The 71049-nt window shown below is 47.5% G+C and overlaps 6 protein-coding genes across 6 annotated transcripts; 1 reads left to right on the top strand and 5 right to left on the bottom strand.

Moving 5' to 3' along the window:
* Window positions 1-23033: 23033 nt before the first annotated feature.
* LOC125533923 (UPF0481 protein At3g47200-like) lies at window positions 23034-24803 on the top strand. The gene has a single exon (XM_048697248.1). It carries the CDS (start codon window positions 23181-23183, stop codon window positions 24672-24674), a length of 1494 nt encoding a protein of 497 aa, XP_048553205.1. The 5' UTR covers window positions 23034-23180; the 3' UTR covers window positions 24675-24803.
* A 3913-nt stretch (window positions 24804-28716) lies between these two features.
* Window positions 28717-30574, bottom strand: LOC125537715 (cytosolic sulfotransferase 8-like). The gene is made up of 2 exons (XM_048701038.1): window positions 30033-30574; window positions 28717-29434 (listed from the first exon to the last, which is right to left on the bottom strand). The coding sequence occupies exons 1-2, from the start codon at window positions 30572-30574 to the stop codon at window positions 28915-28917; spliced, it is 1062 nt and encodes a 353-aa protein (XP_048556995.1). The 3' UTR covers window positions 28717-28914.
* Window positions 30575-34575: 4001 nt separating this feature from the next.
* Window positions 34576-36344, bottom strand: LOC125533922 (UPF0481 protein At3g47200-like). The gene has a single exon (XM_048697247.1). The coding sequence runs from the start codon at window positions 36212-36214 to the stop codon at window positions 34727-34729; it is 1488 nt and encodes a 495-aa protein (XP_048553204.1). The 5' UTR covers window positions 36215-36344; the 3' UTR covers window positions 34576-34726.
* A 4322-nt stretch (window positions 36345-40666) lies between these two features.
* LOC125533920 lies at window positions 40667-41123 on the bottom strand. The gene has a single exon (XM_048697246.1). It carries the CDS (start codon window positions 41032-41034, stop codon window positions 40825-40827), a length of 210 nt encoding a protein of 69 aa, XP_048553203.1. The 5' UTR covers window positions 41035-41123; the 3' UTR covers window positions 40667-40824.
* A 2789-nt stretch (window positions 41124-43912) lies between these two features.
* LOC125533919 lies at window positions 43913-44449 on the bottom strand. Its single transcript, XM_048697245.1, has one exon. It carries the CDS (start codon window positions 44368-44370, stop codon window positions 44161-44163), a length of 210 nt encoding a protein of 69 aa, XP_048553202.1. The 5' UTR covers window positions 44371-44449; the 3' UTR covers window positions 43913-44160.
* Window positions 44450-50654: 6205 nt separating this feature from the next.
* Window positions 50655-54774, bottom strand: LOC125539515 (oxygen-dependent coproporphyrinogen-III oxidase, chloroplastic). Its single transcript, XM_048702990.1, has 8 exons — window positions 54055-54774; window positions 53275-53350; window positions 52795-52889; window positions 52147-52230; window positions 51760-51847; window positions 51377-51501; window positions 51192-51290; window positions 50655-50932 (listed from the first exon to the last, which is right to left on the bottom strand). Exons 1-8 carry the CDS (start codon window positions 54592-54594, stop codon window positions 50864-50866), a joined length of 1176 nt encoding a protein of 391 aa, XP_048558947.1. The 5' UTR covers window positions 54595-54774; the 3' UTR covers window positions 50655-50863.
* Window positions 54775-71049: the final 16275 nt, after the last annotated feature.

Raw genomic sequence — 71049 nt, 5'->3', positions numbered from 1 at the left:
GACGCGGGGGAAGGCCCTAAACCTCCAGATCTTGGGAAGTGCCATCTCGGGGGAGGGCTTCTTTTTTCTACAGTTTGAGGAGGAAGACGAGTTGGAAGGAGCCGCGGATCTGAAGCCAGACAACGCAGCTATCATCTCTGCAGATCCGGGCCAGCTCTCGCTCTGTGTCCTCAAGCAAGAGCTTAAGCATATGGTTGCAGGGGATTGGGATTGGCAGGTGGCCCAGGTTGGGGATAACGATTTCTTGGTCATCTTCCCTTCGGCTCACCTGCTCCATATGGCTAAATCCAGTGGTAAACTCTTCTTATCTATCAATGACATAACCGCTCGGGTGCGGGAGTCTCTGCATGAGGAGGTGACGCCTATGACCATGCCAGAGACGTGGGTTCGGCTTCATGGCATTCCAAGGAAGCATCGGCGTGCGGAACAGCTGACGGAAGGTCTCAAGATGCTAGGCCGTCCCATTGTTGTGGATGAACTTTCCCTCATAAGGCTGGGGCCAGTGAGGATGAAGTTTGCATGCAAGTCGCCTGATAAGCTTAATGGCTTCGTGGAGGTGTGGTTCAATGGGGAGGGATACCAAATCAAGGCCGAGGTGGAAAGGCTTCCGAAAAGGACCGGAGAAGGCGGCTCGAGGGGAGCTGGCCCGTCTGACAAGAACCCCCCTCCCCCACCCTCGGAGCAGTCTGGACGGCCGCGGGGTGCGGGTACTGGCAACAAAGCAGCTGATGGTGGTAATGCACCATCCAAGCAGCAGGCGGGCGGTGCTCGCGGATCGGCGGCGACCAAGGATACGGTGATGGGTGGTCAGGAAGATGATCTGGACGAAAGTATGCACGATACCTCATGTGACACTGAAACTTGGGAAAAGCTCGAACTGATGGGTGGGGACGTGCCCGCCGTGGCGACTCAAGACACTGCTGTCAGTATCCCTCCGCTGGCCAGGACGCTTGATGTTTCCTTCGACGAGTACGACTCCCACCTGGGCTCGCCATCCTTGGCTACCATGGTGGAGTCGGTGCTCTCTGGGGACTTGGCAGGCGCGTCCCAGGCCTCTCCGGCGGCTACAGGCGGCATGGAAGCGGGATGCATGCTCAACGTCGACTCGACCCCGACCCCTCCCTCGGGCCACCAAGGCTCGGGTGGATCGAGCAGATCTCAAAAGAAGACGGCGGGCCGAAAGCCGGCGGCAAAGGCATGTGCGGCTGCGGTTTCGTCAGAGCTCGGTGGTGATTTGGGCGCGGCACTGGTGTCGGTGGGAGCAGGAGCGAAGGCGAAGCGATCCAAGGCGACCCCAGTGCCGCAGCGTGCCCCGAGCGCACGGTCCAAGGCCAAGCTGGGAGACCTCTCTTCGCTGGAGAGTGCGCAGCTTCGCATTGCCGACAAGAACCTAGAGGTTTCAGGTAATCCTCTCCCCTCATACAAAATTTTGAATGCCTTTTCGGACGCGCATTTGTCGAAAATTTTGGATGATAGTGGAGTTGTTTCTTCTCTCCCCCATGGTGAGATTCCATCTCTAGTCCGTGCGTGAGAGGAGGCGCAAGCGGCACTTGCTGCTGTTGCGGTTCATTGTGTGCTTGCACCCTCATCAGGGCTGGTTCCAGCAGGGGATGGAACCGCCTCCTGCCCCGATGAGGAAGCAGAAGCTAGGGATGCTTCTATGCTTCCTTCTTCCAGCCATGCTACGGCTCGGAAACGGGTGGCCAAAGCGGTGACCTCTCATGGGGTCCGACTACGTAATCGTATTATTTGATTCTATGCATTATCTTTTCTGGAACATTAGAGGCTGTGGTCACGAGGGCTGTCGAACGCAGCTTAGGGAATATATGGCCAAAGAGCGAATAGACGTGGTTGCGCTCCAGGAGACTATCAAAGCTGATTTTTCCTCCCGTGATCTGCTTGCCTTTGATCCCCTTAGTCGTTTTGATTGGCATTGGCTTCCCTCATCTGGTCTCTCGGGTGGGATCTGTTGGTGAACGTTGCAGAAAACAAAAATTTTCCTACGGTTTCACCAAGATCCATCTATGAGTTCATCTAGCAATGAGTGATTGGATGCATCTACGTACCTTGTAGATCGCGAGCGGAAGCGTTCAAAGAACGGGGATGAGGGAGTCGTACTCGACGTGATCCGAATCACCGGAGATCCTAGCGCCGAACGGACGACACCTCCGCGTTCAACACACGTACGGTCAGCGTAACGTCTCCTCCTTCTTGATCCAGCAAGGGGGAAGGAGAGGTTGAGGAAGATGGCTCCAGCAGCAACACGACGGTGTGGTGGTGATGGAGCTGCAGTACTCCGGCAGGGCTTCGCCAAGCTCTATGGAGGAGGAGGAGGTGTTGGAGAGGGAGAGGGAGGCGCCAGGGCATGGGTGTGATGGCCCTTCCTCCCCCCACTATATATAGGGGGCCTAGGGGGGGCGCCGGCCCTAGGAGAGGGGGGCGGTGGCCAAGGGGTGGGGGGCTTGCCCCCCAAGCAAGGAGGCGCCCCCCTTTAGGGTTTCCCCACCCTAGGCGCATGGGCCCTAGGGGGAAGTGGTGCCCCAGCCCACTTTGGGCTGGATCCCTTCCCACTTAAGCCCATGGGGCCCTCCAGGATAGGTGGCCCCACCCGGTGGACCCCCGGGACCCTTTCGGTGGTCCCGGTACAATACCGGTGACCCCGAAACTTGTCCCGATGGCCGAAATAGCACTTCCTATATATAATTCTTTACCTCCGGACCATTCTGAAACTCCTCGTGACGTCCGGGATCTCATCCGGGACTCCGAACAACATTCGGTTTACTGCATATACATATCCCTACAACCCTAGCGTCACCGAACCTTAAGTGTGTAGACCCTACGGGTTCGGGAGACATGTAGACATGACCGAGATTGCTCTCCGGTCAATAACCAACAGCGGGATCTGGATACCCATGTTGGCTCCCACATGCTCCTCGATGGTCTCATCGGATGAACCACGATGTCGAGGATTCAAGCAACCCCGTATACAATTCCCTTTGTCAATCGGTATGTTACTTGCCCGAGATTCGATCGTCGGTATCCCAATACCTCGTTCAATCTCGTTACCGGCAAGTCACTTTACTCGTACCGTAATGCATGATCCTGTGACCAGACACTTGGTCACTTTGAGCTCATAATGATGATGCATCACCGAGTGGGCCCGGTGATACCTCTCCGTCATACGGAGTGACAAATCCCAGTCTTGATCCGTGTCAACCCAACAGACACTTTCGGAGATACCCGTAGTATACCTTTATAGTCACCCAGTTACGTTGTGACGTTTGGTATACCCAAAGTACTCATAGGGTATCTGGGAGTTACACGATCTCATGGTCTAAGGAAAAGATACTTGACATTGGAAAACTCTAGCAAACGAACTATACGATCTTGTGCTATGTTTAGGATTGGGTCTTGTCCATCACATCATTCTCCTAATGATGTGATCTCGTTATCAATGACATCTAATGTCCATAGTCAGGAAACCATGACTATCTGTTGATCAACGAGCTAGTCAACTAGAGGCTTACTAGGGACATGTTGGTGTCTATTATTCACACATGTATTACGATTTCCGGATAACACAATTATAGCATGAATAAAAGACAATTATCATGAACAAGGAAATATAATAATAATGCTTTTATTATTGCCTCTAGGGCATATTTCCAACAGTCTCCCACTTGCACTAGAGTCAATAATCTAGTTACATTGTGATGAATCAAACACCCATGGAATTCTAGTGTTGATCATGTTTTGCTCTAGGGAGAGGTTTAGTCAACGGATCTGCTACATTCAGGTCCGTATGTATTTTACAAATATCTATGTCTTCATCTTGAACATTTTCACGAATGGAGTTGAAGCGACGCTTGATGTGCCCGGTCTTCTTGTGAAACCTGGGCTCCTTGGCAAGTGCAATAGCTCCAGTGTTGTCACAGAAGAGTTTGATTGGCCCCGACGCATTGGGTATGACTCCTAGGTCGGTGATGAACTCCTTCACCCAAATTGCTTCATGTGCTGCCTCCGAGGCTGCCATGTACTCTGCTTCACATGTAGATCCCGCCACGACGCTCTGCTTGCAACTGCACCAGCTTACTACCCCACCATTCAAAATATACACGTATCCGGTTTGTGACTTTGAGTCATACAGATCTGTGTCGAAGCTAGCGTCGACGTAACCCTTTACGACGAGCTCTTCGTCACCTCCATAGACGAGAAACATTTCCTTAGTACTTTTCAGGTACTTCAGGATATTCTTGACCGCTGTCCAGTGTTCCTTGCCGGGATTACTTTGGTACCTACCTACCAAACTTATGGCAAGGTTTACATCAGGTCTGGTACACAGCATGGCATACATAATAGAACCTATGGCTGAGGCATAGGGGATGATACTCATCTCTTCTATATCTTCTGCCGTGGTCGGACATTGAGCTGAGCTCAATTTCACACCTTGTAACACAGGCAAGAACCCCTTCTTAGACTGATCCATATTGAACTTCTTCAATATCTTATCAAGGTATGTGCTTTGTGAAAGACCTATGAGGCGTCTTGATCGATCTCTATAGATCTTGATGCCTAATATATAAGCAGCTTCTCCAAGGTCCTTCATTGAAAAACTCTTATTCAAGTAGGCCTTAATGCTGTCCAAGAGTTCTATATCATTTCCCATCAAAGGTATGTCATCTACATATAATATGAGAAATGCTACAGAGCTCCCACTCACTTTCTTGTAAACGCAGGCTTCTCCATAAGTCTGCGTAAACCCAAACGCTTTGATCATCTCATCAAAGCGAATGTTCCAACTCCGAGATGCTTGCACCAGCCCATAAATCGAGCGTTGGAGCTTGCATACCTTGTTAGCATTCTTAGGATCGACAAAACCTTCCGGCTGCATCATATACAATTCTTCCTTAAGGAAACCATTAAGGAATGCCGTTTTGACGTCCATTTGCCATATCTCATAATCATAGAATGCGGCAATTGCTAACATGATTCGGACGGACTTTAGCTTCGCTACCGGTGAGAAAGTCTCATCGTAGTCAACCCCTTGAATTTGTCGATAACCCTTAGCGACAAGCCGAGCTTTATAGATGGTCACATTACCATCTGCGTCTGTCTTCTTCTTAAAGATCCATTTATTTTCTATGGCTCGCCGCTCAATGGGCAAGTCAGTCAAAGTCCATACTTTGTTTTCATACATGGATCCTATCTCGGATTTCATGGCTTCTAGCCATTTGTCGGAATCCGGGCCCGCCATAGCTTCTTCATAGTTCTAAGGTTCACCGTTGTCTAACAACATGATTTCCAAGACAGGGTTGCCGTACCACTCTGGTGCGGAACGTGTCCTTGTGGACCTACGAAGTTCAGTAGCAACTTGATCTGAAGTTTCATGATCATTATCATTAATTTCCTCTCTAGTCGGTGCAGGCACCTCAGGATCATTTTCTTGAGTTGCGCCATTTTCCGGTTCAAGAGGTAATACTTCATCAAGTTCTACTTTCCTCCCACTTACTTCTTTCGAGAGAAACTCTTTCTCTAGAAAGGATCCATTCTTGGCAACAAAGATCTTGCCTTCGGATCTGAGGTAGAAGGTATACCCAATAGTTTCTTTAGGGTATCCTATGAAGACGCATTTTTCCGACTTGGGTTCGAGCTTTTCAGGTTGAAGTTTCTTGACATAAGCATCGCATCCCCAAACTTTTAGAAACGACAGCTTAGGTTTCTTCCCAAACCATAATTCATACTGTGTCGTCTCAACGGATTTCGACGGAGCCCTATTTAAAGTGAATGCGGCAGTCTCTAAAGCATAGCCCCAAAAAGATAGCGGTAAATCGGTAAGAGACATCATAGATCGCACCATATCTAATAGAGTGCGATTACGACGTTCGGACACACCATTACGCTGAGGTGTTCCAGGCGGCGTGAGTTGTGAAACTATTCCACATTTTCTTAAGTGTGTGCCAAATTCGTGACTCAAGTATTCTCCTCCACGATCTGATCGCAGGAACTTGATTTTCCTGTCACGTTGATTTTCAACCTCACTCTGAAATTCCTTGAACTTCTCAAAGGTCTCAGACTTGTGTTTCATTAAATAGATATACCCATATCTACTCAAGTCATCAGTGAGGGTGAGAACATAACGATAGCCACCGCGAGCCTCAACACTCATTGGACCGCACACATCAGTATGTATGATTTCTAATAAGTTGGTTGCTCGCTCCATTGTTCCTGAGAATGGAGTCTTGGTCATTTTACCCATGAGGCATGGTTCGCACGTGTCAAATGATTCGTAATCAAGAGACTCTAAAAGTCCATCTGCATGGAGCTTCTTCATGCGTTTGACACCTATGTGACCAAGGCGGCAGTGCCACAAGTATGTGGGACTATCATTATCAATCTTACATCTTTTGGTATTCACACTATAAATATGTGTAGCATTATGCTCGAGATTCATTAAGAATAAACCATTCACCATCGGAGCATGACCATAAAACATATCTCTCATATAAATAGAACAATCATTATTCTCGGATTTAAATGAGTAGCCATCTCGTATTAAACGAGATCCTGATACAATGTTCATGCTCAAACTTGGCACTAAATAACAATTATTGAGGTTCAAAACTAATCTCGTAGGTAAATGTAGAGGTAGCGTGCCGACGGCGATCACATCGACCTTGGAACCATTCCCGACGCGCATCGTCACCTCGTCCTTCGCCAGTCTCCGCTTATTTCGCAGCTCCTGCTTTGAGTTACAAATATGAGCAACTGCACCGGTATCAAATACCCAAGAGCTACTACGAGTACTGGTAAGGTACACAACAATTACATGTATATCACATATACCTTTCGTGATGCCGGCCTTCTTGTCCGCTAAGTATTTGGGGCAGTTCCGCTTCCAGTGACCACTTCCCTTGCAATAAAAACACTCAGTCTCGGGCTTGGGTCCATTCTTTGGCTTCTTCCCGGCAGCTTGCTTGCCGGGCGCGGCAACTCCCTTGCCGTCCTTCTTGAAGGTTTTCTTACCCTTGCCTTTCTTGAACTTAGTGGTTTTATTCACCATCAACACTTGATGTTCCTTTTTGACTTCTACCTCTGCTGATTTCAGCATTGCAAATACTTCAGGAATGGTCTTTTCCATCCCTTGCATATTGAAATTCATCAAAAAGCTCTTGTAGCTAGGTGGAAGCGACTGAAGGATTCTATCAATGACCGCGTCATCCGGGAGATTAACTCCCAGCTGAGTCAAGCGGTTATGCAACCCAGACATAGTGAGTATGTGCTCACTGACAGAACTGTTTTCCTCCATCTTACAGCTGAAGAACTTGTCGGAGACTTCATATCTCTCGACCCGGGCATGAGCATGGAAAACCATTTTCAGCTCTTCGAACATCTCATATGCTCCGTGTCTCTCAAAACGTTTTTGGAGCCCCGGCTCTAAGCTGTAAAGCATGCCGCACTGAACGTGGGAGTAGTCATCGGTACGTGCCTGCCAAGCGTTCATAACGTCTTGTTCTGCAGGGAGAACAGGTGCGTCACCTAGCGGTGCTTGTAGGACATAATCTTTCTTGGCAGCTATGATGATGATCGTCAGGTTCCGGACCCAGTCCGTGTAGTTGCTGCCATCGTCTTTCAGCTTGGTTTTCTCTAGGAACGCGTTGAAGTTGAGGACTACGTTGGCCATTTGATCTACAAGAAATATTGTAAATATTTTAGACTAAGTTCATGATAATTAAGTTCATCTAATCAAATTATTCAATGAACTCCCACTTAGATAGACATCCCTCCAGTCATCTAAGTATAACATGATCCGAGTTAACTAGGCCGTGTCCGATCATCACGTGAGACGGACTAGTCAACATCGGTGAACATCTTCATGTTGATCGTATCTTCTATACGACTCATGCTCGACCTTTCGGTCTTCTATGTTCCGAGGTCATGTCTCTACATGCTAGGCTCGTCAAGTCAACCTAAGTGTTTGCATGTGTAAATCTGTCTTACACCCGTTGTATGTGAACGTTAGAATCTATCACACCCGATCATCACGTGATGCTTCGAAACAACGAACTGTCGCAACGGTGCACAGTTAGGGGGAACACTTTCTTGAAATTATTATGAGGGATCATCTTATTTACTACCGTCGTTCTAAGTAAACAAGATGCAAAAACATGATAAACATCACATGCAATCAAATAATAATAGTGACATGATATGGCCAATATCACATAGCTCCTTTGATCTCCATCTTGGGGCTTCATGATCATCTTGTCACCGGCATGACACCATGATCTCCATCATTATGATCTCCATCATCGTGTCTCCATGAAGTTGCTCGCCAACTATTACTTCTACTACTATGGCTAACGCGTTTAGCAATAAAGTAAAGTAATTTACATGGCGTTTCTCAATGACACACAGGTCATACAAAAAATAAAGACAACTCCTATGGCTCCTGCCGGTAGTCATACTCATCGACATGCAAGTCGTGATTCCTATTACAATAGCATGAACATCTCATACATCACATATATATCATTCATCATTCATCACAACTTTGGCCATATCACATCACAAAACACTTGCTGCAAAAATAAGTTAGACGTCCTCTAATTGTTGTTGCATGTTTTACGTGGCTGCAATAGGGTTCTAGCAAGAACGTTTTCTTACCTACGTGAAAGCCACAACGTGATTTGTCAACTTCTATTTACCCTTCATAAGGACCCTTTTCATCGAATGCGCTCCAACTAAAGTGGGAGAGACAGACACCTGCCAGCCACCTTATGCAACTAGTGCATGTTAGTCGGTGGAACCGGTCTCACGTAAGCGTACGTGTAAGGTTGGTCCGGGCCGCTTCATCCCACAATAACGCTGAAGCAAAATAAGACTAGTAGCGGCAAGAAAGTTGACAACATCTACGCCCACAACAAATTGTGTTCTACTCGTGCAAAGAGAACTACGCATAGACCTAGCTCATGATGCCACTGTTGGTGAACGTTGCAGAAAACAAAAATTTTCCTACGGTTTCACCAAGATCCATCTATGAGTTCATCTAGCAACGAGTGATTGGATGCATCTACGTACCTTGTAGATCGCGAGCGGAAGCATTCAAAGAACGGGGATGAGGGAGTCGTACTCGACGTGATCCGAATCACCGGAGATCCTAGCGCCGAACGGACGGCACCTCCGCGTTCAACACACGTACGGTCAGCGTAACGTCTCCTCCTTCTTGATCCAGCAAGGGGGAAGGAGAGGTTGAGGAAGATGGCTCCAGCAGCAGCACGACGGCGTGGTGGTGATGGAGCTGCAGTACTCCGGCAGGGCTTCGCCAAGCTCTATGGAGGAGGAGGAGGTGTTGGAGAGGGAGAGGGAGGCGCCAGGGCATGGGTGTGATGGCCCTTCCTCCCCCCCACTATATATAGGGGGCCTAGGGGGGGCGCCGGCCCTAGGATATGCAATCTCCTAGGGGGGCGGCGGCCAAGGGGTGGGGGGGGGCTTGCCCCCCATGCAAGGAGGCGCCCCCCTTTAGGGTTTCCCCACCCTAGGCGCATGGGCCCTAGGGGGAAGTGGCGCCCCAGCCCACTTTGGGCTGGATCCCTTCCCACTTCAGCCCATGGGCCCCTCCAGGATAGGTGGCCCCACCCGGTGGACCCCCGGGACCCTTCCGGTGGTCCCGGTACAATACCGGTGACCCCGAAACTTGTCCCGATGGCCGAAATAGCACTTCCTATATATAATTCTTTACCTCCGGACCATTCCAAAACTCCTCGTGACGTCCGAGATCTCATCCGGGACTCCGAACAACATTCGGTTTACTGCATATACATATCCCTACAACCCTAGCGTCACCGAACATTAAGTGTGTAGACCCTACGGGTTCGGGAGACATGTAGACATGACCGAGATTGCTCTCCGGTCAATAACCAACAGCGGGATCTAGATACCCATGTTGGCTCCCACATGCTCCTCGATGATCTCATCGGATGAACCACGATGTCGAGGATTCAAGCAACCCCGTATACAATTCCCTTTGTCAATCGGTATGTTACTTGCCCGAGATTCGATCGTCGGTATCCCAATACCTCGTTCAATCTCATTACCGGCAAGTCACTTTACTCGTACCATAATGCATGATCCCGTGACCAGACACTTGGTCACTTTGAGCTCATAATGATGATGCATCACCGAGTGGGCCCGGTGATACCTCTCCATCATACGGAGTGACAAATCCCAGTCTTGATCCGTGTCAACCCAACAGACACTTTCGGAGATACCCGTAGTATACCTTTATAGTCACCCAATTAAGTTATAACGTTTGGTATACCCAAAGTACTCCTACGGTATCCGGGAGTTACACGATCTCATGGTCTAAGGAAAAGATACTTGACATTGGAAAACTCTAGCAAACGAACTATACGATCTTGTGCTATGTTTAGGATTGGGTCTTGTCCATCACATCATTCTCCTAATGATGTGATCTCGTTATCAATGACATCTAATGTCCATAGTCAGGAAACCATGAATATCTGTTGATCAACGAGCTAGTCAACTAGAGGCTTACTAGGGACATGTTGGTGTCTATTATTCACACATGTATTACGATTTCCGGATAACACAATTATAGCATGAATAAAATACAATTATCATGAACAAGGAAATATAATAATAATGCTTTTATTATTGCCTCTAGGGCATATTTCCAACAGGATCCTGATGGGATGTAACAGGGACATTTGTGAGGTGCTGACTTGGGAACAAGGCATGTTTTACGTCGTTGCCACGATTAGACACACGGTTTCTAGACTTATTTGGGTAGTGGTGTGTGTGTATGGCCATGTGGATCACGCTCGTTCTGCGGATTTTTTGGCCGAAGTTACGGCCTTGGCTGGGACCAAGCGCTCGATTAATCTACCACTGGTGGTGGGCGGCGACTTTAACCTGATCCGTTCGGGTGCAGATAAAAATAACGACCGGGTGGACTGGACAAGGGTGTCCATGTTCAACAACACCATTGCGTCTGCCGCTCTTCGCGAAGCGGCCCAGATGGGAGCCAGGTTCACTTGGACCAATAAGCAGCTGGCACCGGTCCGAAGCGTGCTGGACCGGGTGTTTTTCACCCCGGAATGGATGGTCATGTTTCCATTATGTACGCTAGTGGCCGAAACTCGTATTGGCTCGGACCACGTCCCTCTTATCTTTTTTTCAGGGGAGGAGAGAGTCCAGCGTAGCAAGCGTTTCTTCTTCGAGTCTGCCTGGTTTGAAGTAGAGGGCTTCATCCAGATGGTTCACGATCGTTGGGCCCAGATTCTATCTCACCTGGGACCCCAAAGGGGCTCCATCGAATGCTGGTCGGCGGCCGCGGCGGCTTTGCGCGCCTTTTTGTGTGGGTGGGTGCCAATCATGGTAGCTTCTCAAAATGTGAGCGCGGCAGGCTGACTGAGGAGTTAGCGGCCCTGGACGCTCAAGCCGACGAGCGACAGTTCTCGGAAGCTGAGTGGGCCCATAGATATGACTTGGAGCACAAGGTTCTTGCGATCTTGCGTGTGGAGGAAGAATACTGGCGCCGTAGGGGCGGGATAAAGTGGGTGACGAAGGGTGACTCTAACACAACTTATTTCCATGCTTATGCTAACGATAGGAAGTGTAAGAGCTCGATCCTCCGTCTACAGTCAGATCAGGGCCTCCTTCTCTCTCAGGGTGACATTGCCCGTCACATCTATGACTATTTTGTCGGTCTGTTGGGTATGACGGACGAGAAAAAGCTTAGTATCCGTGAGGATTTGTGGGATCCCCAGGATAAGGTGTCCCCGCAGGAGAATGAGTGCCTGGCGCTCTTGTTTCTCCCGGAAGAAGTTGACGCCGCCCTAATGGGTATGAAGAAAGGCACGGCCCCAGGTCCTGATGGATGGCCTGTCGAATTCTTCTGTAGGTTCTGGCCAATGCTTCGACCCATCTTCCTTGATATCGTGAATGGGTTTGCGTTAGGAATGGTAAATGTCTCTCGCCTCAACTACAGGGTCATTAGCCTTATTCCAAAGGTCAAAGGGGCTGACTGCATCAAACTTTTCAGACCCATCACGCTGATCAACGTGCCCTTCAAGATTTGCGCCAAAGCCTACGCGACCCGCCTGGCACCTATTGCTCAGCGAGTTATTCTTAGAAGTCAGACGTCTTTTCTCAAAGGACGGAACATTCTGGAGGGCCCTATCGCCCTCCATGAGATAGTCCATGAGCTTAAATTGAAAAAGCAGCAAGGGATGCTGCTCAAGCTCGATTTTGAGAAAGCCTATGACCGTGTAAACTGGGAGTTTGCTCGGGAAGTCCTCCTGAAAAAGGGTTTTGACGCGGGTTTCGTACACCGTATCATGAACCTGATTAATAGTGGACAAACGACCGTCTCGATTAATGGGGAGGTGGGCAAATTCTTCCGCAACGAAAAAGGCATGAGACAGGGGGATCCCCTGTCTCCGCTCGTTTTTAATTTTGTTGCCGATGCTCTATCTGCTATGGTGCTTAAGGCTCGCTCGGCAGGGCACATCAAAGGGTTGGTGTCCCATCTGATTCCGGAGGGGTTACGCACCTACAGTACGCTGACGACACGATGCTTCTTTTCGAGCCTGACGACGTTAGTATTGCCTCGATCAAGCTGCTGTTTCTTGCTTTCAAACTCTTATCTCGGCTCAAAATAAATTTCCTTAAGAGCGAGGTCATAACCATGGGGATGGATGATCAAGAGAGTATGAGTGGCAAATCTGCTTAATTGCAAGCTAGGGAGCCTGCCAATCAAATACCTTGGCCTGCCGGTTTCCCATAGCCGGATTTCCATTAAGGAGTGGGAACCCCTATATGGAAAGGTCGCGGGTAGAGTGAGCCCGTGGCGAGGGAGGTTTATGTCTTCTGCGGCAAGACCTATCCTCACTAACTCTAGCCTTTCTTCTTTGCCAATGTCCACCATGGGAATGTTCTTGTTAGCGGATGGGGTTCACGCTAAACTGGACACGCCCCGCTCCCGTTTCTTTTGGGAAGGAACCGGAATTAAGAGGAAGTACCACCTTGTAAAATGGGCAGCGGTATGCCACCCAAAGAAATTTGGTGGTCTTGGGATCCTAAATTTAAAACTCATGAATGTAGCCCTACTATCTCGTTGGTGGTGGAGACTAGCCCAAAACGAGTCGGGGCTCTGGGCTGATCTCCTAAAAGCTAAATATTTTCTGAATAGTAATGTTTTCTCTGCTAAATGCTCGAGATCCCCATTCTGGAATGGGATCCAAGCGGTGCGACCAACGTTCACCTTAGGGGCAAAGTTTCAGGTCTGGGACGGCCAGTCCACTCAGTTTTGGTTAGACGCCTGGATTGGTACCTCTCCACTGTGGCAGAGCCATCCTGCTGCCTTCCAGGTTGCTGCAAACACGGAGCTGATGGTGGGTGAGGCACTCCGGACCTCACCCCCTTCAGTAAACTTCCTCCGAGCGCTTCTTCCTCACGAGGAAGTAGAGTGGAACCAGATTCTGGATATGATAGGCCAGGACACCACTGGCCAGGGAGCGGATGAGGTCTCCTGGCAACTCTCGTCCTCTGGAGCGTTCTCGGTCAAGTCTTTGTACACCAAGCTTACCGAGGGGGATGTGCTGGATATAGCTAGGGGGCTATGGAAGGTCGGCATCCCGCTGAAGATTAAAATTTTCCTCTGGCAAATGTTTCAAAACCGTCTTCTAATGGCGGATAATGTGGCGATCCATAACGGACCATCAGATGGATCTTGTGTGTTGTGTAACAGCACTGAGGATGCTAACCACATATTTTTCCACTGCCACCTTGCCAAATTTGCGTGGAGCGCAGTCTGCGAGGCCTTCCAACAGAATTGGAACCTGGCTTCGGGTGCAGACCTTATACAAATCTTGCGTTCGCAAAACGGTACTAGGGCTCGGATTGTTTGGAGAGGCGTTGGGGCGCTACTCTGGTCCAGATGGACTATCGCAATAAGATGACGATTGAGAAGAAGTTTCCTTCTCACCATGCTGATATACTATTCAAATGCCATCTTTTCTTGCAGACTTGGGCTCCGTTGGGGAAGTCGCGTGATGATGAGCGTATGACCGAGACGATGGCAAAGATCCGCCGCATCCAGATGGAAGCAAGACAAGCGGACGAGCATGAGTGATGCATCGCCACCATCCGCGGCACCTTTTGTTATCCCTAGTAGCTCTTATATCTTCGTTATGCCAGCATGCATGCTGAGGATTTGCCAGCCTGCGTGCTGATGGCCTTTGAACTTTAAACTTATCGCGTTTCTCTCTTTTGGCTGTGTGGCTGTGTGTTGACCTGCCTTGTATGAACTTGAAAGACTCTCACCAGTTGGCTTTATTAATTTAAAGTCGGATGGTCTTGGCGTCTTTGTTCCAAAAAAATAAATAAATACAGTTGCGCTAATCTTGAGCAAATAAGAATAGATAAAACTACGCGTGGCCGGCTGGCCTATAAAGGGGAGCGACGTCTTCGCAGACGATAACCGATGTAGCGTCGATTCTCAACTCCTGTTTTTCTCTTTTCAGTCTCTGATAGGACATTTGTACATGTTTCTCCTTTGAAACCAGCAGTGTAATTTTTGTTGTTAGCAACTTAGCAATATCATCCATCTAGTAGTTCTCTTAGTTAACATGCAGCAGGTACCTTACGAGTACCAGCTGGCCGTGGCTGACTACTGGGAGAGGCAAATTTTTATGTTTTGACCCTTTTTTAAAACCTATTCAAGATTTGACTCTAGTTTGAATTTTTTTAAGATCTGACATTTTTGCTACCTCCAGAGTTCATGGAGGTAGGGTCTAACAGCCTACTGCCAAGGACTTTGGCAGTAGGAAACATCGCTACCGCCAACCGGGTTGGCGGTAGCCTGCATAACCCTACCGCCAAGGTGCTTGACGGTAGGCATGAGCACACACTATGGTTAATACTTAGAAGGTTTTTGGCGGTAGGGCATGCAACCCTACCGCTAGGGACCTTGGCGGTAGTCTGTTATACCTTACCGCCTTGGCGGTAGGCTGTTATACCCTATCACCAAGGCCCCTGGCGGTAGCAAAAGGATCAGATCTCGAATATTTTTTAAACTAGGTGTGGCGACCCGACCCGAATGGATCAAGCCTACTGTGCTCCGGTGTCATCCCTGGATCAGTAATGCTGACACCACACAGTACAGTGAAGGATTTATAGCAGAGTGGCAATCACACACTTATTACATCGTTGTCTCAAAAAGAACTTATTACAATAAATATGGCTTAAGGCCATCTAATGTCGATAACAGCGGAAGACTCGGAAGATAAATGGGTCCATCAACTCCAACGGCATCACTGAGTATAGAACCACGACCTAAAAGCACCTTACTCGTCGTCTGAAAAGTCTGCAACATGAAAGTTGCAGCCCGAATACGGGTCAGCACATGGAATATGCTGGCAATGTAACACATAGAGAGTAATGAAATGAAACAGCTATACTATATGCATATATGGCTGGTGGAAAGCTCTATGGTTACAGTTTTGCGTAAAGCCAGTTTTTCCCTACTGCAAAGGAATAAATTTATTTAACTATCATGGTAGTTGTTAAACATCGAGAATGGTTGACAGCATTCCGATCCCAATTAAGTGAACAATTAAACCCAACAACATTAATTAGAAGTAACATGATGAGATTCACATGATATTCAAGTACTAGATACTCAAGTTGTCCATAACCGGGGACACGGCTAATCATGATTAGTTTGTACACTCTGCAGAGGTTTGCGCACTTTTCCCCACAAGACTCGATCGCCTCCGTTTGGTTTCTCGCACTACAGGGTGTTTGAGAAGACGGATGACCGAGACACAGTCTTTCAGAAGCGCTAGCACCTTACATGTGGGTAGACCGTACCACCTACAACCCCTACATCTGCTAGTCTACCCGTAAGAGTTCGCACGACTTAGTCAACTATGCCAGAGCCCATAATGGCTTGTGGCTGCACACGGAAGTTTCTAGCATGAAAGATCTTATGATCCCTTTGAGCCTGGGTGGCGGTCCGAAAAAAAAAGGCAAGTCCTGATAGACATCAGGTGCCTCAATCCACCCAGATGTGTGTTTAAATTGCCACCTTAGATAAACCATTAATTAACAATACTCACATCTGTCATGGATATCACTCACCCAATCCACGTCTACTAGCATAGCATGGCATAATAAGCAAACGTAGAAGTAACTCCCAAAGGTTTCATAATAAACAGGTAATAGGTACTACCTCATCTACTTCCCATCCCACAATTTAATTAGATCCTAATCATGCAATGTGAGAGGATTGATCTAATGCAATAAAACATGGGTTGTAGAAAAGGTATGATCAAAGTGTTACTTGCCTTGCTGATGATCCGCGAGACCTAGGGTATCAAAGTAACAAGCGGCGCAATCCGGGTGATCTATCGCAGACAAACAACAAGCACGCAATAAGTACTCATCTAATGCACAGGTAAAACTCGAACAAGAGAACAAACCAGAAAGTTCAACTTAAGAACTCCGGTTGCAAAGAAAGAGCGAATCGATCAAAGAAACGAAAAACAAACGGCGAAAGAAAACAACTCGGTTCTAGCAAGTTGAAACTAGGTCAATTTTTTTACCGTGGCAAAACTTGTTCAAGTTGATTAGACGGAACGGCGGTTTCGAAACGAAACTCCAGGCGCTTGACTCACCTGATTCCGATAAACGAGCGGGAAGAAAGACTAGAACGAAGATCGGATCTGAGATCGCGATCGCGGAATAAATCCGACGAAAAGAAAACGAAGAACGGTTAAACGAACGGACGTTCGTTAACCGAGAATAACCGGTGATCACGTTCGTTAAGACGAACGGTCCGGCGAACGCTCGCTAAACAACTAAACCGAAGAAAACGAAAAGAAAATCGATCTAGGGTTTCGGAAAAAGAAAACCGAAACAAAGAATCGGAAAAGAATCGGAACGATTTTCTAAAAAAACCGAACCGAGGCGAGGAGAAAGAGAGAGGCGCGGCTACCTCGACGAGGCGGAACTCCGGCGGCGGCGGGCAAGGGCGGCGGCGGCTAGGCGGCGGCGGCGCTAGGGCGGCGGCGGCTGCTGCTGCTGCTTGGGGTGGCGGGCTGGTGTGAGGAGGAGAGGGGGGGGGGGGTGGCTAGGTATTTATACTAGGAGGGAGGGTTACTTTGGGTAGGGGGCAAGCAAAAGAGGGAAAACAAAACAAGGAAATGGGGGGCTAACTGGCCTAGAGTCCCTCTGGGACTCGGTCTAGAGCGAGGGAGGCGGTGGCCTGGCGCTGCGCCTGGCGCGCGCGTTGGCTGGGGAGGCGGCCGGCTGGCTGGGCCTTTGGCCCGGCTGGCCTTGGTCCTTCTCTTTTTTTTAACTAGATTCGCGCGCAGAAAAACAAAAGAAAGAAAATCTAAACGAACTCCAAAATCTCTAAAGTAAATTTTCCCCGACTCCTAAAAATGAGTCGAACAAAAAGAACTTTACTCCGGACCTAGAATGCAATTTTTTGAAAACACGCATTTTCCCTATCCAAATAAAATGCGAATAAACACCGGAAAATCCAAAATTTGACTTATTCATTAAATCTTCATTTTTCCTAACTTTGGGAAAGTCATATTATTCCCTCTCTCATTTTTTTGATATTGGAAAAATAATTGAAGATGAAATAAATAAATCAAATGATCCTCTTTTCAAATTTGAGAAAACTCTCAAATATGAAAATAACGAAATCTCCAACTCTCTCCGAAGGTCCTTGAGTTGCGTGAAATTTCTAGGATCAACCAAAATGCATGAAAATATGATATGCATGATGATCTAGTGTATAACATTCCAAATTGCAAATTTGGGATGTTACACTAGGGTCAAATCTTGAATTGGTTTCAGAAAAGGGTCAAAACACGAAATTTTGCCCTGGGAGGAGGGGAGGGCGAGCATGGAACCAAATGTGTGGGTTCCTGCCCTCCCTTTGCAGATGACAGTTGCTGCTCCTGCTAGCAACACTGATCTTGTCGTTAGCTCCAGTGGACAGCAGCAGCTGAAGCTGGTCGAGGAGGAGAGTACTGGGTGTCAGTATGAGTGGAGCAATCCTATTGAAGAGTTCGAGAAAGCAGCACGAGCTTTCGAGCATAATCTTCAGCAGATGGAAACGAAGATGCACCTGTTCCCTTCAAGCATGGAAGACCTCTCCAAGCACTCCAAACCCAAGGTGGTGTCCATCGGTCCGTACCACCACGGGACGACCGCGGTCATCTGCCAGATGGAGAGCACCAAGTACGCGGCCGACTGCCACTTCATCAAGGAATCGCGCCGCTCCGTCGAGGAGGTGTATGGGGCGGTCTTCGCGGTGGCAGATGAAGCCCGCAGCTACTACGACGCGGGCAAGCTGAGGGAGCGCGGCGTCGGCGACAACGAGTTCAAGCCTATGATGTTCTATGATGGCTGCTTCCTGCTGCAGTACTTGCTATTTTTGTGCAGAGAAAACAGCGATGAAGAGAAGCCGACGGCCGAGGTGGATCCGTGGTTGAAGGATGCTTTCAGCTCCATCGACCGCCGCATCTTCAGTGACATTGTGCTGCTTGAGAACCAGCTCCCCTGGGTGGTGGTTGAGAAGCTCAAGGAGTTCATGCCCCCGCCTGGCCTGGACATGGAAACGGTCCTTGGACGCGTGAAGCAGACTCTGCAAGCGCGGCGGCATCTTACATTCGATGCTCCTGAATTGGACCATAGCTACGTACCGCCGCATCTCCTTGGCTACCTACGATTCTACATTGTAGGAAGCACGGACGACGCTAGTAATACTAGTCGTACCCCAGTGCCTGAGGTCACCCTATCTGAAAAGGTCAAGAAACTATCAATGTCTGTCAGCGTCATCGAGCTTGCAGAGATGGGCATCAAGCTCAGAGCCGACGATGCCACAGCAGAGCTAAAGAAGATGCGCATCACCAAAGGGTGGTTCACCGGCAAGCTCTTCTTGCCTCCGGTGTCCCTCGACGATGCCAACGCACGGTTCCTCGTCAACATGGCAGCTTTGGAGCTGTGCATATCACCCCAGATTTCGGTGCAGTTGATGTTGATGATACACGGTCTACTGTCTGCTCCTACCTCAGCCTTCTGGGGATGGTCACCGACAATGATACTGATGTGCAGGAGCTGCGAAATAAGCTTATACTGCAAGGAGGAGGAGGCCTCACAAACGAAGACGCACTCAAGCTGTTCACCGGGCTCGAGAAGTACCTGCGCCCAGGGAACTGCTATGACAACATCATTGTAGAGATTGAAAACTACAGGTCCCATAGGCGGTTGTGGATCAAGGTTTACAGGTTCTGTTACAGGCACCGCACAGCCATCATCGCGACGGTGTCCGGCATTGCTGGACTTGCAGGTTTCCTCGGGACGCTCAAGTCTTTCCAGTAAGCTAGCTGGACCTCCTATTTTGCCATTACCAGCGTTGCTTGTGTTGTACTACTCCGTATCTTGTATCTTGGTGTCCCCTTTCACTACAACTATTAATCACTTCCCTGTATATGATTGAGCTGGTCCCATTTGGTACTTAGAATTCTTGGTTATTGCATTTCACTAGAGCCCTCTACCAAGCTTTTTCTTTTCTTGACGTCCCCTATACCAATCTTAGTTGAACCGCAGCAACTTGGTGGTAGGATATACTCCCTCCGTTCCTAAATATAAGTCCTTTTAGACATTTCAAATAGACTACAACATAAGGATGTATGTAGACATATTCTAGAGTGTAGATTCACTCATTTTGCTTCATATATAGTCACTTGTTGGAATCTCTAAAAAGACTTATATTTGGGAACGGATGGAGTATATAGTACTGTATATGGTTAGTCGTAACTGCCCCGTGATGGGTGAGAGGCACGTAGCTGGCACTACCACCTACCATGTGGCAACATGCAATACATCAGTGGCGCCAAAGCATAGATGATGTCATTGCAGAATAAAACGATACTGAAATGTCCCGATTTCTATTTTAATTCTCAAGTATATGTACATCTGAAAGAGATTGAAAGAAGTGGTGCCTATTCGGAGGCATCCCTCCATAGAAGGTCCCTTTTGGTCACAGAGAGGAGGGGCTTGCACGCACCCCTTTGCTAATGATGGTTTGTTAATTAGAATGTGCTAATTAATTTCTAACACTCCTTGTACAACACGCTTCTTGAATGATTCATCATTGAAGAATTCTTGTACATTCATTTTCATCTTGAGAAATCCTTTGTATAATCTCGAGTCTTTCCCAATAACTCCATGGAAAAATATGAGAAGAATAGTGCAGATATGTTGCTAAAACCCTTTTAAATTCAGTGGGAAAATAATAAGTAGACAATGATGCAACATATAATGATTATTTTTTGCTTGATAACTCATATAAGAAAAACCTTTGAAGAAGGAGATAACTCATTGGTGAATTTAGAGAACAATAAATATGATTTGAATATACTTTCCTTAAAAATCCTTGTGGGGAAAATTAGAGGTATCGCATATATCGCCTAATTAAACCATTTATGAGAAACTCCGAGAAAACTCATAGAGGAAAAGAATGTGATCTGATATGCTATTGAAAACTCATGTAAAACCCAGTTGAACAAATATCAAGAGAAAATGATATGACATGTGATGGTAATTGTCTTTTTGATAACTAATAATGAAAAAACCTTGAAAGGATAAAAACTCATTGGTAAGTGTAGAGGACAATTAGTATGACTTGTATACATCCGCTAAAATACCCCAGTGGGTAAAATAAGATGTATGACATATATTCTTGTATTGATATTACCTCATTGCAAATCTTGATGAGAACCTTGCGAGTAAAGTCATAAAGGGATAAGGAGTGTAATATAATGTTCGAATAGCTTCTAATTTTCTAATTCAGGAAGAGACCCCCCCCCCCCTCCCAATTCTTCCAAATGTCAAAGCCATCACATACCAATTACATGCACATGTTTCTGGAATGTTGAAGTTGATAGAGACTTCATGAACAAATCGGCGAGGTTGTCGCATGATGAACCACCGTATTACATATTAAGTAACATATTTGCATCCGATCAACACAAGCAACATTATCTTTGAGATAATGGTTGGTGTTCAATGGAACCAATTCCACATGATCGTTGTGTGTGGTTCATCATTCCGTGAAAGCTACAAGAATACAAGTGATGTCTCGTACTTTACAATAATTGGTGGATGTAGCCACAAAGGTATGTTTTGAAGACTTTCCTCAGATGGATATCACACCAAACAGAACACAAAGCATGTCTATGATCTGACATAATGGAGATCTGATCGATGTATCTGAAGGTGTTGGTGTCTACATTTCTCTAAAACTGAAAAACTAGGACAATATGTTTGATGCCTTGAAGATATCAAAAGATATTCTTGATTCCTAATCAATTATTTTTGGTGGATCTAATGGTACTAGAATATGGAACCTTGGGTCACAATATCTTAATTTCATTTTCTCGTGGTATAAATAGATCTTTCTCTATGTCTAGAGATTGAACAATCATGAAAGTTATAGATTGATAACCCTTTCCCATAACGAATTCCTTCAATATATTATGCATATAGACAACACGATGTACCATAATACATGAGTAAAGGCGCTCGAATTTTAGATAAAGAAAATTTTGCTTTTACTTACATCCTTCATCTCAAATTTCGTAGATGATTACGTCCTTCATCAATGTCTTGTGTGTTGCCAATAATGTTATAATCATCAACATACACTAATGAAATGTGGTGTCGCAATGGTTTTTTTTTTATGAACACGTATGCGCAATCATCATCATTGGAGTAATCCATTTGTATAAGAACTCAATAAGTTGATTGTATCAAATTTGTTTTGGCTGTTGTAAGTCATGTAGTGACTTACTTAGTTTACACAATCCATGAGAAATCTATGTAATACTAGTTGATGTTTAAACACTAAAAAGAAGCTCTTTTCTAGAATCTTCCTAGTGTTGTTACAACCAGACAAGGGCAAGGCTTCATCACCTTCATGCAAATTGCTTCAACATGTGACACATCTTTTGTTGCATAGACTTTTGTACTAGATTTGTGTTCCATACTTCCATGGTATTTTGAAGGTCTACATATGTAATACTTTTTTTGACAGAAGTCTCATATGATAGAGATCCCAGCTGCTCATGAACCGTTATAGGTGCAGGCCAAGCCTTGGTCCAAGCCGCCTCAAGGCATGGACTGCCCTCTCGATAGCCGTCACATTTGTGGATGAAATAGGGGAGGCCAGTGCTGACATGATACTAAGGAAACCCAACGGATCAATTATTTTCTCAGCATATAGATATCTATTCGATTGCAAGGATGTCCTAGAAGCTGAAATAAGTACAATCTTAGAAGGACTGTCTTTGAGTTTAAAATTTTACCTTTCCGTAAAACAGCCAGTGCGTGTCTACATGCTTATATCTTAATTTGTGTGTGCATGCATGATTTGTTAGGCGTACTTTTTCGTAAAAAATATCTTTTTCGTTTCTACATGCTTATATCTTTGTGTGTGCATGCTGATTGGTTAGGCGTACACTGTTATAACCACGTCGGCCTCCAAAGAGCCTATTCACGGCGGTTTGCATGTTGCTCTCGCTCTGGCCACTTTCCTATAGTATTGTACTCCTAATACCTTAATCATCGAAAAGTTGAAAGGTTCCTCCAGTCTGTCGCATGTTGAAGAAGTTGAAAAGGTTCCTCTGTTATGCAACATGCATATATGTTAGTAATATATATTATGTTTGCCTTGATGAGGCAAGCATGTGACGGCAGGCTGCGTGTTTTGTCCTGATCGAACATGTGTCTAGCAATTAGCAATGGCATCCGCCGTCCGGCGGATCGTCAATTCTGTGTTTTTTTTTTCATTTATGTACGGTTGAGTTAATTTTGAACGAGAGTAGGAAATAATTAGGACAGAGAGAAAGCTACTCGAGGCCAGCAGCTGGTCTATAAAGATAAGCGGCATATCATTGATGTAGTTTTGCTTATCAACTCCTTTCTTCTCTTTCCAGTCTCTGCTAGCTAGGACATTTGTTTTGTGCTACATGTCTCTCAGATTCTCCCACGATACCAGTACCAGCAGTGTACGTAGTTTTTGTAGTTAGCACTTAGCAGTAGCAATAGCAAGCATCCAGATCTCTTAGCTTGCTAACATGGAGGCACCTTGCGACTATCAGCTGGCCGTGGCTGATTACTGGGACGGGAAGCCGGCCATGGAACCAACCGTCTGGGTTCCTGGCCTCTCTTTGCAGATGACAGTTGCTGCTCCGGCAAGCAACAGTGATCTCGTCGTCACCTCCAGCGGACGGCAGCAGCTGAAGCAGGTTGATGAATACGACCACTATGCGGTTCAAGTGTTCGAGCGAGCAGCAGAATCACTCAAGTCGAGAGTGGAGGAGATGGACACGAAGATGCACCTGTTCCCGCCAAGCATGGGAGACCTCGCCGACGAGTACGCCGCCCCCAAGGTGGTGTCCATCGGCCCCTACCACCACGGCCGGACCCCGGCGCTCCAGGAGATGGAGAGCGTCAAGCACGCGGCGGCCTGCCACTTCGTCAAGGCCACGGGCCGCCCCATCCAGGAGGTGTACTGGGCGGTCTGCACCGTCGCAGAGGAGGCCCGCGCCCACTACGACGCCGGCAAGCTGCGGGGCCTCGGCGACGACGACTTCAAGCCGATGATGTTCCTCGACGGCTGCTTCCTGCTGCAGTACATGCAGTTTTGGTGCCGAGAGAGCGGCGGCGACGAGGACCCGGACATGGATCCGTCGCTTTACAACGCTTTCAGCTCCATCGACCGCCCCATCCTGAGTGACGTGGTGCTGCTCGAGAACCAGCTGCCATGGGTGGTGATTGACGCGCTCTTGAGCTTCTTGCCCCAGCCTGGCCTGGACATGGAGACGCTCATCGGGCGCGTGAAGCAGACTCTGCAGACCCGCCAGGTTCGTTATTTCGATGCTCCCACGTTGGACTACACACCGCCGCATCTCCTTGGCCTCCTACGCCACCACATCGTAGGAAGCAACGACACCAAGAAGTCCGAGCCGGAACTGTCTGAAAGAGCCAAGGAATTGTCCGTTTCCGTGAGCGCCATGGAGCTTGCAGAGATCGGCATCGAGATCACAGCCACCAAAGCTACCCGAGAGGGCGCGGAGCTAAGGAATATGGGCGTCCGTAGATCGGCGTACCTCACCGGCGAGCTCTTCTTGGCGCCACTGTCCCTCAACGACGCGAACGCGACCTTCCTGGTCAACATGGCGGCTCTGGAGCAATGCACGACCCCAGACTTTTTTGGGGAGGACGAGGAGAAGTCCGCCGTGTGCTCCTACCTCTGCCTCCTGGGCATGGTGACGGACAGCGAGGAAGACGTGCAGCAGCTGCGGAAGAAGGGCATCTTGCAGGGAGGAGCAGGGCTGAGCAACAAGGACGCGCTCGACTTGCTTAACAAGCTCGAGAACCGGCTGCGGCCCGGAACCCACTATCTGAGCACCATGATCCTCATCCAGAACTACAAGACTGATAGGTGGAAGCGGATCCAGTTTCACAAGTTTCATTACAACCACCGCAAAGCCATCTTCTTGACGTTTTCCGGCATTGCTGGATTTGCCAGTTTCCTCGGGACGCTCAAGTCTCTCAATCTCAAGTAATTCTTGCTCTAGTTCCAACTGCTGAATATTTAGCTATGGTGCTAAATATTTCCTTTATGTATTTTGCGCCCATCTTGTAAACAATATTTGTATCGGTTTTGCTAAACATGAGGTGCCTGAATTTCTTGGTGGCGCCAGTCACTTTTTGCAAAGCGCAATGTGAGGCCGGAGATGGGGATGGCGTGAGGAGCACCTGCGACAAGCGCCGGCCATGGCGAGGCCAGGAGGTAGGGGGGGGGGGGGGGGGGGAGGAGTCGTCGGAGTTGTTCATTGGGGCGGGGCTTATAGAGGGATGGCCAGGGTGGCGGCTAGTATGGCGGTGGGAAGAGGTCGAGGGGAGGACGGGGTGGCAAGGCGGTTAGGGCTGGGTAGGCCACAGGGAAGGAGGAGGAACCGTCTTGGGGGAAGGAGGGGGGGGGGGGGGGGGGGGGGGGGAGATGCAGGAGAAAAAGATAAAGAGTTGGCGGCGCGCTCCTAGCCATTGGATGCTGATCGGATGGTCCATAGAGAAAATGACTCTGCAGATGTTTTTCCGGATACATGACCTATAGATGGCCCCAATTTGTATTCGTCAATGCGAAGGGCTCTGATATAACTCCCTTGTGAGCCAAATTTATGGTAGTAGTTATTGCATATCGCTTGAGTAGCAAAAAACAACAACAACAACAACAAGTGTGATTGTTTCATTCATATATACGGAGGTCTCCATTATATCTAAGGGCTCGTAATGTTCCAAGATTGGTGGAGAGAGTTGGTAGCTCACTTCCCTTTCCAGTTAATTCTTTTAACAATTACTCCTCCGTCCCAAAATAAGTGTCTCAACTTTGTACTATACAAAGTTGAGACACTTGTTTTGAGATGGAGGGAGTATGATTTTTGTATCAAATTCAAAACAACAACAACAACAACTAATTGAGAGGATATGGTAGTATATGGTTAGTGGTAACTGCATGCATATACCTTAGCCTTACCACTAATTAGTGGTGACTGGTGAGAGCTAGTAGCACTGCCACCAACCATGCATGTGGCTACCACGTACGCAATAGGCTATATATTTTTACATTAGACCATCAGGGCGAAGCGTACATGAGGTCGTAAACTAATTGAGCAACGCTAGGTGTTAAGGTTAGTCTCTGCTGGCACAGCCGAGCCATGCAAGAAGACAGCTCATTGCATTTGAACAAGTGTAACCGATGGTCCGCACTACGCACACGACAAGCAACGTGATCTATAACGTTGTTAAACACTTCCTCGTTGGTGGGGTGCTTGTGTCTGAGTTAATCAGCATTCGATCGAGCTGAAATGGATATGTGCTTCGTGTTTTTTTTTCCTTAGCTTTCCAGCAAAGCTGAGCCAGCAGTATGGCAAGAAAAAGGCACAGGCGTTATGCACGTTGGGCTGTATGCATTCTCTTTTCTGTGACACATGGTGGTCTAAGATAAATCCCCAATGTCAGCTCAAGAGGGAGACATGGACGGTCATCTCGCTGGTGGCCTGGATGTTGTGGAAGCACATGAATGATATTGTGTTTAATAGAACTTCACCATCCGCCGAGGAAGTGCTCAAGAAGATCGACCTCGAGGAACAAAGCTGGAGAGCAGCCGGGCTACTGAGAGGAACAGGGTCGCTTCCTGTTAGAGTAGATTGGGAGGCTAGTGGCGAGTAGTTCGCATGTTGTGTGGGTGTGTTAGCTTTTCATAGCCGTGGAAAATTGTAATCAACAATGTGCCTTCACAGTACTCTTCTATGATCTTGATACGTCAATCATTGACGTATCCTTGAAAAAAAGTCATAGTGGCATTAAGATGAAATGCTTATTCATAGTCCGAAAATTTAGGGTCTAGGCAACAGCTATGTCATACGTAACATGGTGAGACCGGATGGGAGTGGTTCGATGAGCCTGAGTTTCACTTAAGGTTTTGGATAGTGGAATGTTAGAGTTTGAATGAGGCTTTTGGAGCTTTTTTTTTGCGGGGGAAAGGAAATTTTTCATTACTCAAGGAGGCTTCTCAGCCGCACAAAGGTTTATAATAAAGTCCATCCCAGAGTACAACCACACTGTGGTGCGTGGGGTGCTTCGGCCATACACGGCCAGCTCATGGCTAACTTTATTTTGTGATCGTCTACAATGACTAAATAAGATCTCCCTCTCCGCCGACGTGGCTAGGCTCCGTATCTCCTCCACGAGAGTACGATGCTGCGATCGATCCGCCACATGTGTTGTGAGCATACGTACCGCTTCAACACTATCCAGCTCCCCCAAAATGGGCAGGCTAGTCCGATGCACCGCTAGGTCTAATCTCTAAGCACTTGAGTAGTGAGTCCATGATAACAATCTCATCCCCTTTTAATAATATTGGCATACCTACGGGCTTAATGTGATTTTGGATCACTTAAACATGAAATGAAGTCTTGAGGCATTAACCAACACTTTTCGTTAGCATCTTGAAAGGTCCCATTTCACATCCCAAAGTTGTGCCTAGGTTGAATTTATGCTGAAATATAATCAAGGAAAATATTAATCCAACAATATGTACGTTGACATGAATTACCAAAACCATCAAGAGAGTGGATGTGCTTTCAGCCACCACCACGGCCATGACCATGCCAAGTAGCCCTTGCCCGTTCTTCAATTCCTACCAGCTACATGCTCCCTAGGTAGCCGCCTAGCTTTCCCCTTCCTCGCATCCAGCAGTTCCAAACCAATGGTGTGCATTCTCGAACGAACGACGCCATCGTATAGCCACATCGAGGCCCCCTGAGTAACCGAGCTGCCACTCACCTTTTCCCCTCACCAGGAGCACCAAGGACACCCCACAAACTCTGCCCCTCTTCTAAATTTGCCAGAGACGCAACCCAACCCCTCCCCACCCCCTCGTCACTCCATCATAGACGAGCTCTTGGCAACCATAGCTTTGTTGTGGCATATCATCTTCGACGAACAGATCCTCCATAAGCTTCCTTGCATGCCCCAAGTACAGCGCATCCCTCCTCCCGCGTTGCCATGCCTATGTTCGTTGTTGGCAAGGACGGCTGCACAGCCTCAAGTCATCGTTGTCAGCCACTCTTTGACAAGGTAGGGGAACATCGTCGTCAGTCGGTCAATGTGCACTAGAATGCCATCTTGCAGCTCGTGTCTAGGCTGTTGGTGGCAAACTCCACGGCAGCGAGGGAAGGTGCGACATGGACTCAACATGTGATGCAGCGTCTGCACGTTTGCATGTGCGCTGTTTGATGAAATGCCTCTTGACAGTGGGGAAGAAAAGAATAGAGGAGAGAGATAACCGCTGCCACATGGCAGGTTTTCCACCAACCAGGCTTTGGACGAAACCTACGTGGTTTTAAGACTTGAGGGACCAAATGTCACACAAATATTTTTGAATGATCAGTTGTATACTTTTGATAAACTTAAGGGACGTTAAACATACTTTTCTTTTAAAATATTATATGTAGTTTTGGCTTCTCGTGCTTTGCATCTCGCATGTGCAAACATTGCAGGCATAGAGGAAATGGCATCATCATGTATTATAGAAAAAGACATATCGCAAACAGTCCACTCCAAAAATTCGGCCTAGCACATCGCACAAGGTAGTACACATGGACAGAGGCAGAAAATTTATTCGAAGGGGCCAATGGAGCATGTAAAACGTTGGAAGGGGGTCATCCATACAAATTCATAGATCAATCTACATATTGTGTAGGGGTGTTTCCAGAAAAGAAGATCAGCATGCGGGAGCCATGGCCCCAGTCCTGCTCTCTCCCTCACTTGTAGTAGTAGTAGTATCAGGACAATATTTAGATTTTCAGATTGGACGACTCCTAGAGCTCTGCAATATTTCGCAAAAGAGTCCCTTAGGAGTTTGAAAATTTTGCATAGGTCTAGTAGATCTAACAGCTTCCAAATGTCATCCGATTTGAGAATCTAACGGCCCAGGAGCCTGTATCACGGTAACACCTCGGCACAAGTAGTGCCAGATATTCTCCCTAGTAGTACCTTAGCAACCATGTGCGATTAATGAATCACAAAGTTCAGCCCGCAAACGTATCATGAAATATTTAGAAAAAAATGTAATTAATTAGTGTCGTAATAAATGATAAAATAAAACACAAAATAAACATAAATTCAAACTGCACATGCCCACAGCTGAATTAGTCGGCGCGAGACATTTCATGCGGGTAGAACAACAAAACAATAATCAGGGGGAGAAACTAAGTGGAGTAAATGCCAAATCTAGATGTGTCATATTCCACCCCGACCGTTTGAAGAGCCAAAAGACAGCCCCGATCCACGGAGCTTGTCCTCAACAATGTCGTCCAAGCGCCGCGCCATCTCTCGCGTCATATGGTTCACCCAGTCTCCGATCACCCCTTTCCTGAAGTTGGCTTCATGCGGGTACTTGTAAAACAGTCCGGAGGCGCCTGTCTTGTTCGCTTCTAGACCTTTCATCGTCTCAATGCTACACAGCATGACGATGTCTGCCGGAAGCCCGGCCGCCTCGTCGGCAGCTGAGAACGGCACCCCGAGGAACCGCGCCAGCTTGATGACATTGTCAACCGGATTGAGCAGAATCTCCTCGTACCTCAGGAAGAAGACCCTCTCCGGTGTGGCTTTGCTTGCCCTCCAGTAACCGAGAACGTGGTCCCACATGGGGCCATCTGTGGTCTTGCCCTCGCATACACTCTCAAACAGAGCAGAGAACTCGCATGGGTGAATGGTATTGCCAAAGTGCCACATGGACACCAGCATATCCTTGGGCTCCCTGCACGTGGCCGTTTAATCAAATCATTTCCATCTGCTCTACCAACCAACTAAGGTCGTTTACAATTTTGGCAGAGTCAATGTCTCAACCTCCCTGGTTTTCAATATTGTGTCATTCTAGAATATATGCTGGGCTAGAAGTTTAGATTTCACCATCACTAAAGGGTGTCATCTACGAAGACTACTGTACATATTAATGGATCTATCATATAGGGTAATTTCATAAACGTATATGACTTTGCTTAATTAAAAGAGATTAAATATTTTTTAGAAATTGGTGATCAAATTTATAGAAATTACAAACAAACTAAAATCACAATGTGACAGCAAAAATTTCGGATCTACTAGCATGTTCATGTAAGAAATTAAATAAGGGTCAAAATATGTTTGTTGAAGGCTAAATTAACTACTTAGCATTAAAATATCTACTCCCTCCATTTCAAATTACTCATCGTAGAAATGAATGTATGTAGAACTAAAATACATCTAGATACATACATACCTGTGACAAGTAATTCGGAAAGAAGGGAGTAGATGACTATTTTGGGACGGAGGGAGTACTTAGGAACTGAAGGAAATGGTAGCTGTTCCTGAGATACCTGCAGATGTAGACGATCTTGGCGTTGGGGTTGTCGGCAACGGAGGCGGGCAGCAGGGAGTGTTGGATGTGCGTGTTCATGAGTCTAGGCGACGGCAGCGCCTCCAGCTTGGTGTCGTGCCCTGCGCTGAACAGATCGTCAATGAAGGGGACGCATTCGTGTGGGTTGAGGCGCAGGAGCGGGTGGTCGGCGGCGGAGGGCGGGTACGCCGCCCGAGCCATGATGGCGAAGGACATGGCCTTGAGCCACGTGGTGCCGCACTTGGGCGGGCTCGCGAGGAGCACGTCGCCGGGGCGCAGGGTGAAGCGCCGCTGGAAAGAGAGGACACCGGGCATCCTCTCGTGGATCACCCAAGCGCCCTGGTATTGGTGGTGCACGAAGCGGCCATAGAGAGCGATGGTCGGCAAGGTGGAGATGATGTGCCCGCACTCTTCGGGCGGGGTGATCCGGTCGTCCTCTTCGCCGCCTACGATATCTTTGAATGGGACGGGACCTACGAGGCAGCAAGATGCGCTTGGAGGAGTAGGAGTGGCCATGGCCATGTGGGCGATGCGTCGGTTTCTCTGATGAGCTGACGACGATGGCTTTCTTTATTCCTTAAAAAAAAGGCTCCACTTAACGGCCGGATCGGCGTTTCCGACCGCGAAAACATGTGGTCGACCCATCGTGGACTGTTTTGTCTATCTTTTACTCCCTCCGTCTCATAATATAGTGCTCTTATATTATGGAACGAAGGGAGTATGTTTCATAAGAGATAATGGATGAATTCATAAGTATGAATACTCATCGTCTATAGTTATCTGCTCTTGAGTAGAAGATTGTTCATGTTGAAACTTGATACCCAACCTTAGAGCATCTAGCCGCCACCCAAACATCTGCGGACGCGGCCGGGCACCAAAGCAAATCATAGTTCAATAAACTGAACATGTCAAAATGAAATCAATGTCTGAGCGTGCCGGATGGCCTCGGATCATTGTTCTGGTGCCTGCTCCGAGCGGAATGTGTCCTGCTCCAGGCGGATTGCGTCCTGCTATGTCTGCATCCGGGCTACCTCCTCCGCCTACATCCATGCTGCCTCCTCCGCCTACATCCGGGCCGCTGCCGCCCTCGCCGCCTCGTACTCCCTACGATCGTTGATCTTCTTCTTGCCCGCAAGCCACTTCTTCGCATGCTCATCCAAGAGGGTTTCGTCCGCCAACATGATCCTAACAACTTCCGCGTCCCGTGCGAGTTGCAACCTCTCCTTCACAAGCTCTATGTCGCCAAATATCTTGGCCTTCTAGAGTTCCCATTTGATCGCCACTTGTTGCTTCTCCAACTCGATCGTCTTCCTATCAATTTCGAGCTTCTTCTCTGCCCTTTTCGGGTCCCACTCCATCCTTTCCTTTTGCAAATCCAACATGAGCTTGTACCTCCCCTCCTTCTTATTCTCCCTCACCGAAAAAATGCCCGTCCATGTGGACGACATTTTGGTAGCCACGGCATCACGGGCGGCATGTGCCTTCTCCCACTTGTTTCTCATGACTTGGTGGTTATCCTTTGGCACGGTGGCTTTTCCATTCGTCATGACAACATCGTCCTATTCATTGTCCGACCCAATTAATTGGTTGGAGCTTGAGCCATCATTCCTCTTTTTGCCATACTTGAGGTCGGCCACAAGTTCGTTCCACTTGGGCTTGCCATTCAATATGACCCAACAATGGGTAAAAGCAAATGGCTTCTTCTCCACCTCATGATACAAAGTGGCCACCACCACCGTCTAGAAAACAACATATGTATGAGCATGAAAATACAAACACAAGAAGCATATGCAAATGATGACAAGATAAAGCAATTGAGCTTATGTAAGTTGCGACCCATCCCACTTTGGGGGCGTTTGGTCACTTGTGAGTAGTACCCGATGTACTTGCTCACTTCCCCTTGAATGATCCCCCAAAGATGTTGGAGAGGTGTTGTCTTCTTCTTCTTGCTTGGAGGGGCATCGGATGTTGTACCAAATTCAAAAGCGGTGGTGGCCTCGAATTCGTACTCCATTTCAGTCGGATCTTTTTTGTCATTGATCATGCTCGACAAGAACGCCTCCTGCATAATTATGGTTTGCAAGCATTCGTCATGTACGAAATGAACTAATGGTCTATGCAAAAATCTGATCAGACAGGAGCAAAGAAGATGCACCAACTCTTCTTCGGTCATTCTGTTGAACAGGTCAAGGGTAGCCCGGGCACTGCCGGTACCTGTGCTCATCCGCGCCTGAACAAGCTGCGGCGAGTCACACACATCGACCGTCAGCATCTGCATGAGCAGAGAACACTCCGGAATGGACCAGCCGGCCGTCGAATCCTCCTTTGTCCCTATGGGGTCGGACGGCGTAATTCACGTGGGCGCTTGGATGGAAGGGGTGTAGGGATCCGGGCACGCCGGAGGAGACAGCTAGTCCACCATGTCCGAACCTCCCTGCGACGTCGCCGCCGCCTCCCTCTCTTGCTGCCAGTGCCGCCACAACTTCCGAGCGACGTTCTCCGCCTTGCAAGTCACAGCCGACGAAGTGACCCCGCTGACGGACGAGGCAAACCGCGTCTCCGTCGCGGCGGTGTGGGTCGGGCTGGACGACATCTCCGGCGATGGATCGGGACCGGTGGTGAGGATTGGGAGTAAGGATGGAGGACGGCTAGGGTCCGAGCACGGGAAATGTTGGAGGGCGGCGGAAGGAGGAGGAAGGGTTTGGTGGATTTGATGCAATTTGGGTTGGGATCGGGCTGGCGGGTCCTGCGTGGTGGGCGTGTCCGGGCATGCCCGGGCGTCCCCATATTTGGGCTGGATATGGTGGGTGTCGTTCAGCCCGGGCGTTTGAGGCCCGTTTAAGAAGCCCGTCTAGATCAAAAAATCCTGACCGGACAGTGACCGGATGGCCTGCCTAGGTGTATGAGGCAGACGGCTGTAAATGCTCTTATAACCAATGTGTCCGCCACATACCCTCTGTGTCTTTATTTACTTCACATACATTTAGGCTTGTCGCCATCAACCTTACAAGTTACAACCAACCTTACAACCCACCTATGTAATTAGAATGGAATGGATTTGCGTAGCGTGTCTGCTAAAAATCACTCGACTGAGATTAAGGGTGTGTTCGGAGGCTCTCCAACTCCATGCTTCACAAATTTCTGGAGGGGAGCTGAGCCAAACGAGTTTGGGCCAAGAAGCTAGAAGCGAGAAGCTCAACCAGCCGCTAGTGTAAAAACGTGAAGCACCAAAAGCCCAGCTCCACCGATTGGAAAAGGAGAAGTTCATCCAAATTACACACAGCTGCCACCGCCAAGTGAGGGCAGATCGAACCGGTACGCTCGCTGGAACATATCGCTCGATCGAATCGGTACCATGTGCTCCTTCTCTCGCTGAAAACCAAGCTGGGCTGCCTCCAACAGGCCCATTATGGCGGTAAGGCAGGCCACCCTTGCTGCCAGCCCATAGTGGCGACAGGAGAAGCCAGCGACCGCTGCCGAACGGAGTTGTCTCGCTGCGTGAAGTGAGAAGCTGGGATGGGAAGCTAGAATCGTGGAGTTTGTGGAGTTGGGAGGAGATCTGAACAGGCCCTAAGTCTCAGTCGACCATGCAGCATTTTATGCCTTCGGTTGCAACATTTTTCCTACCGGTTGCAACATTCGTCTTGCCGGTTGTAACATGCCGCCCCCATTGGTTGTAGTACGTCATATCATCGGTTGCAACATCCTTCATTGGCGGTTGTAGCATTTCTGTTAGAATGGTTGTAGCATTTATTGTTTTTCCTTTTAATACCGTCACATCATTTTTCGTTGTCGTTTGTAGCATCCAGCCGTGCCGCTTGTAGCAAAAAAAAAAAACCACGCTAACGTCACTCGACTAAGACTTCGTTGAGTATTAGTCGACTGAGTTTTAGACATACCTTTTACATGAGCTTCGTAGAACTATTACATAGGTGTAGCATTTTGGACTTCCGGGGTCATAGGTGCGCATGTGCGCTTGACGGCAATTTGGTCACGCTCCACTCTGCCTTTGTCCTGCCGGTTCTCCCATTCCAAAAGAAAAAGAAAAAAGAAAATAAAAACCTGCTGGTTCTCCTGTTTGATGGATTCTTTTTACTTTGGAACACACCACACGTACAAGTTCACCTACGTGAAGGGCTCGAACCTTACCAGCGCAAAAACTAGTATGACAAACCGAAAAAGGCAGTGAATCAATCTGCGGTTGGATGATTAAGAGAACAGTGATCTTCCCTGCCCATCAGAGTTCAAGTCTCAGACTTGACATTTGTGTTCGTATATATTTTTTAGATTTATTCCAGAGGAGACATTCCCATCGACTACGAAGGCGTCTGTAGCGACTTCCTCATTCTCAAGATGATGTGACGGACAGTCTTTCATAGGTGTTTATAGAGATAGAGTGTGTGTTCGTGCGTTTATAGGGATGAGTGCATGTATGTATGTATGAACGTATGCATCTGTATTGTGTTAAAAAAACCAAAAATGCAAAATGTGCAAAATTTAATAAACAAGGTAGAGATCAACCAACAAATAAGTACAATGGAAAGGAAGAAAAACACCCGGAAAATAACCTACTAGTACTAGGGAGATGATGCAGAGCAAATTGGCGTGGCAAAGCGCCTGCTTCTAGCTACTACATAGTACCACAGTACAACGCAGGACTAGAGGCGCAGCCAGCTAGCTCTTACTTGAGTTGAGAGACTTGAGCGCCCCGAGGAAGCTGGCAAGTCCAGCAATGCCGGACAACGTCAAGATGATGGCTTTACGATAGTTGTAATGGAACTTGTGAAACTTGATCCGTCTCGGCCTCTTCTTCCTGTAGTTCTCGATGAGCACCATGGTCCTCATATAGTGGGTTCCGGGCCGCAGCCGGTTCTCCACCCTGTTGAGCAGTTCCAGCGCGTCCTTGTTGCTCAGCCCTGCACCTCCCAGCAAGATACCCTTCTTCCGCAGCTGCTGCACGTCCTCCTCGCTGTCCGTCACCATGCCCAGGAGGCAGAGGTAGGAGCACACAGCGGACTTCTCCTCGACCTCTACAGAAAAGTCTGGGGTCGTGCATAGCTCCAGAACCGCCATGTTGACGAGGAAGCTCGCGTTTGCATCGTCCAGGGACAGTGGCGCCAGCAAAAGCTCGCCGGTGAGGAGCGGCTTATCATTGACGCCCATTTCCTTCAGATCTGCCGTAGGCTTGGTGGCCGTGATCTCGATGCCGATCTCCGCAAGCTCCATGGCACTGACGGAAATCGATATCTTCTCCGCATTTTTATGAAGGTCGGGCTCGGCCGGCGTCTCGGTGGTGCTCCCTACGATGTAGTATCGCAGGAGCTCAAGAAGATGCAGCGGCGTGTAGCTGTCGTCCCATGCAAGAGGGCTGTTGTCTACGAGCGGTACGGTGGGCTGCATAGTGGCCTTCCAATCCGTGGTGAACCGTACCAGGTCCGGGGGCGTCGGCATGAAGCGCATCAGCTCTTGGACCACCACCCATGGGAGCTGGTTCTCGAGCAGCGCGATGTCGTAGCTGATGCTGGTGCAGTTGGAGCTGAAAGCGTCCTTCAGCAGCGGATCCACCGCCTCGTCAACCCAATGCAGCAGGAACTGCAGCAGGAAGCAGCCGTCGTAGAACATCATAGGGTTGAAGTCGTCGTCGCCGAAAGCCCGCACCTTGTCCTCGTCGTAGTGGCTGCGGGCCTCGTCCGCCACCGCGCACACCGCCCCGTACACCTCCTCCACCAAGCGGCCCGAGTCGTTGATGAAGTGCCAGGCGGCCACGTGCTTGGTGCTCTCCATCTGCCGGAGGGCCGGGGTCCGGCCGTGGTGGTAAGGGCCGATGGCCACCACCTTGGGGAAGGCGTACTTGGCCGCCAGATCCCCCATGCTTGGAGGGAACATGTGGATCTTCGTCTCCATCTTGTCACGTTCCTCCTGAAGTGATTGTGCTGCTTGCTTGAACACTTCAACCGCGTAGTGATGATCAATACTCTCCTCCTCAATCAGCTTCAGCTGCGGCCGTCCGGGAGAGCCATCCACCAGACCACTTTGGCTGGCAGTTGGAGCAACTGTCATCTCCAAAGGGACGCCGGGAACCCATACATTTGGATCCACGGCCGGCCTCCCCTCCCAATAATAATCAGCCACGGCCAGCTGATAGTCGTAAGGTGCTTCCATGTTTTAGCAAACTAAGAGTAACTACAAGATGGATGCTATTTCTAATAACAAAAATTACACTGCTGGTTTCAAAATAGAAACATGTACAAATGTCCTAGAAGAGACTGAAAAGAGAATACATGAGTTGAGAACCAAGATTACATCGGTTATCGTATGCATGCATGAGAAGATGTCGCTCCTCTTTATATAGACCAACCTATACGCCGACGGCCAAGGAAAAACACGCAGCCGGCCTTCACATGCATGACTCTCATCAACCAAGTAACCATAATGTATGCGTATTGCCATAACAGAGCTAGGGAGCTTTTCATCTTTCCTCAACATGCAACACAACCGGGAAGAACCTTTCAATTATTATTATTTTCATGATTATCTCATTATTAATATACTATTAGCCCTCGTAATGCCACTTGCAAAGTTGCTTCCAAAGAAATCAACGCCTCGACTCAAAGCGCTTTTATACCGGATGGCAACGCGTTATAGGTGCCAGGTCCGTCTCTGCTGGCACAGTTTAGCCAAGAACACAGCTCATTAATTAGTTATTAGATTTGAACACGTGTACTAGCAGACCGACGTTTCCACGAACTCCGCACACGATGAGGAGGAGCAACGTGATCTATAACTTTGTTAATCACTTCCTCCTTGGTGGGGTGCTTGCGCTGAGTTAATCGGCATTTGATCGAGCTGCGATGGATGTATGCTTCGTAACTTTTTTTATTAACTTTCCAACAAAGCTGGGATGAGATCGACCTCACCACGGTTCTTCAATCCTTCGGCAGGCAAACAAAGCAGTTCCCGATAAGGTACTTGGGGCTCCCCCTCGTCCTCGGTAGGATCCGTCTGGTCCATCTTCAGTTTATCCTGGACCGCATTAGGAGCAGACTCGCAGGATGGAAAGGAAAGATGCTCTCTATTGCTGGCCGCCGAGTCCTGGTCCGGTGTGTGCTCTCTGCCCTGCCAACCTTTGCCCTGACGGCCCTGAAGTTTCCATCCAAGCTGCTAAAGGAAATTGACAAAAGCAGGCGGCGTTTCCTTTGGGGAAAAGATCAAGAACTCTCTGGGGGGAGCTGCAAGGTAAACTAGCACCGAGTCTGCTCCCCGATCGATTTGGGAGGGCTCGGAGTTCTGAACCTGCAAAAATTCGGCCGGGTGTTGCGCCTGCGTTGGTTATGGCAATCCTGGCAGCACCCGACCAGTCCATGGGTAGGTGGGGAGACGCCTTGTGATGATCTGGATCAAACCCTTTTCAACGCTGCCACGACGGTCACCATCGGCAACGGTCAGACAGCAAGGTTCTGGCACGCCATCTGGCTCGGATCGGCGCCCCTAAAGATCAGTTACCCAGGTCTGTTTGCGCACTCGAGAAGAAAAAACAAAACGGTGGCCCAAGCAATTACTGGAGATCAATGGATCGCGGACTTCGCGCACGGCAACACCAGTGATCTGCTCATCGACGTTGTTTCCCTGCATCGACAGATCCAGCAGCAGCATGTGGCACTGCAAGTAGATATCCCTGACCGGGTCAGATGAAATTTTGAAGGCTCAGGCAAGTACACCGCTCACTCGGCATATGCTTTGCAGTTTCTGGGATCACCAACGAGTCAGCTCAAGAGCGCCATCTGGGACACTTGGGCACCGGCAAAGCTCAAAATCTTCGCTTGGCTTCTTCATCAAGATTGGCTGTGGTGCAACGATCGGCTTCAACGCAGAGGATGGAGCAACAGCTACTTCTGCCAATTCTGCCGCAAAAACCTGGAGAGTGCAGATCATCTGTTCTGGGAGTGCAGCATCACAAAGGCCGTCTGGAACGACTTGGCATCTTGGCAGCACTGCCAGGCATGTCACCCAGCAACCTGGAGCAACTGCAACAGCTCGCTAGAGAGGATGACAACCATGATAGAAGCAACACAGCCAGCTTTCAGAAAGGGTCTAAAATCGCTATTAATGCTAGCTCTCTGGGAAGTCTGGCGAGAAAGAAACAATTGCACCTTCAGAGACAAGGAAGCTGATGTTAGGGAGATTTTAAACGCAATCCGGCGCAACCTAAACCTCTGGCAACAGTGTGGCGGTCGATCCTTGCAGAGCCCCTTCGGGGACCCGCCCTGAGTAGTTAGTTAGCGGCTGTACCTTTGGCACTCCTTTTTCTCTCTTCTTCTTACATCCTTGATTCTCGGATCATCGCCTTTGTCATTTGTCCACCTGCTCCCTGCTTATGAATCAATGAAACCAGCCTTGAGCTGGATCCTTTCAAAAAAAAAAGCTGGGCCAGCAGTATGGCCTTTGATATATGACAAGATAAAAGCAACATCTTTATGCATGCTGAGTTGTGTGCCTTCCTTTTGCGCGTTCGTAATTGTGAACTCATAGTGCATTTCACGCATTTGCGCACTCCGCCTCACGTTTGCACATGCATGCTGAGCCAAAGCGGCCCAACTAGTCTCTGTAAGAGAATTTGTTTGTATAACTCCAACTTATTTTACAGCATAACTTTGCGTATGAAACCGTCCTTGCTAAGTATACTGCTGAGGATGTGAAGAGTACAGTTGCATAGGAGACCTTAAAGCTCCGGGCTTGGATGGGTTACACACATTGTTTATAAAAAATATTACTCCCTCTGTTCATTTTTATAAGACTTTGAAGACATTTCAAACAATGTGCAAAATATCCTATTTTGAGTTGTCTGAAATGACTTACAAAAGTGAACGAAGGGAGTAGTATAGTTTTAGAGATGAGATTGCACATGAGGTTCTTCATGCAATCTATTCGGGGGTGTTCTGAAGAGTGGATCGATGCAACTTTGGTGCTGACCCCGAAGATTGATACACGCCCACAACGACAGGACGAACCGCAGCGGTAGGGGGCAATGTACCCGGCAGAGAGTAGCAAAGAGGCAAGAGGGTCGGAAGAGGCGCCCCACCGCCGCCAATAGCAACAGCGAGGGGGGCACATAGGAGGGGGTTGTAAGTAGTGGTTAAAACATCAAATGATGTTATTCGACATTGATGGCTACTAATATGACACTGACGATGTCTACTCGTTGTCGGCGTCCTCCTCCTCGTCTGAATCCTCAAGATCGTCGACGTAGTTGAAGCAGTGGTCCTCGGTCTCCTCCTTGGGGCGGCAGGCGAGGAGGGCAAACTTCCGCTTCTCCTGCTTCACTTTATGATGCATGGTTACAATTCAAACAGTAAAAAATTCATGATCCAAGAGACATATGGAAATAGAGGCCTTATTTCACTACAGCGTGTTATCTATATTTGGTTCGAAAAAACAAGGAGTGATGTTTTTGGTTTTCTTAGTACGGAAGGAGATAAAGCAGTGAAAAAAATACTAATTAGTTTTGTTAACAAAAAAATTGGTAAAATCAAGATTGTGAGGAATAAAATCACGGACGATGATGTTATTTGTGTTCCATGTTTTGTCAACGTTCAAGACACTTACATTGCCACCGTAAGATTCATCCAAATTCATATGCTTCTCCTCATCAGGTTGGTTCACATTCAATGACGAGGATCCATTCTCGCTATTGCAATCATGGCCATCATAACTGGTCTCTTGCTCCGTCCATACACATTTAAACAAAGTCTCATATCACAACATCATCGCAAATATAATCAGTTCATCAATCAAATTGCTTAACAGTAGATCGCACAAATTTACGCACTAAACTACTACCTACTTAGTAAATTAAGGAGTAATTTTTTTTCATCTTATTTCAATGAGTAATATAATGTAAAGTCAAAACAAATTACAAACAAAAGACCTACGGGGCGTTCACGAGGTCCTAGCCTCGCCGACCTCGTCGACGCCGTCAGGGAGGGGAGAACCGTCAATGTTGGCTGGGGACGAAGGCGCCCAGGCGTGATGATGTTGGTCGGGGAGGAAGGCGACCACGACGCATTATGTTGGCCGGAGAGAAAGGCGACCACGGCGTGAAGATTCCGGGGTTGGCGGCGACCAGGGCGTGAGGGCGACGATGATGGCAAGAGTATTTGCCCGTCCGCCAGAGATTGCCGGAGAGGAAGGCGGCAGCTAGAACGATGGTCACCATTAGGGTTTCACCTAGGGGCGGCGTGTTTTTTTTTTCAAAGTACCGACACGGGCAGGCGTACGATGGTGGGCGGGTATGCTATAGCCATGTGCAATGACCATCCTGCCCTTTATAAGGTTTAGGGGGTTGTACCGAAGCGCGCCTCCTGTTTTAAACGGATGCGGGCGGTTTAAGGGTCAGCGTTGGAGATGCCCTTAGTACAAGCACTCATCAATGGTTACAGCTGGGAAGTGTACCTACCCGCATATGCTTTCTATGATGAGATTCCTAAACAAACTTCAGTTTGCAATAGATCACAAAAAAGAAAGAGTTCAGTTTCTGATCAGGAGTGACTATGCTAATGAATGCTCAATTGCTAGTAAACCTCATGCTAAGAGACATCAAAGATCATACACAGTCCATCAGAAGCAGTGTACTTGAAAACTCAAACTTTACATTCTTGACAAAGTAGCAAAGAAACTCCATCAACTAAATCACCCAATGAACATCATATTGCACGCCTGTGCCCCTCTACAAGCTAAATCAGGAGGCTTGAAAATGATAAGGAAGCAGCTGTTGGTCAACCAAGGAAGACTTGGACGCGGACGGCGAGGAGCAAGATGGTGATGAGGGCGAAGTAGATGACGGCGTGGATGAGCATGGAGGCGCCGCTGGTCTGGAAGCTGCCGAAGTCCACGATCCTGCCCTTGCCGGGGATCTGGAACAGCAGCCCCGGCGAGAGGAGGATGAATAGCGCCAGCCCGACGAACACCGGGGCCCAGTCCGCCATTGGCTACCTACCTCCTCTCTGATCGATACTCTTGATCTGTGATAGTAGGACCAGTGGAGAGTGGAAGGAGTGTGAGGCCACGAGGGGGTGAGGCCGTGTATATGTCGCCTTTAGGTGAGGAAATGACTGTGGACACGAAGCAACTGGGGAGGTGGGTGGGTGGGAGGCACATGCTGATCTCATGTGATGGTGTGGATGGTTGATCATGGTGTGGGGGGGTTTCTCTAATGTGCTGCCAACGATATCGCACGAATGTTTGTGCGGCTTGTTACTTTGTTCCAAGTTTAGCTGCTGGTTATGTGATTCATGTACAAAGCTGGTCGTGTGACTAATCTGTCCTCGGACATGTTGCGACTTGTTGTGCCTATAAATATGATCTCCGTCCGGAATTAACCGTTGCTGAAGTGAGTGTTTGGTCGTGTGACTAATCTATACTCAGATATGTTGCGACTTGTTGTACCTATAAATATGATCTCCGTCCGAAATTAACCGTTCCTAATGAGTGTTTGGTCGTGTGACTAATCTATGCTCAGATATGTTGCGACATGTTGCAACTTTTTGTGCCTATAAATATGATCTCCGTCCGGAGTTAACCATCGCTAAGATACACTTATTTTAGCGACGGTTAGTTCTGGACGGACGTAGTAATAATTTTTTGAAACCAATAGGTTGTTTACTAATAATTCGAACGTGCATGTAGATCATCTTATGTATCAGCTCCTACTTTTGAAAGAGCTGATGTGAGTGAATGTGCATGTGTTTTTTTGGGTCTGGCTAACTTAGAGTATCTACAGCCGCAACCTGCAAATTTGGGCCTTCAAACGTTTGTGGACGTGCCCGCGGACAGTGACCGGACGGGCCTCAAATTCTACCATTTGCAACCAAATATCTTATTTCCAAAATAGTTATTACATGTAGCGCCATGCGCGTCGATCATCATGTTCATCTTGGGCCGACGAGGCTGTCAAAACACACCAAAAATTGCTCGTACTTAAAATTTTCACATCCGTATTAGTCCCACTTCGCCGCGTGATGAGCTAGTCGACCGGCTTAAATAATCGGGTCGTCCAGAAGCGATAAGCTTCTGACATCATTGCATCTTTGTTAAAAAGATAGACTGTCACTATGAATCTTCTATGCTTATCACATAGAAGATTCATAGTCAGAGTCTATGTCCTTGACAATGGAAACACTAATGTCAGTACTGCTTTTTTTTAATCGCAATGTGTCGATAAAACTCGATGAATAAAATAAAAAACTACTGTCATTGTAGGAGGGCTATCAACGTATATGAAAGAGACGAACTTGACACTCGATGAATAATCATCAGTTTATGAAATGCAATCTAGTGGTAAGGACCTATGCAACAACAGAGAAGCTTGCCACCATCTGCCGGTGCGGCTATTTAAGCCGGTCAGCGTCTGCCTCGCACGGTGATGTGGGACTAAAAAATTTGGGTGCACCGATGAGAGAGGAAGGAGCTTCAGTGGCTGTAGGTAGGACCGCAAATGCGCCCGGGCCACCCCATATTTGGACTGGATATAAGGGTGCCGGTCAGCCCGGACGTTTGAGGCCGATTTGAGGCGCCTGTCTGGGTCGGTTTTTTGTGACCGGTCAGTGACCTGGACGTCTGCCCGGGTGTTTGAGGCGGGTTTGAGGAGCCCGGTTGTACATGCTCTTTGGTAGAGCTGTTAACAAGGTGATTGAGATGATATATATGTTTGTCCCTTTATTTAGATTTGTTATCTAAACTACAATATTCTTTCCTATTGTTGTCTGTTAATCTTTTATTCTAATAGAAGTTCTAACTACATGGGAACCCATATTTTTATTTCTTTATTTGAGGAAATATTATATAGTTCGTTCGATCCATATTGTTTGTCTCTCAAACGGATGTATCTAGACTTATTTTAGTCCTAAATACATATGTTTAAACGACAAGTAATATGGATCGGAATGAGCAAATTTTACTAGCTAATGAGTTTTAAAGATGTCCACTGTTTGCACCTAGCCCATTGTGTTAGAATTAATGGCTTGGCCCATGTGCATTTCCGGAAAATCCAAAGTAAATCCCAAAGGCCAATGAATAAATGGCAAGATATGGTGCAAATCTTTAGTCTCATACCACTAGTGAAGGTGATGTGAGACCACCTTATGTGGTGGGTTCTCCCTACCGCCAAATACACAGCGAAATCAAGTTAGAGTTTTTGCCTTCTCTTGATGTTTGCATCATGAACACTGGTGTGCACCGGCGAGCAGGAGAGCAGGTCTCGGGAACCTCTCACCCTTGTAAACCTACACCATGAGAGGGCAAATTAGGTTTTCGTGAAGCGCTTCACGCGACTACTCGTGTTCTTCTGCACGTGTTGTCTACCTCCAAAGTCAGGCACTCTTGTGCGCCGTCATCACCAGCATCTACTTCGACCGGTCTTTGCCAACTTCCTCGTCGACAACATTGCCACTGCCATAGCCACCGCTACTTCATTTGCAACCGATCAGTATGTGTGTCGTGATCTATTGTTGCATATGCAATATTGTTGCTCATGTTGTTCTGCTCATATGGTATGCTAGAGTTATGCATGCTAATAATTGTTTTAATCATGATTTATATTGTACAATTAATCATGAAATTGCCAAATTTCAACACATTATGTATTGTACTACCTGATGTTGTCTTGTCGTTTGCCTTCCGCACCAATCTATCATCAATAACTGAAACAACGAGTCTACAAGGTTTGAACTACATGGCATACCATACAATACCACACCAGATTCATTTATTTTTAATCGGAAATGTCGAACCGGACTGGGTGGCCGATGGCAGATGCAGAGAGTGGGTGCTCCGGATTGCAACACTGTAATATCAGTTAGGCACAAGTAACACAAACAATGTTGCAATATCAATTACGCCATTACAAGCAAGGATGCTTCTTGCATTTGACAACATACCGCTGCACAACAAGAAAAGGCCAAACAAAGCTATGACCGGGCCACGCCTGTTCCTCTAGTTGCTAGTAAACCTCGTGTTAAGAGACATCAAAGATCGCACACAGCGGATCATCACAAGTAGTAGTAGTGTACATGAAAATTGAAGCTATAGTTTCCGGCCGGCGTCTGCCATGCTGGTCAACCAAGGATGACGTGGACGCGGACGGCGAGGGTGAAGATGGAGATGAGGGCGAAGTAGATGACGGCGTGGAAGAGCACGGAGACGCCGCTGGTCTGCTTGTTGCCGAACTCCAGGAACCTGTTCTTGCCGGGGACCTGGAAGAGCAGCCCCGGCGAGAGGAGCACGAAGAGCACCAGCGCGATGAACACCGGGGCCCAGTCCGCCATGTCTCCTCTCCGGCCGGCACACTTGCTCTGGGATCCTACGTATGAGCAGTGGAGAGTGGCAGTGGTAGGAGTGTGAGGCCACAAGGGGGTGTCACTGTGGGTGTATATAGGAGAGGGAATGGCTTGGACACAAGGCAATTGGGGACGTTGGTGCGTGTCATGTGATGGGTGTGGATGGTTTCCTCTAATGTGAGTGTGACTGTGCTGGTACACATGTGCTGCCAGCGCACGCATGTTTGTGCGATTTGTTCCAAGTTTAGCTACCTGTCGTTCATGTACAAAGTTGGTGATCGTGACTAATATGTACTCGGATATGTTGCTACTTGTTGTGCAGCAATGGATGGTTAATTAGTAGTTTTTCATCTTAACTTCCCAACAAAGCTGTGCCGGTATGGCCTTTGATGTACTCTAATATGACAAGAAAAATCACAAGCTTTATGCATGTTGCCATGCTGGGGTGTGCATGCCTTCTCTTTTTGATGTAAACTCTGCATCAAGGAATGCATTTTCGTAACTGTGAACCCATACTGCACTCACGCCTTTGCACACTCGGCCTCACGTTTGGACATGCATGTTGAGTGGCATGCGCACCACTAGTCTACAAGATCAGTTTTCTTAACAGTTTTTTTTTGAACGGTCACCGGGGGGGAGAGCTTCCCCATCTGAATATATTACCACTCAAAAAGAGGAGTCGAGAATTACAATAGTAGTTTGGTTACAACATGATCATTCGGGTACAGCTGAAGAGAGGAAGTGAAGCCATTGTCTAGCGGAGATATTGTCTTCTTCCTTTTTGAACCGAAAAACCCATAGAGAGAAATCAGCAACAATGTTCCGTATCGTGGTTCTGTGGGTATGATCCTCGTTCCTGAAGACGAGCGCGTTTCTGGAATCCCATAGCTTCCAAGAGATAGTCAGAGCCACCGATGGCCAGATATTGGGATTAAGGCCATGAAGCGTTGGGTGTTGGAGCAGAGCAGCGAGGGAGGTCGGGGCCGGCAGGCCCAAGGAGGACCAAACCTGTGTAGCGTAAGAACAGTTGGAGATGAGGTGGATTGCATCTTCATGAGGGTCTTGACAGCGCGGGCATGCGGCAGATTGGGCAATGTGTTTGTGAAACATGTTTGCCTTCGTGTTGAGCCGGTCACGGAGGAGGAGTCATACGAAGATCTTGACTTCGATCGGGACTTTGGAAGCCCAGACAAAGTCATGGTGAGGGTCTGTATCATCTTCAGCAATAATGGAGGAGTAGGTGTTCTTGGCAGAGAACGGTAGTCCGTGGGTGAGGGACCTTTCGTCAGGTTGGTCCGCTTGCTGGAAATCCTGCAACAACAACAGCACACAATCAAACTCGCGAGCCGCAGCATTAGACAGACGGTTCCGTAGGTTCGCCAACAAGCTGGTTTGACAAACAGTAGCCACTAAAACCTTGTCATCAATGGAGTGTGAGAAGAGGTTTGGGAAGACTTTTTGGAGGGGAGACTGCAATAACCATTTATCAAGCCAAAAGAAAGTGGATAGACCATTGTATGTGAGCACAAATGAGTGCTCAATTAGCAGTGGCAAGTTGTTGTTGATGATCTTCCAGAGAAAGGAGGGTTTTGAGGTTTTTGCTGCAATGCCAAGAGGGTATTGGTGGTGGTACCATTGGGTCCAGGGGATGTTTGGGTGTTGTAGAATTTTGGAGGAGAATTTCATAAGCAAGCAGCGGTTTTGAACTTCCAGATTTTTAATGCCTAGACCACCAGTATCTTTAGGTTTGCAAACGTTTTTCCACGCGACCAAGCAGCTCGCCCCAGTGCAAGTTGGCTCGTTAGACCAGAAGAACGCCCTCCGGATGGCGTCTAGTTTAGCTATGATCGATTTTGGTAGGCGAAAGACGGACATAAAATAAACTGTTAAGGAGTCAAGAACCGCAGTTAGCAGGGTGAGACGTGCCCCCCGAGAGAGCAGGCGGGCCACCCAACCAAAGAGGAATTTTCGAAAGCTGTCTATGATCGGGTCGAAAGCTGTGAGAGGCAGTTTGGTGGGGGAGACTGGTAGACCTAGATACACTAGCGGGAAGGAGGATAAGGAACAACCAATCGCTGTGGCAATGTTGTTTTGCGTGGAAGAGTCGGTGGCTATGGTTAGAAGAGCCGTTTTTTGGAAGTTGATGACTAGCCCCGTTGCAAGGGCGAAGTCATGAAGGGTGTTTTTGAGGATAATGGTGGCGGCGTCGCTAGCCACAGCAATTATCAGGGTATCATCAGCGTATTGAAGTGTCACAGGTGGTTCGTTAGGCCGTAACGGGTGACAAAGAACATTGGTTTGGAACGCTTTTGCGATTAGACGTTGAAGGGCGTCGGCAACGATGATGAATAAGTACGGCGAGAAGGGATCACCTTGGCGGAGGCCACATCTACATTGAATCCAGGATCCTGGAATGCCATTTAAAAGGATAGCTGTTTTCCCAGTGAGAAGGATATTTTGTACCCAAGAACAGAAGTTAGAGGGAAAACCGCAGGCTTGTAAGATTAGTATGAGGGAGGACCAGCATATGGAGTCAAAGGCTTTCCTGAAATCGAGCTTGAAAATCATGGTCGGGGCTTTACGGGAGTGGCATGCACTGAGGATATTGGCAGCGTATATAAAATTTTCAGCAATATTACGCCCATGAAGGAAGCCAGTCTGGTCATAATGTATGAGCAGTGGGATGAGAGGTTTAACTCTATTGGTGAGGACTTTGGCAACTACTTTTGGCATGCAGTTTTGAAGAGATATGGGTCGAAACGCGTCCGGGGTTGTTGGTGCCTGAGATTTTGGAAGAAGAACCATGTAGGCCCGGTTGAATCGTTCTAAGGAAGCGGTTTGATCATGGAAGGTAGAGAAGAAGGTTAGGATGGGTTGTTTGATATCATTCCAATATTTTCTGTAGAAGATGGGTCCAAAGCCATCTGGTCCAGGGCTAGCATTGGTGTTCATAGAGAGGAAGGCTTGGTATATTTCGTCATGAGAGAAAGGTTGTGCAAGATCACTGAGCTGGGGGAGGGGTGAGGGGTACAGTTGTTGCAAGCTGAAGTTCCATGTTGCATTTTTGTGGTCCCGATGAGCTATTGGAAGAAGTCTTTTAAGATGTCAGCTTTTTGTTCGTGCAGAAAAACTTTAGAAGTGTTGTGTAAAAGCATGGGAATCTTGTTTGATCGAGAGCGCTGCGTAGCCGAGGCGTGGAAGAATCGAGTGTTTTCATCGCCGTCAATGGCGACCCTGATCTTTCCCCTCTGTTTCCAGAAGGCGATTTTTTGTTTGATGGTACGTTGTAGCAAATTGGAGAGCGTGAGCCTTAGTTTTTGTTCGATCGGAAAGAGAGGAGCGAATTCCTCGTTTAGGTCAAGGGCCTGGAGAACGAGTTTGCAATTTGTTTCCCGTTGATTGATGGGCCGTAGCGACTTGGCCCAAGACTTTAGGGCTGATCTTGTACCTTTAATTTTTTGAGCGAGAGAAGCAGCAGGATCAATGGAAAGCCCACCGTGGCGGTGTGGGCCGGGCTGCCAGCAGCCGCGCACAATGTTAGAACAGGCTGGGAAGGAGGTCCAGAATCGTTCAAATTGAAAAAGGCGGGAAGATGGGACGGATGTGGATACGGTGACGAGGAGTGGAACATGATCAGAGACAAATCGAGTGAGGGAGGTGAGGTGTGAGTTGGGGAAAAGAGCATCCCAAGATAGATTGATTGGAACCCTATCTAGGCGAATCAGCGTGGGGGATAGTCTTTTATTTGACCAGGTAAATTGTCTATCAAGGAGCGGTAGCTCTAAGAGTGCAAGTTGGTCGATGGTGTCGTTAAAGGCGTCTGCCTCCGATCGTCTAAAGTTGTCGTTGTTGCGTTCATTGGGGAATCAAGTAAGGTTGAAATCACCTATTAGGAGCCAGGGAGATTGAGGTGGTGGTTCGATCTGTTTCAGTTCGTCAAGGAAAACTAGCTTTAGCTCTCGTTGCGAGGGGGCGTAGACATTAGTGATGAAGATGTTGTGTGGTGATGCAAGACATGATAGCGTTAATGTGGATGTGAAACGCCTGTGTTGGCAGTTGAGAAGCGAGAAGCAACGTGAGTTAGAAGCCGAGAGAATGCCTCCCGCCGTTCCGATTGCGTCGAGGTGGTTATTAGAGTCTAGGAAGCGTGGCAAGATCGATCGTAGTTTGTTTGTGTCTGGTTTTTGTAGTTTGGTTTCTTGAAGAAGGGCAATGGATGGGCGTAAGAGATTGATTTCAGAGAACACATTGAAGCACTTATCATTGTCTCCTAGACCGCGAACGTTCCAGGAGACGATAGAGTAGGTAGCGTTTTTCATAATAGAAACTTAAGTTGGCACCTTACATAGGGGTATTGACCCGACAAGCAACCATTTCGGGTCAAGGTACAGTACGACAAACTGACAGAAGCAGGCATGAGCAGCATTACAACTAGATTAAACCTAACACAGCGACTACGGGTCGGAGCGAGGCCCCGGATACATGGCCAGACATGGCCGCCACACACGTGGCCGCGGAGAAGAGAGCACATCATGGCGATCCCAGGCCACCAGAACTGGAAGCGAGGTCCGCCAGCATCTCCGGCGTGGCGCCGCAGGCAGCAGCAACGGCGGCCAGGTCCTCAGGCGAGGCAAGACCGTGAGCAGAGCCGTCGATGAGCCCAGAGTCGTCGCAGAGCCGAGCGTGGATCAGGGCGTCGGAGAGATCTTTGGAAGCAGCAGATAGGTCGAGCTTCTTTGCCTTGGAGCGCATGGCCTTGGAGGTCATGGAAGAGTAGATAGGCGGCTCTATTTCAGCCAGCCTAGCGCTGCGTCTGGCCTTGATGCCGGAGTCAACAGCCATCTTGGCGCGCCTGCTGATGCGCCTGGCAAGGCACTCGTCCGTAGGCTCCGGGGGCAGGTCCAATGGCTGGACGGAGAGATCCACAGGAAGGGGGAGCGGCTGAAGGGCAGGTGTGGATGGTGGAGGAGGCGGCGTAGGTGGCAGAGGAAGAGGAGATGTTGGGGCTGGCAGTGCAAGCAGGGGGCGTGCATGGCGCGAGCGAGCGTGCAGCTTCTGTGGAGAGGGGGGGCGAGCGGGAGGGGACCATGGGGCATGAACAAGCATGGCAACGGGCATGCCGTCAGCCATGACTGCGAGGATTGGGGTGCCGTCGAGCGGCCTGTCAGCAGTGGGAGATGGGGGAGGACCCAAGGGCGACTCCGGGGTGCATGCAAATGGTGACATGGCCGTGGCAATGTTTCTGATTTGAGTAACGGTGGAGGGTGAGAGGCGAGGGTTTGATGAGAGGGAGGATAGGGAGCCGTCGTCCCCGTCCTCAGAGCTGAAGGGCGATGCCCCGGAGCCGTGACGGAAGAGCGCACGGCTCTCCAGCTTGACAACAACGACGTCGTTGTCGGGGAGACGCACCGTGAGGCATGGAGGGAGGACAAAGTCGCACGCAACCATGACGAGCGCGCGAACGCTTGAGTGGTCACCCTAGAAGCAGTGTTGGTCGGCAGAGACAAAGTCTTCGTTTTCTTAACAGTAGTAAAATTAATTAAACAAAAGTGTGATTTTTCATGTCAAACTTTTCTTCGCACCTCCCCTTCCCTGGAAGCACGGAGATATTTATTGGGAGGTGCTCGGCGTCGATCGACCGATCAGTGTGTGTGGGTAAGGGGGTAGCCGGATTGCAGAGAGGGTTGCAGAGTTGCACATATTCAGAGAGAGTTGGGTTCAGTTTCAGAGAAACTTGGATTCAGAGAGTTGGGATTGCATTTTTTGGAGGGTCGCAACACGGCTCATGTTCCAAACGGCTGTGCGTTGTCGATTGACGCAGTGGAGATCAGACAGCTTGAGCGCGCCATTGGCCGCTTTCGCGGCCGATTGGCTGGGTGAAGGACTGGACACTGATCTACTGGATGAGTAGGAGTCCTCCAACCAACAGTCTCCTTACAAAAGAAGATCAGAAGCGATGCTGATGAACCTTGTAAGACTTTCACGTTTGTGGCGCATCTTCACTCGGCTCTGCTCTGCTCGTCACAGCTCCGGCGGCATGTCAAACCTCTAGGGGAGAGCTGCTCTTCCTGTTGGACAATTGATCCTTGCGAGCTCTCCAGATTATCCATCAGGAAAAATGAATGTTGGATAGTAGCACCAGAATGCCCAAATTGAAGAATGGCTCCTCGGTTTGGACACAAGATTGATGAATGGCTCTAGTAATATCACTAATAGAGGCATGTTGGAGAGCCAAAATTTCAGTACAAAGAGTACCAAGGAGGCAAGGACAATTCCAACCGCACAGTTTATCCTTCATTCATCTCGGAAGGAAACAGGTACAGCAGGTACAAAGCTTGATGGAACTAAACCGTTACACCTTCATGTGCTTATCAAAAACTCTACAGAGCAAAAAAGGAACTACACATGGCTGGGGATCTCAAGGCTACACAGAGTGAGGAACACTAACAAAAAGACTGAAAGAACAAACAACCTCAGCTAATCAGAGCCACTCCTTTGGATTTATGCACGCGTCGAGAAGCTTCCACTCTTCGCTCCCTTCCTCAGGTTTCTGCAAACGAAAAGGTCATATGTTAGCCAACTTGCAGGGCCTTGAGGATGCTACGAATGTTACAAGATCAGTTGCATGGACTCAATCTAAAATGGTCCATTTAACATACATAAGAACCCTATACGGGACCCTCATTGAAAATTCAACAATTCAGACAGTACAATATCAAAAGTTATACGGTTCTAAAGCAAGAAAACATGACACTTCCCATGCTACTTATTGAGCTTGTAAGGAGGGTAAAAGGGAACATTTAGCTTACATGGTCATACTCCCATCGTGCAGTGAGTGGTAAGGAGACAAGTATACTTTCGATCCTTCCCCCGGTCTTGAGTCCAAATGTGGTGCCACGATCGTAGACCTTCAAAGGAAAGCATACATTAAAACCAAACAAAGACACTGAAGCAAGAATATCACTTGTGATTGTGTTCAAGTAAGCTTGCTTACAAGGTTGAACTCCACATAGCGACCTCTCCGCACTTGCTGCCATGCCTTCTGCTCCTCATTGAATGGAGTGTCTTTGCGACGTTCTATGATGGGTATGTATGCAGGAATTACAGAACTGGCACACTCTGCAGAAAGGAAAGGCAAGTAAGTCTTGTTATCATAGCTTATAGCTATAGTTCTGCAATTCAGAGCAATTTGTCTAGTAGGATTGCATAGATTCACCGGGTTAAACTAAAAAAAGGGAGGAAGAAGGTCCAAATATATGGAGCCCTGCAAGTTCAATATATCCCAAGTAGAGACTGATACAGGAATCAGTGTACCAAGCTACTTGAATTCAATTCACTCCATTTTTTGCTCATCATGCAAGGACTTAGGAGATTTACCTGTAGCAAAGTTCAGAAGCATGTCTTGGTCATAATCATTAAGATCATCAAAAAATATTCCGCCAAGCCCACGTCTCTCATTACGATGCTGCATCGAAAGACAAACTATGAGCGCTGGAACGTTTACATGTAACCACTGATAGTTTACCAAGAGTCTACCTAGCCAAGAACAAACAATATCTCATTTCCAGGATTAGCAACTACCCAGTACAATTACACAGCAACATTATCAAGATTATTTTGTCGGAAAACTGTAGGTGTTCGTACCAAGTCATCAATCAACACATACTTTTGTAAACTTGACAAGTCATGCAATTGCAAAAGGAACATAGAACAAATTCTCTATATAGTACAACTGAGTAGTACACAGTGAAAAAATCATCATACCTTAATATAGAAATAATCATCGCACCATTTTTTGAATCTTGGGTAAAAACTTGGATCGAACTTATCACAAGCTTGTTTTTGAACCTGAAATCAGACAAAAAAACATCAAAATGAGTTATATTCCACACACAGGATCACCATCTAAAGTGTTCGACTGTCAAGACTACCCATTAATCAACATTAATTAGCAGGCACACGCTCTTCAGTTTCTGCTGTTCTAATTCTTCCCAAGGTTAACAACATCATAAAAGAGTCTTGCTCATTAAAGCGTCACTCTTTGTAACCCAGCAACCAGATGTACAATTGCACAAATATGGGTTCAAGAAGGTGAAGGTGAAGGTCATATGTCTTATGTCAAATGGGTTGGACTGTCAAAGTGCAAACTACAGGACTGTAAGGTGTTTCCCTTTGTGTGATGAAAACAAATTATGCTATAGAAGTCAACAACATCCCATTTGATTTATTAAGCATGTGTAATACAGGAATAGAGATAGAAAAAAATAGCAAAATTTCAGAAATAAGTATAGCATTAGAATAATAACTAGGAAGGAACCCAGATAGCATGATACTACTGATATTATCAGAAAGTGGGTGGGTGCCTGTGAGTATGAAGCATAGATTTGAAAGACGTAGGAAGCGCTAACATACAGAATGAAAATGCTTCACATCCTCTTCAATGAGATAGGAAGGAGTCAAATCAGTACCACCTCCAAACCACCATGACCTTGGTGCACCAGGTACATCTACAGTTGGAAATTATAGCCTATTGAGTATTAAAGATCACAGTTCCTAACAATGAAGAACATTTGAGTGACTTAAACTAATTGCCAATTAATTCAAAAAATATTAACAGCGATGGCCATGCTTAAAATTTGAATTTAGACATTAGTAATTTTGCTGAGTTCCAATAGAGGTATTTGGGGAGTCAAATCTTGTACATTATCATAAAGGAAAAGGAAAAGAGTGTAATTGCTGTGTATTATGGGCCTTTATACATGAACTGGTGTACATATCAAAAATTGCAGGCAGAAAATTAGATAATGACCTTGGATAATGATTAAAAATATAGGATGAAATGACGCTACATAAATTACAAAATGATATTTCGAAATTTGCTAGCAGAAATACCTTTTGGTGCATCTGTTTCAAAATAACGATAGTTGAAATGCAATGTTGGAGCAAATGGGTTCTTGGGATGAAGAACCTGAAAGTATAAACAAGCAACCATTAATACACCCCCAAATATGGTATAACACTAAAAAGTGTTGAACTAACAGACAATCTTAGTAAAAGAAATTGATAGGAGATAAAAATAAGCAGTATAACAAAAGTAAATGATTAACGGACCAGTGCTTGGAATACAAAAATGATAAAATGGAGAAAACACACCCCTAATTCAGGTTTCAGGGTACCACTGCCTTAATGCAACAGTTACCACTAAACCTCTAAAATGATCAGATCCATTTGATATCAACAAGAATCATCTCTGGGAAGCAAATACTGTTCTGGAATTATGTTTTTAAAGCAGTAGCAGCAAATAGATCAGCCCCATAACTGCAGTTCACTCACCGCACACAAGATTAACTCTGTAGATTAGATGAAATATTTGAGTGCTATGGAGACCATGAAGATAAAATAGGTTCATGGCATCAGAAATGTGAAGAATCTAGACTCTTGTTGTCAAGCTGCAGAGAACAGGCTTCGATGATCTGCTGACAGTTTGCACACACCCTATTGTCTAAAGGCCAAATAAGTTACATGCAACTACAATGTACCACACATAAACACACTTCTGGTTACACATCCTAAAAACTGCAAGGCATCACAATGTCCAAAATTGGGACATTGCATCCTAATTCAAAGCAGATCCAACTTTTCATGTCAATGCACAAGGAAACAAGCTCTTACCGAGCTGATGCCAGCGGCAAAGAAGGGCACAGGCCCAGCCTTGTGCCCATCGGCCGCCCCGTTCTTCGCGGCACCCTTGGCCGCGCGGTAGGCGTCCGGGGGCATGACCCCGTAGACGACGGACACGTTCACCCCGGCCTTCTCGAACACGTTGCCGTCCTGGAGCACCCGGCTGATGCCCCCGCCGCCCCCGGGGCGCGACCAGACGTCCTCCACGAACCGCTTCCCGCTGCCGTCGGCCTCCTCGAGCGCGGCGCAGATCTCCCCCTGCACCCGCCGGATCATGCCCTCGAACCGCTCGCGCACGGACCCGGACCCGGCCCCGGAGCCGTCCTCCCGCAGGAACGTCGTCGGCGCCTCGTTCTCCGGCACCTCCTTCTCGATCGCGACCGACGCGCGCACGCGCAGCGCGCGGCGGCTCGGGAGGCGGGGCGAGGAGAAGGACACCTGGGCCGCCCCCGGCGAGTACCCGCGGGCGCGCGCCGCGGCGGGCGTGGGGGCGAGGGTCTGGGACGGGGTGGTGAGGAGAGAGGACGCCATGGCTGGGTGGGGGTTGGTGTGCGCCGGTCGCGGCGGTTTTATTAAGCGGCGGTGGCTTTGCCGCCGGTGGGCGGCGCGGGATGCGGCCCGCGGTTTTGGTGGTGGGAGGAGTCAAAGGGAGGGAAAGCGGGCGAGGAGGTGTGCGGGGAGCTGGTTTATGCCGCCGCTGGCTTCGAGGGGATAAGGAAATGGATCATGTTCTGGCCGGATTTCTTTCATGAAGAGATGCAAGTACAGTAGTAGTACATGCAAGAATCAGTGGTTTTCGGTGAGAAATCAGTACTCCCTACGTTTTGAATTTGTCTAGATACGGAGGTATCTAGACTCAAAGACAAGTAATTCGAATCGGAGGGAGTAGATGTCATGAGAACTCATGATATGATTCCATGTTAAATGAAAACATAATAGAAGTTGTTTGGTCATACAAAGGGTATAAGCACAAGACTAGTTTTGAGTGAATAGAGGTTTGCCATTGTTATCATATCAATTTTGGTAAAGCACATCTAGATGTGCCATAAGTATTGAACATTTAAATAAAAATATAAAGAAAAATATTTAGAATGTAAACTCAAATGGATACTTTCTTTTTTTAGAATTACATGCGCAGTATTCTACGGTATATAAGAAAATAGAGACATAAAAACCTGACGTCAGATTTGTAGACATGGCAAATCTGACTTTTTCATGGCAATTTACATTGACGTGATGATGGTAAATTTAGTTTGGAAGCACGGCAAATTTTTTGACCAAAAAATAAACTGGGATGGATTTGCCATGCTTGCCAACTAAACTTGTCATCCTCGTCGAATATGATTTGCCATGAAAAACGTTTGATTTGTCTTGCCTAAAAGTCCGACGGTCGCTAGATATTCGTGTCCTAAGAAAATCAAAGTATTCTTACACAAAAATATTTTGGTAGGAAAAATACACAAGGAATAAGAATCTTAATGGTACTTTTGAATCAAAGGGGGCATGCAAAGATGAAACCCTCTGTTGATTTGTACTAAACAAATAAAGTGGTGCAAATTTCATAACTTTGACTCTTATTGTGTATTGTACATAAAAACTAGGTGGTTCACTGCAATTTAACATGGCTAGTTTCTTTACATGGTCATTGGTGTTGGTTTGTACAGTAAATGTTTGGATTACTGTTAAGAATAACTCGATATTATCCTCAAACATTATTATGTTTCCTCCTTTACTCAGAAAGACTACAATATAGGATCTACTCCCCGTCCTATGTTGCTCATGGGTAAAAAACATCTTTTCCACCGGCAAGACTGCCATTCTACTTAACGGGCTTCCAAGGGTTTGGATTAACCTAAAAACTCGCTAAGACAAGAAGACTCCCTTTTCCCTTTCTCTTCCTCATAGTTGTGGACCTTCTACAACGATTGATCAGACAAAATAAAAACCACTTGTATTGCACCATCCAACTACACCCACATTTCACCCACTATGCTATAATACATCGATGACACCCTTATCATCGTTGAGGCCTCCATCGTTGTAGCTTCTTTATTAAAAAGCATCCTCAACGACTATGTGCTTGCCATCAACTTCTAAAAACACACACTTGCACCCCTACACTAACCCATGGGTGAGGCAACCACCAAATCTACCATTGTACAATGCCAGATCTCCTCCCCCCCCCCAATTTACGTAGGGCTACCACTATCGCCAATAAGACTACCACCTAATGTCTTCCTTCCTATCATAGAAAAATGTCATAAGTTCCTAGTAGGTTGACGGGCCAAGATCCTGTCCAAGGGTGGCAAGCTCATTTTCCTATCCCCCGATCATCGATTCCCTAGCTATATACTTTATGTTTGTCTTCAAGATCACTACAAAAGTGTTAAAAACTATCAATGTCTTTCGTCACGCCTTATTTTGAGTGATTGAAGAGCATGCACCGGCGTTGAGTGACTAATTTCTTAGAACAATGTTTGCAAACCGAAAAGGTTTGGTGGTTTGGGTACTAAAAAAACTTACACCGACAAAACAATTACATGTTAATGAAGTTCATCGTTAAATCACTCTTTCTTACCAGCTCCCCTGACTAGACTAGGTAAACCTACAACATGTTAACGTCTTCATTTCACCTCTTGTCGGTGTCAAAACCGGCGGATCTCGAGTAGGGGGTCCCGAACTGTGCGTCTAGGCCGGATGGTAACATGAGGCAAGGAACACTATGTTTTACCCAGGTTCGGGCCCTCTTGATGGAGGTAAAACCTGTTGGGTTTCGTAGTAATTTCAAAAAAATTCCTAGCACACGCAAGATCATGGTGATGCATAGCAACGAGAGGGGGAGAGTGTGATCTACGTACCCTTGTAGATCGACAACGGAAGCGTTAACTTGGTTGATGTAGTCGTACGTCTCCACGGCCCGACCGATCAAGCACCGAAACTATGGCACCTCCGAGTTCTAGCACACGTTCAGCTCGATGACGATCCCCGGACTCCGATCCAGCAAAGTGTCGGGGAAGAGTTCCGTCAGCACGACGGCGTGGTGACAATCTTGATGTTCTACTGTCGCAGGGCTTCGCCTAAGCACCGCTACAATATTATCGAGGACTATGGTGGAAGGGGGCACCGCACACGGCTAAGAATATGATCACGTGGATCAACTTGTGTCTCTAGGGGTGCCCCTTGCCTCCGTATATAAAGGCTCAAAGGGGGGGCTGGCTGGCCAAGAGGTGGCGCGCCAGGAGGAGTCCTACTCCTTCCGGGAGTAGGACTCCCCCCTTTCCTAGTTGGAATAGGATTCGCGGAGGGGGGAAAAGAGGAGAGAGAGGAGGAAGGGGGGCCGGCCCCCTCTCCTTGTCCTATTCGGACCAAAGGGGGGGAGGGGCGCGCAGCCCATCTCTGGCCACCTCTCCTCTCTTCCACTAAGGCCCACTAAGGCCCATATACCTCCCGGGGGGTTCCGGTAACCTCCCGGTACTCCGGTAAAATCCCGATTTCACCCGGAACACTTCCGATATCCAAACATTGGCTTCCAATATATCAATCTTTATGTCTCGACCATTTCGAGACTCCTCGTCATGTCCGTGATCACATCTGGGACTCCGAACAAACTTCGGTACATCAAAATGCATAAACTCATAATATAACTGTCATCGTAACCTTAAGCGTGCGGACCCTACGGGTTCGAGAACAATGTAGACATGACCGAGACACGTCTCTGGTCAATAACCAATAGCGGAACCTGGATGCTCATATTGGCTCCTACATATTCTACGAAGATCTTTTATCGGTCAGACCGCATAACAACATACGTTGTTCCCTTTGTCATCGTTATGTTACTTGCCCGAGATTCGATCGTCGGTATCCCATACCTAGTTCAATCTCGTTACCGGCAAGTCTCTTTACTCGTTCCGTAATACATCATCCCGCAACTAACTCATTAGTTGCAATTCTTGCAAGGCTTCAGTGATGTGCATTACCGAGAGGGCCCAGAGATACCTCTCCGACAATCGGAGTGACAAATCCTAATCTCGAAATACGCCAACCCAACATGTACCTTTGGAGACACCTGTAGAGCTCCTTTATAATCACCTAGTTACGTTGTGACGTTTGGTAGCACACAAAGTGTTCCTCCGGCAAACGGGAGTTGCATAATCTCATAGTCATAGGAACATGTATAAGTTCATGAAGAAAGCAATAGCAACATACTAAACGATCGGGTGCTAAGCTAATGGAATGGGTCATGTCAATCAGATCATTCAACTAATGATGTGATCCCGTTAATCAAATGACAACTCTTTGTCCATGGTTAGGAAACATAACCATCTTTGATTAACGAGCTAGTCAAGTAGAGGCATACTAGTGACACTCTGTTTGTCTATGTATTCACACATGTATTATGTTTCCGGTTAATACAATTCTAGCATGAATAATAACATTTATCATGATATAAGGAAATAAATAATAACTTTATTATTGCCTCTAGGGCATATTTCCTTCAGTCTCCCACTTGCACTAGAGTCAATAATCTAGATTATACAGTAATGATTCTAACACCCATGGAGCCTTGGTGCTGATCATGTTTTGCTCGTAGAAGAGGCTTAGTCAACGGGTCTGCTACATTCAGATCCGTATGTATCTTGCAAATCTCTATGTCTCCCACCTGGACTAGATCCCGGATGGAATTGAAGCGTCTCTTGATCTGCTTGGTTCTCTTGTGAAATCTGGATTCCTTCGCCAAGGCAATTGCACCAATATTGTCACAAAAGATTTTCATTGGACCCGATGCACTAGGTACGACACCTAGATCGGATATGAACTCCTTCATCCAGACTCCTTCATTTGCTGCTTCCGAAGCAGCTATATATTCCGCTTCACACGTAGATCCCGCCACGATGCTTTGTTTAGAACTGCACCAACTGACAGCTCCACCGTTTAATGTAAACACGTATCCGGTTTGCGATTTAGAATTGTCCGGATCAGCGTCAAAGCTTGCATCAACGTAACCGTTTACGATGAGCTCTTTGTCACCTCCATATACGAGAAACATATCCTTAGTCCTTTTCAGGTACTTCAGGATGTTCTTGACCGCTGTCCAGTGATCCACTCCTGGATTACTTTGGTACCTCCCTGCTAGACTTATAGCAAGGCACACATCAGGTCTGGTACACAGCATTGCATACATGATAGAGCCTATGGCTGAAGCATAGGGAACATCTTTCATCTTCTCTCTATCTTCTGCAGTGGTCGGGCATTGAGTCCGACTCAACTTCACACCTTGTAACACAGGCAAGAACCCTTTCTTTGCTTGATCCATTTTGAACTTCTTCAAAATCTTGTCAAGGTATGTGCTCTGTGAAAGTCCAATTAAATGTCTTGATCTATCTCTATAGATCTTTATGCCTAATATGTAAGCAGCTTCACCGAGGTCTTTCATTGAAAACTCTTATTCAAGTATCCCTTTATGCTATCCAGAAATTCTATATCATTTCCAATCAGTAATATGTCATCCACATATAATATCAGAAATGCTACAGAGCTCCCACTCACTTTCTTGTAAATACAGGCTTCTCCAAAAGTCTGTATAAAACCAAATGCTTTGATCACACTATCAAAGCGTTTATTCCAACTCCGAGAGGCTTGCACCAGTCCATAAATGGATCGCTGGAGCTTGCACACTTTGTTAGCTCCCTTTGGATCGACAAAACCTTCTGGTTGCATCATATACAACTCTTCTTGCAAAAATCCATTCAGGAATGCAGTTTTGACATCCATCTGCCAAATTTCATAATCATAAAATGCGGCAATTGCTAACATGATTCGGACAGACTTAAGCATCGCTACGGGTGAGAAGGTCTCATCGTAGTCAATCCCTTGAACTTGCCGAAACCCTTTTGCGACAAGTCGAGCTTTGTAGACAGTAATATTACCGTCGGCGTCAGTCTTCTTCTTGAAGATCCATTTATTCTCAATTGCTTGCCGATCATTGGGCAAGTCAACCAAAGTCCATACTTTGTTCTCATACATGGATCCCATCTTAGATTTCATGGCTTCAATCCATTTTGCGGAATCTGGGCTCACCATCGCTTCTTCATAGTTCGTAGGTTCATCATGATCTAGTAGCATGACTTCCAGAACAGGATTACCGTACCACTCTGGCGCGGATCTCACTCTGGTTGATCTACGAGTTTCAGTAGTATCTTGTTCTGAAGTTTCATGATCATTATCATTAGCTTCCTCACTAATTGGTGTAGGTGTCACAGAAACAGTTTTCTGTGATGCACTACTTTCCAATAAGGGAGCAGGTACAGTTACCTCGTCAAGTTCTACTTTCCTCCCACTCACTTCTTTCGAGAGAAACTCCTTCTCCAGAAAGTTTCCGAACTTAGTAACAAAAGTCTTGCCTTCGGATTTGTGATAGAAGGTGTATCCAATAGTCTCCTTTGGATATCCTATGAAGACACATTTCTCCGATTTGGGTTCGAGCTTATCAGGTTGAAGCTTTTTCACATAAGCATCGCAGCCCCAAACTTTCAGAAACGACAACTTTGGTTTCTTGGTTCATAAGGCGTCGTCTCAACGGATTTTCATGGTGCCCTATTTAACGTGAATGCGGCCGTCTCCAGAGCATAACCCCAAAACGATAGCGGTAAATCAGTAAGAGACATCATAGATCGCACCATATCTAGTAAAGTACGATTACGACGTTCGGACACACCATTACGCTGTGGTGTTCCGGGTGGCGTGAGTTGCGAAACTATTCTGTATTGTTTCAAATGTACACCAAACTCGTAACTCAAATATTCGCCTCCACGATCAGATCGTAGAAACTTTATTTTCTTGTTACGATGATTTTCAACTTCACTCTGAAATTCTTTGAACTTTTCAAATGTTTCATACTTATGTTTCATTAGTAGATATACCCATATCTGCTTAAGTCATCTGTGAAGGTGAGAAAATAACGATATCCGCCACGAGCCTCAATATTCATCGGACCACATACATCTGTATGTATGATTTCCAACAAATCTGTTGCTCTCTCCATAGTACCGGAGAACGGCGTTTTAGTCATCTTGCCCATGAGGCACGGTTCGCAAGTACCAAGTGATTCATAATCAAGTGGTTCCAAAAGTCCATCAGTATGGAGTTTCTTCATGCGCTTTACACCGATATGACCTAAACGGCAGTGCCACAAATAAGTTGCACTATCATTATCAACTCTGCATCTTTTGGTTTCAACATTATGAATATGTGTGTCACTACTATCGAGATTCAATAAGAATAGACCATTCTTCAAGGGTGCATGACCATAAAAGATATTACTCATATAAATAGAACAACCACTATTCTCTGATTTAAATGAATAACCGTCTCGCATCAAACAAGATCCAGATATAATGTTCATGCTTAACGCTGACACCAAATAACAATTATTTAGGTCTAATATTAATCCTGAAGGTAGATGTAGAGGTAGTGCGCCGACCGCGATCACATCGACTTTGGAACCGTTTCCCACGCGCATCGTCACCTCGTCCTTAGCCAATCTTCGCTTAATCCGTAGTCCCTGTTTCGAGTTGCAAATATTAGCAACAGAACCAGTATCAAATACCCAGGTGCTACTGCGAGCATTAGTAAGGTACACATCAATAACATGTATATCACATATACCTTTGTTCACCTTGCCATCCTTCTTATCCGCCAAATACTTGGGGCAGTTCTGCTTCCAGTGACCAGTCTGCTTGCAGTAGAAGCACTCAGTTTCAGGCTTAGGTCCAGACTTGGGTTTCTTCTCTCGAGCAGCAACTTGCTTGCTGTTCTTCTTGAAGTTCCCCTTCTTCTTCCCTTTGCCCGTTTTCTTGAAACTAGTGGTCTTGTTGACCATCAACACTTGATGCTCCTTCTTGATTTCTACCTCCGCAGCTTTCAGCATTGCGAAGAGCTCGGGAATAGTCTTATTCATCCCTTGCATATTATAGTTCATCACGAAGCTCTTGTAGCTTGGTGGAAGTGATTGGAGAATTCTGTCAATGACGCTATCATCCGGAAGATTAACTCCCAGTTGAATCAAGTGATTACAATACCCAGACATCTTGAATATATGCTCACTGACAGAACTGTTCTCCTCCATCTTGCAGCTATAGAACTTATTGGAGACTTCATATCTCTCAATCCGGGCATTTGCTTGAAATATTAACTTCAACTCCTGGAACATCTCATATGCCCCATGACGTTCAAAACGTCGTTGAAGTCCCGGTTCTAAGCCGTAAAGCATGGCACATTGAACTATCGAGTAGTCATCAGCTTTGCTCTGCCAGACGTTCATAACATCTGGTGTTGCTCCAGCAGCAGGCCTGGCACCCAGCGGTGCTTCCAGAACATAATTCTTCTGTGCAGCAATGAAGATAATCCTCAAGTTACGGACCCAGTCCGTGTAATTGCTACCATCATCTTTCAACTTTGCTTTCTCAAGGAACGCATTAAAATTCAACGGAACAACAGCACGGGCCATCTATCTACAATCAAACATACATAAGCAAGATACTATCAGGTACTAAGTTCATGATAAATTCAGGTTCAATTAATCATATTACTTAAAGAACTCCCACTTAGATAGACATCCCTCTAATCCTCTAAGTGATTACGTGATCCAAGTCAACTAAACCATGTCCGATCATCACGTGAGATGGAGTAGTTTCGTTGGTGAACATCACTATGTTGATCATATCTACTACATGATTCACGCTCGACCTTTCGGTCTCCGTGTTCCGAGGCCATATCTGTATATGCTTGGCTCGTCAAGTATAACCTGAGTATTCCGCGTGTGAAACTGTTTTGCACCCGTTGTATTTGAATGTAGAGCCTATCACACCCGATCATCACGTGGTGTCTCAGCACGAAGAACTTTCGCAACGGTGCATACTCAGGGAGAACACTTCTTGATAATTAGTGAGAGATCATCTTATAATGCTATCGTCAATCGAAGCAAGATAAGATGCATAAAAGATAAACATCGCATGCAATCAATATAAGTGATATGATATGGCCATCATCATCTTGTGCTTGTGATCTCCATCCTCGAAGCACCGTCGTGATCACCATCGTCACCGGCGCGACACCTTGATCTCCATCGCAGCATCGTTGTCGTCTCGCCAATCTCATGCTTCCACGACTATCGCTACCGCTTAGTGATAAAGTAAAGCATTACAGCGCGATTGCATTGCATACAATAAAGCGACAACCATATGGCTCCTGCCAGTTGCCGATAACTCGGTTACAAAACATGATCATCTCACACAATAAAATTTAGCATCATGTCTTGACCATATCACATCACAACATGCCCTGCAAAAACAAGTTAGACGTCCTCTACTTTGTTGTTGCAAGTTTTACGTGGCTGCTACGGGCTTAAGCAAGAACCAATCTTACCTACGCATCAAAACCACAATGATAGTTTGTCAAGTTGGTGCTGTTTTAACCTTCGCAAGGACCGGGCGTAGCCACACTCGGTTCAACTAAAGTTGGAGAAACTGCCACCCGCTAGCCGCCTTTGTGCAAAGCACGTCGGGAGAACCGGTCTCGCGTAAGCGTACGCGTAATGTCGGTCCGGGCCGCTTCGTCCAACAATACCGCCGAACCAAAGTATGACATGCTGGTAAGCAGTATGACTTATATCGCCCACAACTCACTTGTGTTCTACTCGTGCATATAACATCAACACATAAAACCTAGGCTCTGATGTCACTGTTGGGTTTCGTAGTAATTTCAAAAAAATTCCTACGCACACGCAAGATCATGGTGATGCATAGCAACGAGAGGGGGAGAGTGTGATCTACGTACCCTTGTAGATCGACAACGGAAGCGTTAACTTGGTTGATGTAGTCGTACGTCTCCACGGCCCGACCGATCAAGCACCGAAACTACGGCACCTCCGAGTTCTAGCACACGTTCAGCTCGATGACGATCCCCGGACTCCGATCCAGCAAAGTGTCAGGGAAGAGTTCCATCAGCACGACGGCGTGGTGACGATCTTGATGTTCTACTGTCGCAGGGCTTCGCCTAAGCACCGCTACAATATTGTCGAGGACTATGGTGGAAGGGGGCACCGCACACGGCTAAGAATATGATCACGTGGATCAACTTGTGTCTCTAGGGGTGCCCCTTGCCTCCGTATATAAATGCTCAAAGGGGGGGGCTGGCCAGCCAAGAGGTGGCGCGCCAGGAGGAGTCCTACTCCTTCCGGGAGTAGGACTCCCCCCCTTTCCTAGTTGGAATAGGATTCGCGGAGGGGGGAAAAGAGGAGAGAGAGGAGGAAGGGGGGCCGGCCCCCTCTCCTTGTCCTATTCGGACCAAAGGGGGGGAGGGGCGCGCGGCCCATCTCTGGCCACCTCTCCTCTCTTCCACTAAGGCCCACTAAGGCCCATATACCTCCCGGGGAGTTCCGGTAACCTCCTGGTACTCCGGTAAAATCCCGATTTCACCCGGAACACTTCCGATATCCAAACATTGGCTTCCAATATATCAATCTTTATGTCTCGACCATTTCGAGACTCCTCGTCATGTCCGTGATCACATCCGGGACTACGAACAAACTTCGGTACATCAAAAACTCATAAACTCATAATATAACTGTCATCGTAACCTTAAGCGTGCGGACCCTACGGGTTCGAGAACAATGTAGACATGACCGAGACACGTCTCCGGTCAATAACCAATAGCGGACCTGGATGCTCCATATTGGCTCCTACATATTCTACGAAGATCTTTATCGGTCAGACCGCATAACAACATACGTTGTTCCCTTTGTCATCGGTATGTTATTTGCCCGAGATTCGATCGTCGGTATCCCAATACCTAGTTCAATCTCGTTACCGGCAAGTCTCTTTACTCGTTCCGTAATACATCATCCCGCAACTAACTCATTAGTTGCAATGCTTGCAAGGCTTATGTGATGTGCATTACCGAGAGGGCCCAGAGATACCTCTCCGACAATCGGAGTGACAAATCCTAATCTCGAAATACGCCAACCCAACATGTACCTTTGGAGACACCTGTAGAGCTCCTTTATAATCACCCAGTTACGTTGTGACGTTTGGTAGCACACAAAGTGTTCCTCCGGCAAACGGGAAGTTGCATAATCTCATAGTCATAGGAACATGTATAAGTCATGAAGAAAGCAATAGCAACATACTAAACGATCGGGTGCTAAGCTAATGGAATGGGTCATGTCAATCAGATCATTCAACTAATGATGTGATCCCGTTAATCAAATGACAACTCTTTGTCCATGGTTAGGAAACATAACCATCTTTGATTAACGAGCTAGTCAAGTAGAGGCATACTAGTGACACTCTGTTTGTCTATGTATTCACACATGTATTATGTTTCCGGTTAATACAATTCTAGCATGAATAATAAACATTTATCATGATATAAGGAAATAAATAATAACTTTATTATTGCCTCTAGGGCATATTTCCTTCAAAACCCTACGTCCTGCTTGATTAATATTGATGATATGGGTAGTACAAGAGTAGATCTACCACGAGATCAAGGAGGCTAAACCCTAAAAGCTAGCCTATGGTATGATTGTTGTATGATGAAGTTGTCCTACGGACTAAAACCCTCCGGTTTATATAGACACCTGAGAGGGTTAGGGTTACACAAAGTCGGTTACAATGGTAGGAGATCTTGAATATCCGCATAGCCAAGCTTGCCTTCCACGCCAAGGAAAGTCCCATCCGGACACGGGACGAAGTCTTCAATCTTGTATCTTCATAGTCCTGGAGTCCGGCTGAAGGTATAGTCCGGCTACCCGAACACCCCCTAATCCAGGACTCCCTCAGTAGCCCCTGAACCAGGCTTCAATGACGATGAGTCCGGCGCGCAGATTGTCTTCGGCATTGCAAGGCGGGTTCCTCCTCCAAATCCTTCATAAAAGTTTGTAAACACCAAGAGTAGTGTCCGGCTCTGCAAAATAAGTTTCCACGTATTGCCACAAAGAGAATAATATTAACACAAATCTATTCCGCTGACGTATTCCGCAGCGTGACATCACACTATGGCCAAGCCTTTATTCAAATCGTTTTCACTTTTCCACCTCAGCGTGTTTTGCGAGGCGGTTTCCTTGGCACGTCTTGTCAAAGCAGAGATCGTGTCCCCTTTATTTACGGGATTCTCATCAATACGGACATGGGTAACCCAATCGTGCCTGTTAGCATGTCTTCTCGATTAAAGGTGAGTCCCAAATGGTTACAGGGAGGGCTCCTGGTATTCAACCTCTTATAAAGAGACCAAGGCCTTACTCCTTTTCTCCAATCTCAAAACAAGTTTGCCCGTCGCCTCGAGTTCCAACACCCTAGGCTCCAGATTCCAGGCGCTTCGGACCTTTGACAATGTCCGGTCCCGACCTTCAAGGCCGATGGATGCCCTCCTCCGTGACGGAGGAGGACGTGCTAAAGTTGAGGGAGGCTAAGTTCTTGACCGCCGAAATTTTGCATAGGTTGCCTGCTCAAAGGCAGGCTATTCCTAGTCCCCAGCCCGGTGAGAGCATAGTGTTCATGTCTCACTTCCTTCGGGGGTTAGGCTTCCCGATGGATCCCTTCGTGAGGGGGCTGATGTTCTATTATGGGCTGGAATTTCATGATTTAGCTCCGGAGTCCATCCTCCACATTTCCTCATTCATCGTTGTGTGAGAAGCGTTCCTCCGTGTTACTCCTCACTTCGGATTATGGCTCAAGACTTTTGGAGTGTAGCCGAAGATGATCGAGGGACGGCACGCAGAGTGCGAAGGCACTGTCATAAGTAAGGATGCTGATGCTCCATGGCCCGAGGGATCCTTTCAAGAGGAGCTCGGCTTGTGGCAACGAGAGTGGTTCTGTATCACCGCTCCCAGGAGCGCCAAGTGGGTGGCGACTCCTGCCTTTCGCTCGGGTCCCCCACCACGGCTAGCGTCATGGGTCAACAAAGGATTAGATTGGGGGTTATCCAAAGACGTGCCCTTGTTGCAGGGCCGCATTAGGGATCTCTTAGAAAGAGACCTCAACCTGGTCAAGGTGACGCAGGTCATGCTGATTCGCCGAACACTGCCCGGCAAACGTCGCTCCCTTCATTTGTGGGAGTTTAATCCAGAGGGACCACGAGCTCTCCAGCATTTTATGGGTGCAAAGCCCGTGGAAATGTATAAAATGTTCTTCGGATCACAAGCAATGTGTCTGGATTTGACCGAGGACGCAGGTTTAAGCTGCAATCGCCCGGATACTCTAGTAACCTTGTGCCCGGACTCGCTATCCGTAAAATTGTCATAAATTCGCCCCTAAAAGAGCTGTCCTTTTAAACAGGAGTGGACATCGAAGGCAAAGCTGATCAGGTGTCCGGCTCCCCTTCCTGAGACCAGGCCGGATCCCGTGCTAGTCAGGATGTTGAAGATCGTGCCTTTGGAGGGAAGTGAGGGGGAGGACAAGGAAACTATGGCCTCCTCGAAGGAGGCTGCTCTGATGGGAAGAACCGACAATTCCTCTCCTAAGGGGAAGAAGAGGGCCGCCTCTGATGACCCGGAGACCATGGCCTCAAAGCGGGGGGAAAAGTCCTCGTCAGAGGGTCCGACGCCGGGGAGATCCTCGGCCAAACTACGCCCTCAAAGGGATCAGCCCTCCAGCGAGCCGTAAGTAGAGAAATATTTTCCTTTAGAGGGATGAGAGAAATCCTTGCTTTTTTATCTGAGAAGATTAACCAAAATTTTACTTTGTAGCTCGGACCTCAGCCCTTCTCAGCAGAGCTCGTCTTCGGGGGATCTTCTTCCGGAGATGATGGAGAGTGGAACGCCTCCCCCTGCCGTACCGCCTGGCGAGGCGGGTGACCCTGAGGTGTCGTCGCAGAGGGTTTCTCTGAATCCGGCAGGGGTGGAAGGTAGCCATATGCCCCCCCAAGGTTTTCCGCGTCTGGCCTTCGATGGAGGTCATAGGACGAGCCAGGCGTCGTCCGATGCGCGGTCGGAGGAGCTGATGATTCTGCTGGGGCGAGCTTCTATCTCAGAGGAGCACTGTGCATTGATGGGTACGGTGATTGGAAGGATTTCGTCCGCGGAAAGTGGATTGCATGAGGCCGTTAGAAGTTTGCTGACGGGTTTTGAGGTACGTTTGATAATGTACTTCTTTGTCAGTTGCGCATAAACAAGATGCGCCCTGTGTAGATAGTAGCCCCTGAGACTCTGTGCGTTGTCAAAATTGACAGCGCGCAGAGGATCATAATCCCAGGTCTAAAATGTTGCCTTTGTATATAGGTGGCGAAGTGTCCGGAATCGAGCCGAACTGATGATTTTGCCAAACTAAAACGGCAACTTGACGTGGCAGATGCCGACATCGCGCTCGTCAACGAGCGGCTTGATGAGGCTCAAGGTATGCAATTCCTCGGGCGGCACCCGGTAAGAGGAGCTTTATGCCAGTATCTTACAATGTGTGTGCTTGACGCAGATGGTGCGGCCGCTGTGGAGAGTCTTCGGGCAGAACTTGCCCGAGCTAAGGAACAAGCCAGGAAAAGTGATGCGGCTGCCGAGAAGGCCCTTGAAGAGCTGAGAGCCGAACAGGCTGTTCACTGCCGAAGCAAGAAGGAGATGGTCGTGATGGCCGTGAAGTTAAAAAGTGCTGCTGATCGTTGCAAGTTTCTTGAGAAAGAAGACCGCGCGAGACATATGGACTTAGAGAAGGCCGTTGCTGATGCCAAGGACGCTCGCTCTGCGATGAGAGCTGCGAAGGAGGAGCTGCGTCAGGCCGGATAGATTGCGGCTAGAAAGCCCTTTATGCCGCGGAGGAAGTTTTGCGATCCGAAGTTTGCTCCGTTGGACCGGATGTGGAGTGCGGAGGACACCTATCTGGATTTGGCAGTGAGTGCTGCTGATGCGACCGAATACTTTCGAGATTAAGAAGATCGCGGGGTGGAAAGGCTTTTCTGGTCGCAATTCCAGAATCCAGAGCGTCCACTGGCAGTGGACGATCGTCTGGCTCAATGGGCTGAACTGAATAGATTGTCCGGACTCTCCATGAAGTACATCCTGGGTCATCTGTGGCCGGGGAGATCGGAGCCGAAGAGTTATTTCAGCTTGGTGCAGCAATTCCTTGACGCGGTGCCACGTATCAATGCGATGAAGAAGTCAGCATGCATAGAGGGCGCACGGATGGCTCTTGCCCGTGTCAAGACATACTGGGCAGAGATGGAGACCACGTTGTTGCATCCCGAGATTCGGACAAAAGCCGAGTACCCTCCGAGCACTATTTTCATGAAGTCCTTGAAGGCGCTCGTGTAATAGAGACGCAATGCTCGAAGGATGCTATGTTCTGATAGCATATGTAATTATAAAGCAATATTTTGATGAATTGTAGTAGCCTTTTATACTTGTGCCTTTAAGTATTTGGAACACCTCCTGTGCGGCCGTTTTTAAGATATATATACAAAATCTGAAAGATTGCAGTCGTTGGCTTCAGCCCCCACGCACATAGTGCGGGGGTGCTCGCAGAAGGCGCATTTTCACACTTAATCCAACGTCTTGGTCCTACAAAGGAGGTGATAGCGCAGCGAGCTAGGCAACCAGACTAATGCTTTAACACTTTCACTTAGCCATAGGAGCTTGACAAGGGGACTATTTAGGTAGCCCCTGGTGGCGACTGCGCTCGCCCGAATTCGGGGCGCGTATGTGCCTGGCCGGGAAACGACCCTTCGTTGATGCGGAGGAATCCTACAGATTCCGGAGAGTCATCGAGTAGTTGACCAGTCTCATGCCATATCACGACAGTCGGTTTTCGGCTTTCTCTACTGAGGTGCTCGCCTAGCCGAACCAGGGCACAATCGCAGTAGTTCTCCTGGTGCCGCCTTAGCCGATAGAGCGGAACGTAAGGCGGCCGAACACAGGAGCCGGGCAACCCAACATTTGACCAAAATCATGACTCGGAGCTGATGCATATAAGGCCAAACTCGCGACGCCGAACACTCCCTAAGGTATTCGGTCTTTATGAGAGCGGGCGAGGTAACGCTCTGAGGTATAAGCCCCTAGTGTCCAGGTACGCGCAAGAATTCTGACGTGGCCACATGCCAAGACGCCAGCCTCCTCCTTGGTCATAGAACCAGGGGATGTGTATCAACAAGAGACAGTAAAAAAGGTTTACGCAGGGTCTTAATCTGAAAATAATCCTTGGAACGGGTCCCTACTGCATGTCTGCGCCTGTGTCTCCATTGTGCTGTATCCTGGACGGGCGCAGCACGACGTTCATCTGTAAAAAGAGAGCAACTAAGTTGAAAAAGGGGCGTGCCGAACAAAAGTTACATGAAATAAACAAAGTGTAAAGTAAAATATGAAAAATTGAGCTTTATTGTCTCTTATTTTATACGTGTGAAGCCCCTAGTGCAGGGGGATATGGCCACTAAGCCTTTATCAATGATACTTTTGTGCCGGACTCGTCTATCCGTGTCCGTGGTCTTAATGACCTGTTCCGATGTTCTGGCTGGTGAAGCCAGTGTATTGTGGGGTTGTTAAAGCAGCCGCACAATCCTCTGCTTGGGGGAGGTGTTCTCACTGCTTCCCCTTTAAGGAGATGATGCCGTGTGGACCGGGCATCTTAAGCGTAAGAGATGCATTATGCGGTATTGCGTTAAAGCAGGCGAAAGCTTCGCGTCCCAGTAGTGCTTGATAGCGACTTGAGAATGGGACGATGTGGAAAGTCAGCTTTTCGCGACGGAAGTTATCGGCAGAGCCGAAAATAACCTTGAGCCGGAGAAAACCCATGCAATGGGTGTCCGGACCTGGCGTTACTCCTTGAAAGGAGGTTTTGCTGTGGCGAATTCTTTTTGGGTCGATCCCCATGTGGCGGATTGAGTCCTGATATATTAGGTTGAGTCCGCTGCCACCGTCCATAAGGACATTTGAAAACTAGAGTCCGCCAATTATTGGATCAAGTACCAGGGCAGTCCAGCCTGGGTTCCTGACACTTCTAGAATAATCCA

Source organism: Triticum urartu, chromosome 2, assembly GCF_003073215.2.
Source record: "Triticum urartu cultivar G1812 chromosome 2, Tu2.1, whole genome shotgun sequence".
NCBI classification, from domain to species: domain Eukaryota; kingdom Viridiplantae; phylum Streptophyta; class Magnoliopsida; order Poales; family Poaceae; genus Triticum; species Triticum urartu.
This window is presented reverse-complemented; position numbering and strand designations above follow the sequence as displayed.

Coding starts and splice junctions, on each gene's coding strand:
- LOC125533919 (XM_048697245.1), bottom strand. CDS start 44,370: ATGGCGGACTGGGCCCCGGTGTTCATCGCGCTGGTGCTCTTCGTGCTC.
- LOC125533922 (XM_048697247.1), bottom strand. CDS start 36,214: ATGGAAGCACCTTACGACTATCAGCTGGCCGTGGCTGATTATTATTGG.
- LOC125537715 (XM_048701038.1), bottom strand. CDS start 30,574: ATGGCCATGGCCACTCCTACTCCTCCAAGCGCATCTTGCTGCCTCGTA. Junction 29,435..30,032: donor AAGATCGTCTACATCTGCAG/GTATCTCAGGAA, acceptor GGCCACGTGCAG/GGAGCCCAAGGATATGCTGG.
- LOC125533923 (XM_048697248.1), top strand. CDS start 23,181: ATGGAGGCACCTTGCGACTATCAGCTGGCCGTGGCTGATTACTGGGAC.
- LOC125539515 (XM_048702990.1), bottom strand. CDS start 54,594: ATGGCGTCCTCTCTCCTCACCACCCCGTCCCAGACCCTCGCCCCCACG. Junction 53,351..54,054: donor TTGCCGCTGGCATCAGCTCG/GTAAGAGCTTGT, acceptor TTATACTTTCAG/GTTCTTCATCCCAAGAACCC. Junction 51,848..52,146: donor ATGATTATTTCTATATTAAG/GTATGATGATTT, acceptor CTTTCGATGCAG/CATCGTAATGAGAGACGTGG.
- LOC125533920 (XM_048697246.1), bottom strand. CDS start 41,034: ATGGCGGACTGGGCCCCGGTGTTCGTCGGGCTGGCGCTATTCATCCTC.